General features: G+C 47.3%; 1 protein-coding gene across 1 annotated transcript; it reads left to right on the top strand.

The window, feature by feature from the left end:
- The first annotated feature begins 24,795 nt into the window (after positions 1-24,795).
- FHDC1 (FH2 domain containing 1) lies at positions 24,796-58,404 on the top strand. The gene is made up of 11 exons (XM_079699940.1): positions 24,796-25,299; positions 35,993-36,054; positions 36,721-36,823; positions 42,428-42,513; positions 42,606-42,706; positions 45,243-45,313; positions 45,414-45,521; positions 47,877-47,947; positions 50,657-50,774; positions 54,056-54,220; positions 56,252-58,404. Exons 1-11 carry the CDS (start codon positions 24,811-24,813, stop codon positions 58,283-58,285), a joined length of 3,408 nt encoding a protein of 1,135 aa, XP_079556066.1. The 5' UTR covers positions 24,796-24,810; the 3' UTR covers positions 58,286-58,404.
- Positions 58,405-71,368: the final 12,964 nt, after the last annotated feature.

Genomic DNA, 71,368 nt, shown 5'->3' with positions numbered 1-71,368 from the left:
GTCCATGTTGCCTTTCATCGCCTGATTCCACTAACACCCTCAAGAGGGTCAGAGAGTCCCTGAAGTGGGTCTAACAATTCCTTCTTGGATGGGGGTTGGCCACTGGAGAAGGCCAGGCCTTTAATTTGTCATTCAGATTTCCCGTGGTGTGCCTTTTAAAAAAATAATCTGTCTTCGTACTCTCTAAACTTTATCTAAAAAAGCTCCCTACATTTTCTTTGTGAAGTTCAGCATTTTCCTCCAATTAAGACAGTGATAAAATAAGAGAAATTACTTAGAAATTGCAAATGAAGAGCTCTAAGTCTAATGATAAAACTTTTATATATATGTATATGTATATATATATACGTAGGAGACCTTGTCTAGACTCACAAGGGAAGAGAGAGTAAAGTATTAAGTGTTCAGAGCAGGCTCTAGTCCTAACTTGCCTTTGTCCTTTAAAAAAAACCACAATGACATAATAAGAGGCTGTTGTGCTGTCTTCGGGTTTTCAAGCTTCAGAGTCACTATTTGTGCTCAAGGCTGGAGCAATGAAAACAAGTCTTTTTTCCCCAAGACACAGTAGCTTCAGTCCAAGCTACTCCAGACTTCCTTGCCAGTGACCTCAACACTGACCTTGACCTATTCTAGGAAGAACTCTGCCTGTTCAGTCCTTTTAGCTCATTTTTATGTGAATTTCTGTTCCCTAGTAGTGAACTGGAACCACCCAAGTAATTAAGAAAAACCTCATTCATGATTTACTTAATTTCTAGTATGCTGACTTTTCATTATTATAATATCATCTTTCCTCACGGTGGCCTGTTTGGGATGTTGTACACCCGGCCTGCAGAAGCAGGTTCCCTGAGCAGTGGCAGAGCCAGATGACTGTCTTTCCAAGGGCCTCTCTTCGTCTGAAATCAGGAATTCCCATCTCTTTTTGATTCTCAAGCCTCTGTATCAAATTTCAGAAGAGTGCACTCAAGCCAATCACTCTTTCTCCCAAACCGTGTCAAAGCTGGAGGTGTTGTTTGGTGCATCGCCAGGCTGCACTGCTATACTCAGGACATCAGCGTGTCCTTAGAAATATTTCGCCTGACTGGCCTGTGCACGCCTACATTTCTTCAGTTCACTGTGAAATGTTATGATACCTGGCTGTTCTCTTCATTTGCCCTTATATCCTGTTCCAAAGAGCTTGAGTCTCGTCTGGTGGATTCCCTTCTGGATTATAGATGCTTCTTGAGGGCAGATCTGTTTTGAACGTTTGTGTAGCCCTCCCTGTGCCTTGCACACAAAAGGCATTCGGTTTTGTTGATAATGATGAATATCATTGCTGGAGACTCCAGCTTGGAAGGACTGGAGGCCCCTTGGCCTCATTCGCAGTGATGAGGACCAAGTTTAGTTGGCAGACGCAGTGACAACAAACATTCATTGTCAGAGCCCTGGGGGTAGATACTACTGAGACATGAAGATAAGTAAGGTGGCCCTGCCCTCAAACTTTTTGGTTTAATAGGAATAAAGTCCGTGCAAATCCTCGAAAGGCATGGTGTGGGGAATACATGCTGTTTATTAGTGGTTGAGTGCGGAAGCAGCCAGCCTTCAGCTCCAAATGTGAGCATGTGCATTGGGTGCAGAGTGCATTTACCCTCCTGCCAGGGCAGCCCCGTCAGGGGAAACAGTCCTATCTGTGTTGTCCAACTAACCCTCACGTAAATCAAATGTTAAATATAGTACAATGTTATTTATTTATAGGCTTTGAATCAACACTGTTTTTTTCCTGGTACCAGTCCATCTATCAGAATGCTTGATTCCTTTTTTTATCTAATAGCACTAGAGTGTATTTAGACAAAGAGGCAGAACTTGTCTATAACTTCTAGGTCATCAGGGAAGACTTGTTGGTCAGAATATATGACTTAGTTTCCATCTGGAGGTCAACCTGAATACTCCCTTTTTTTTTTTTTTTTTGTACTCCCATTTTTGAAAAGGAAAAAAAATTAATAACTAGTTCCCTAGCTGCTCAAATGTGTGGATTATAACTAGACACACAAGGACTGGGGTGCATGCTTGTTTCAGGGTCCCCCGGGCAAGCCTTAGAATCTGCAAAAATGGCCTTCTGGAATTTGAAAACAATTCTGGTAAAAGTCCTTTATTATGATTTCAATGACTGCAGCCCAATGAAGAAATCAGCTTACTTTGACAGGGAAGACACACACATGCAAAAAATGTCACTGGTGGTTATCTCCAGAGCTCTGGCCCAAGTAGAAACACATGTGACTTTTGTTAACAATTTGATGGTAATAAGAATTTGGGGGTGATTCCTCATCTCTATGGCTCCCCCTTCTCCTGCTATGCCTGCTACAGCCTTCTCAGCCCCTCTGATTTCTTTATGGTGCCTCAAGCCAGCCTGTCACACAGGACAAAGGTCTTTGAACATCAAGTGACTTCTGTAGACTCTGTACTGTGAGCATGGGATCACAAAGGGCCCCCTTTTTTATGAGCTCCTGTGCAGTGGAGCTGCCAGCTAGAATTTCTTCCTCTGCCGTCCCCTCCAGTAGACAAGGTTTAACCTGATTCTGCCCAGCAGGCATGTAGGGCCCTTGGAAATTAGTCTCCTTATTGAGATCAACTGTGCAAAGGGCATGCTTGGAAAGAAAGCAAAGCTAGAAAATATGTTCAAATCTCTGATAACGGGAAGTCTGAAGGAGGGGAACGAGATGCGGGAACAACCAGCATGTTCTCTGCTTTTACTTATTTACACTCCTCTTAAAATGACAAGTGTGATGGGTCTTTGTGACTCCAAACTTGAAGTATCAATAAATACGAATCCAGAGTGAGAAGATGTTCAATGTTCCTGGAAAGAGAAACACCCTCTTTTGTGTGTGTGAAGCCATTTCCAAATTTTAAAAATTCCATTGCATAAGTAAATAAGTCCTGCGCTTAATTGTGTGCTTCCCATGCATCCCCCAGCCCCCCTCGTAAACCAGACACCCAGAGCAGCACTGCCCATTAATCATCCCACAGGAAACATGACAATTCAAACCTCAAAAATTCTGAAGTTCATTCACCTGTGCCTTCAGCAAAGCGATACGGTGTGCAGTGAGTCCGGGGTTTTACTTAGAAAACCAGCTACGTTTCAAGAAAAATTTTTTTAAAAGTCATTTGCTCTTTTCTCTAGCCTAGTCCTGAGAAATCACCACCAATAGAAAACTAATTTGTATAGGTAAATTTTACTCTTTAACACACAAAGTTGATCATATGCACAAAAACACTAGATAAAAGGAACTTAGAAATGTGAGGGGAAATTTTTTCGTCCATTTTAAACTACAGATGGCTGAATGTGTAATACCACCCCTCCGAGTTAAGTACAGGAGTCTCTTTTTTCAGGAGGGAGCCAGCAAGTTAGGAGTAAAGATAAGTCCTGGGTTTAACCCCAATGCATCCCCTTTCAGTTTTAACCTGGTCAGCCCACAAAGGGATATAAACGTCAGCTAATTGTGATGCTGAGTATTTTGACAGGGATTCTCTTTATGGCCAAGACCAATCAAAACTTGAATAACGGTATTTCCACCAAAAAGCTCACCCTCTTTACTTTCTCCAAAAATGGTCCGTTTTCATTATTTTTATAAATCTGACTTGAGAAATTTTAAGATGCTAATTGTTATAGGCTGTTTTTATTATTTGTTATCATACCCAGAGTATTTGCCTTTTTATTAAAATGGAAGCTTAGGGCTTCCCTGGTGGTGCTGTGGTTAAGAATCCTCCTGCCAATGCAGGGGATACGGGTTCGAACCCTGGTCCGGGAAGATCCCACATGCCGTGGAGCAACTAAGCCCATGTGCCACAACTGCTGAGCCTGCGCTGTAGAGCCCGTGCTCCACAAGAGAAGCCACCGCAATGAGAGGCCCACGCTTCGCAAGGAAGAGTAGCCCCCGCTCACCGCAACTAGAGAAAAGCCCGCGCCCAGCAACCAAGACCCAACGCAGCCAAAAATAAAAATAAAACAAAATAAATAGATAAATAAATAAATAAAATGGAAGCTTAGTGCGAAGGGATTGTTCATAAACTAAGTACAAACTCAATTTCCCAGGGGAGTAAAAAAGGCTTTCCAAATTGCTAAGTCACCAACATGGCCTTTCTCCCACCTTCATATGCCGTACAAAGTCTTGTACAAGACATGAACTTAGTATTTTCCCAGGGATACACACACAGACACACACACACATACACCATCACATCCCAGTATTGTTGGTTCACTGGGTTTCTGTTTGGGGACTGCCTATGCTGTGTGTGTTATGGTTTTAAATTACTGTTTGCTCTTCTAACTTCTTGGAAGGTAAACAACTTGGAAAGAGAACCAGTAGCAAAAGAAATTGGCATCTGACATACTCTTTACCTTAATTCCTCATTGAGACTCACAGTTCTTTTTCTTTCAAATATTTAATTAATTAATTTATTTATTTGGTTGCACTGGGTCTTATTGAGGCTAGCAGGCTCCTTAGTTGCGGCATGCATGTGGGATCTAGTTCCCTGACCTGGAATCGAACCCAGGTCCCCTGCATTGGGAGCACGGAGTCTTAACCACTGCACCACCAGGGAAGTCCCTCACACTTGTTTTTGATGATGGTAGTGGAAAAAAGTGATACGCTTTCATGTTTTGTTTTGTTTTGTTTTGTTTTGTTTTTGTGGTACGCAGGCCTCTCACTGCTGTGGCCTCTCCCGCCGCGGAGCACAGCCTCCCGGACGCACAGGCCCAGCGGCCATGGCCCACGGGCCCAGCCGCTCCACGGCACATGGGATCCTCCCGGACCGGGGCACGAACCCACACCCCCTGCATCGGCAGGCAGACTCCCAACGACTGTGCCACCAGGGCAACCCTCATGTTATATTTTAAAGCTATTTTTCTCCTCAGAATTTGAATGTTATAACAGGCAGACATACATTTATAATTAATACCCACCAATTTTCTAAGCACTATACCAACTGTAAACTAAAAAAAGGCCTAGCTGAAAGTTTTCTGGGTGAAAACTCCGTGATACTTACAGCTTTTCTCTTACCTTAGTCTCCTCTTCCTTCCCTGTCTCCAAACACACACATAAACACACACACACACACACACATACACACATGCACACACGTCTTAAAAAAGAGAAAATGAACAATTTGCTCTAAGGAAACATAGACAGGTAAGGACGAGGGTCATGGGGTGTCTAATTACCTCAATACTATACATTGGGTAAGGGTTGTCTGTAATCTCTCCTACCCCCAGACAACTCAGGCGCTGTTGTTGACAAAGTACCTGTATTTACTTCTGGCAAAGGAAAAGCCGTTAATGCTACCATGGATATCAACACCACGTGTGGAAACATTTTCTATTTAAAACTTTCAGAAATCACTACTTAGCATCCAGAAGCAAAGTTTCTCCCTCTTAATGATCAAAGCCTAATCATTATTTACTATATTTAAAGGCAGCTTACAATTTAAATTTCTTAGTCTGAAAATATAAAACATCGCTTTGTCAGTTCAAAGTTGTTTGGAAAATTATAATAATAATACAGTGTCTGCAATTTGCGAGTAACGTCATTATGGATGCAAACCTGCATCCATAGTTACATTAGAAATTCTGCTGATTTTGTTTTTACACTTTCGTTCTCTGAAGGAAACAAGGTCTAGCAATTTCTCTTAGAAATGGCTGTTGCTAGAAGGGCTGGTGAGTCTTTCCATTTGTCTGCAAGTCTGTTTAACTACAGAGTTCGTAGTATGTTTCTTTTGCAGTTTCCAGCTGTAAGAGCAGACACAGCCTATAATCTACTGAACAACTGGATCTCATCAGAGATATGTTTTCAGAAGAGCAAAGATTAAGTAAATCTCAGTCTGTATCAGAGAGAAAGAAAGAGGGAGAGAAAAGTTTAAAAGTCAGTTTGGGGAATTCCCTGGCAGTCCAGTGGTTAGGACTCCATGCTCTTACTGCCGAGGGCCCAGGTCGGAATCCCTTGGCAGGGAACTAAAATCCCACAAGCCACACGGTGCAGCAGACCAAAACAAAAACCAAAAAAAACTACATTTAAAAATTAGTTTGGGAGAGACCTTCAAGATGGCAGAGGAGTAAGATGTGGAGATCACCTTCCTCCCCACAGATACATCAGAAATACATCTACCTGTGGAACAACTCCTACAGAACACCTGCTGAACGCTGGCAGACGACCTCAGACTTCCCAAAATATATATTTTTTTCTTCCTTTTTCTCTTTTTGTGAGTGTATATGTGTATGCTTCTTTGCGTGATTTTGTCTGTATAGCTTTGCTTTTACCATTTGTCCTAGGTTTCTCTCTGTCTGTTTTTTTGTTTGTTTGTTTGTTTTTGCATAGTTTTTAGCACTTGTTATCATTGGTGGATTTGGTTTTTGGTTTGGTTGCTCTCTCTTGCTTTTTTTTTTATTACTTAAAAATTTTTTTAAATAATTTTTTATTTTAATTATTTTATGTTTCTTTCTTTCTTTGTTTCATTTTTTCTCCCTTTTCTTCTGAGCCATGTAGCTGACAGGGTCTTAGTGCTCCAGCTGGGTGTCAGGCCTGTGCCTCTGAGGTGGGAGAGCCGCATTCAGGACGTTGGTCCACCAGAGACCTCCCAGCCCCACGTAATACCAAATGGCGAAAGCTCTCCCAGAGATCTCCATCTCAATGCTAAGACCCAACTCCACTCAACAACAAGCAAGCTACACTGCTCGACACCCCATGCCAAACAACTAGCAAGACAGGAACACAACCCCACCCATTAGCAGAGAGGCTGCCTAAAATCACAATAAGGCCACAGATACCCCAAAACACAACACCGGACGTGGTCCTGCCCACCAGAAAGACAAGATCGAGGTTCATCCACCAGAACACAGTCACCAGTGCCCTCCACCAGGAATCCTACACAGCCCAATGAACCAACCTTAGCCACTGGGGGCAGACACCAAAAACAATGGGAACTATGAAGGTGCAGCCAGAGAAAAGGAGACACCAAAAACAATGGGAACTATGAAGGTGCAGCCAGAGAAAAGGAGACCCCAAACACAGTAAGTTAAGCAAAATGAGAAGACAGAGAAGCACACAGCAGATGAAGAAGCAAGATAAAAACCACCAGACCAAACAAATTGAGAGGAAATAGGCAGTCTACCTGAAAAGGAATTCAGAATAATGATAATAAAGATGATCCAAAATCTTGGAAATTGATTGGACAAAATACAAGAAACGTTTAACAAGGACTAGAAGAACTAAAGAGCAAACAAACAATGATGAACAACAATATAAATGAAACTAAGAATTCTCTGGAAGGAATCAATAGCAAACTAACTGAGGCAGAAGAACGGATAAGTGACCTGGAAGATAAAATAGTGCAAATAACTACTGAAGAGAAGAATAAAGAAAAAAGAATGAAAGGAATTGAGGACAGTCTCAGAGACTCTTGGACAACATTAAATACACCAATATTTGAATTATAGGGGTCCCAGAAGAAGAAGAGAGAAAGAAAGGGACTGAGAAAATATTTGAAGAGATTACAGTTGAAAACTTCCTTAGTATGGGAAACGAAATAGTCAATCAAGTCCAGGAGGCACAGAGAGTACCATAAAGGATAAATCCAAGGAGAAACACACCAAGACACATAGTAATCAAACTATCAAAACTTAAATACAGACATTCACAGAAAGATAGACAAGATGGAAAGGCAGAGGGCTATGTACCAGATGAAGGAACAAGATAAAACCCCAGAAAAACAACTAAATGAACTGGAGATAGGCAATCTTCCGGGAAAAGAATTCAAAATAATGATAGTGAAGATGATCCAGGACCTTGGAAAAAGAATGGAGGCAAAGATCAAGAAGATGCAAGAAATGTTTAACAAAGACCTAGAAGAATTAAAGAACAAACGTCTAGAAGAATTAGAGAACAAACAGAGATGAACAATACAATAACTGAAATGAAAAATACACTAGAAAGAATCAATAGCAGAATAACTGAAGCAGAAGAACAGATAAGTGACCTGGAAGACAGAATAGTGGAATTTTCTGCCACAGAACAGAATAAAGAAAAAAGAATGAAAAGAAATGAAGACAGCCTAAGAGACCAATGGGACAACATTAAACACAACAAAATTTGCATTATAGGGGTCCCAGAAGGAGAAGAGAGAGAGAAAGGACCCGAGAAAATATTTGAAGACATTATAGTAGAAAACTTCCCTAATATGGGAAAGGAAATAGTCAAGTTCAGGAACCACAGAGAGTCCCATACAGGGTAATACCAAGGAGAAACACACCAAGACACATAGTAATCAACCTGACAAAATTTAAAGACAAAGAAAAATTATTGAAAGAAGCAAGGGAAAAATGACAAAAAAAAAACATACAAGGGAACTCCCATAAGGTTAACAGCTGATTTCTCAGCAGAAACTCTACAAGCCAGAAGGGAGTGGCATGATATATTTAAACTGATGAAATGGAAGAACCTACAACCAAGATTACTCTACCTGGCAAGGATCTCATTCAGATTTGACGGAGAAATCAAAAGCTTTACAGACAAGCAAAAGCTAAAAGAATTCAGCACCACCAAACCAGCTCTACAACAAATGCTAAAGGAAAGTTTCTAAGTGGAAAAAACAAGAGAAGAAAAGGACCTACAAAAACAAACCCAAAACAATTAAGAAAATGGTAATAGGAGCATACATATTGATAATTACATTAAATATGAATGGATTAAATGCTCCAACCAAATGACACAGGATAGCTGAATGGATACAAAAAGAAGACCCATATATATATGCTGTCTACTAGAGACCCACTTCAGATCTAGGGACACATACAGACTGAAAGTGAGGGGATGGAAAAAGATATTCCATGCAAATGGAAATCAAAAGGAAGCTGGAGTAGCAATACTCATATCAGATAAAATAGACTTTAAAACAAAGAATGTTACAAGAGACAAGGAAGGACACCACATAATGATCAATCCAAGAAGAAGATACAACAATTATAAATACATATGCACCCAACATAGGAGCACCTCAATACATAAGGCAACTGCTAACGACTATAAAAGAGGAAATCGACAGCAACACAATAATAGTGAGGGCCTTTAACACCTCACTTACACCAATGGACAGATCATCCAAACAGAAAATTAAAAATGAAACACAAGCTTGAAATGACACAATAGATCAGATAGATTTAATTGTTATTTATAGGACATTCCATCCAAAAACAGCAGATTACACTTTCTTCTCAAGTGCACATAGAACATTCTCCAGGATAGATCACATTTTGGGTCACAAATCAAGCCTCAGTAAATTGAAGAAAACTGAAATCATATGAAGCATCATTTATGACCACAACACTATGAGATTAGAAATCAATTACAATGAAAAAAACGTAAAAGCACAAACACATGGAGACTAAACAATACATTACTAAGTGACCAAGAGATCACTGAAGAAATCAAGAGGGAAATCAAAAAATACCTAGAGACAAATCACGATGAAAACACGATGACCCAAAACCTATGGGATGCAGGAAAAGCAGCTCTAAGAGGGAAGTTTATAGCAATACAAGCCTACCTCAATAAATGAGAAAAAGCTCAAATACACAATCTAACCTTGCACCTAAAGGAACTAGAGAAAAGAACAAACAAAACCCAATGTTAGCAGAAGGAAAGAAATCATAAAGATCAGAGCAGACATAAATGAAATAGAAACAGGAAAAACAATAGCAAAGATGAATAAAACTAAAAGCTGGTTCGTTGAGAAGATAAACTAAATTGATAAATCATTAGCCAGACTCATCAAGGAAAAAAGGGAGAGGACTCAAATCAATAGAATCAGAAATGCAAAAGGAGAAGTAACAACTGACACTGCAGAAATACAAAGCATCCTAAGAGACTACTACAAGCAACTCTATACCAATAAAATGGACAACCTGCAAGAAATGGACAAATTCTTAGAAAGGTATAACCTTCCAAGACTGAACCAAGAAGAAATAGAAAATATGAACAGACCAATAACAAGTAATGAAATTGAAATTGTGATTAAAAATCTTCCAACAAACAAAAGTCCAGGACCAGATGCCTTCACAGGTGAATTCCATAAAACATTTAGAGAAGCACTAACAACCATCCTCTTCAAACTCTTCCAAAATATAGCAGATGGAGGAACACTCCCAAACTCATTCTACGAGGCCATCACCCCGATATCAAAACCAGACAAAGATACTACAAAAAAAGAAAATTACAGAACAATATCACTGATGAACATAGATGCAAAAATCCTCAACAAAATGTAGCAAACAGAATCAAACAACACATTAAAAAGATCGTACACCATGATCAAGTGGGATTTATCCCAGGAATGCAAGGATTCTTCAATATACACAAATCAATCAATGTGATACACTATTATAACAAATTGAAGAATAAAAACCATATGATCATCTCAATAGATGCAGAAAAAGATTTTGACAAAACTCAACACCCATTTATGATAAAAACCCTCCAGATAGTGGGCAAAGAGGGAACCTACCTCAGCATAATAAACGCCATATATGACAAACCCACAGCAAACATCATTCTCAATGGTGAAAAACTAAAAGCATTTTCTCTATGATCGGGAACAAGACAAGGATGTCCACTCTCACCACTATTATTCAACACAGTTTTGGAAGCCCTAGCCACAGCAATCAGAGAAGAAAATGAAATAAAAGGAATACAAATCGGAAAAGAAGAAGTAAAACTGTCCTGTGTACAGGTGACATGATACTATACATAGAGACTCCTAAAAATGCTATCAGAAAACTACTAAAGCTAATCAATGAATTTGGTAAAGTTGCAGGATACAAAATTAATGCACAGAAATCTCTCACATTCCTATACACTACTGATGAAAAATCTGAAAGAGAAATTAAGGAAACAATCCCATTTACCATTGCAACAAAGAGAATAAAATACCTAGGAATAAACCTACCTAAGGAGACAAAAGACCTGTATGCAGAAAACTGTAAGGCACTGATGAAAGAAATTAAAGATGATACAAATAGATGGAGAGATATACCATGTTCTTGGATTGGAAGAATCAACACTGTGAAAATGACTATACTACACAAAGCAATCTACAGATTCAGTGCAATCCCTATCATACTACCAATGGCATTTTTCAGAGAACTAGAAGAAAAAATTTCACAATTTGTATGGAAACACAAAAGACCCAGAATAGCCAAAGCAATCTTGAGAAAGAAAATCACAGCTGGAGGAATCAGGCTCCTAAACTTCAGACACTACTGCAAAGCTACAGTAATCAAGGCAGTATAGTACTGGCACAAAACAGAAATATAGATCAATGGAACAGGATAGAAAGCCCAGAGATAAACTCACGCACATATGGTCACCTCATTTTTGATAAAGGAGGCAAGAATATACAAGGGAGAAAAGACAGCCTCTTCAATAAGTGGTGCTGGGAAAACTAGACAGCTACATGTATAAGAATGAAATTAGAACACTCCCTAACACCATACACAAAAATAAACTCAAAATGGATTAGAGACCTAAATGTAATGCCAGACACTATACAACTCTTAGAGGAAAACACAGGCAGAACACTCTATGACATAAATCACAGCAGGATCCTTTTTGACCCACCTCCTAGAGTAATGGAAATAAAAACAAAAATAAACAAATGGGACCTAATGAAACTTCAAAGCTTTTACACAGCAAAGGAAACCATAAACAAGACCAAAAGACAACCCTCAGAATGGGAGAAAATATTTGAAAATGAAGCAACTGACAAAGGATTAATCTCCAAAATTTACAAGCAGCTCATACAGCTCAGTAACAAAAAGCCAAATAACCCAATCCAAAAATAGGCAGAAGACCTAAATAGTCATTTCTCCAAAGAAGATATACAGATTGCCAACAAACACATGAAAGAATGCTAAAAATCATTAATCATTAGAGAAATGCAAATCAAAACTACAATGAGATATCATCTCACACCAGTCAGAATGGGCATCATCAAAAATCTAGAAACAACAAATGCTGGAGAGGGTGTGGAGAAAAGGGAACACTCTTGCACTGCTGGTGGGAATGTGAATTGGTACAGCCACTATGGAGAACAGTATGGAGGTTCCTTAAAAAACTACAAATAGAACTACCATGCGACCCAGCAATCCCACTACTGGGCATATACCCTGAGAAAACCATAATTCAAAGAGTCATATACCAAAATGTTCATTGCAGCTCTATTTACAATAGCCTGGAGATGGAAACAACCTAAGTGTCCATCATCGGATGAATGGATAAAGAAGATGTGGCACATATATACAATGGAATATTACTCAGCCATAAAAAGAAACGAAATTGAGCTATTTGTAATGAGGTGGATGGACCTAGAGTCTGTCATACAGAGTGAAGTAAGTCAGAAAGAGAAAGACAAATGCTGTATGCTAACACTTATATATGGAATTTAAGAAAAAAAATGTCATGAAGAACCTAGGGGTAAAACAGGAATAAAGACACAGACCTACTGAGAATGGGCTTGAGGATATGGGGAGGGGGAAGGGTAAGCTATGACAAAGCGAGAGAGTGGCATGGACATATATACACTGCCAAACGTAAAATAGATAGCTAGTGGGAAGCAGCCGCATAGCACAGGGAGATCAGCTCGGTGCTTTGTGACCACCTAGAGGGGTGGGATAGGGAGGGTGGGAGGGAGGGAGACGCAAGAGGGAAGAGATATGGGAACATTTGTAGATGTATAACTGATTCACTTTCTTATAAAGCAGAAACTAGCACATCATTGTAAAGCAATTATACTCCAATAAAGATGTAAAAAAAAAAATAAAATTATTGCAAGCTTTCTTTAAAAAAAAACAACAAATGGGACTTAATGCAACTTAAAAGCTTTTGCACAACAGAGGAAAACATAAACAAGATGAAAAGACAAAGAATGGGAGAAAATATTTGCAAATGAAGCAACTGACAAAGGATTAATCTCCAAAATTTACAAGCAGCTCACTCAGCTCAATATCAAAAAAACAAACAACCCAATCCAAAAATGGGCAGAAGACCTAGACAGACATTTCTCCAAAGAAGATATGCAGATTGCCAACAAACATATAAAAGGATGCTCAACATCACTAATCATTAGAGAAATGCAAATCAAAACTACAGTGAGGTATCACCTCACACCAGTCAGAATGGCCATCATCAAAAAATCTACAAACAACAAATGCTAGAGAGGGTGTGGAGAAAAGGGAACCCTCTTGCACTGTTGGTGGTAATGTGAATTGGCACAGCCACTATGGAGAACAGTATGGAGGTTCCTTAAAAAACTAAAAATAGGGCTTCCCTCGTGGTGAAGTGGTTGAGAGTCCACCTGCCGATGCAGGGGACTAGGGTTTGTGCCCTGGTCCGGGAAGATCCCACATCCTGCAAAGAGGCTGGGCCCGTGAGCCACGGCTGCTGAGCCTGCACCTCCGGAGCCTGTGCTCCACAACGGGAGAGGCCACAACAGTGAGAGGCCCGTGTACCACAAAAACAAAAACAAAAAAAACTAAAAATAGAACTACCATATGACCCAGCAATCCCACTACTGGGTATATACCCTGAGAAAACCATAATTCAAAAGAGTCATGTACCACAATGTTCATTGCAGCTCTATTTACAATAGCCAGGACATGGAAGCAACCTAAGTGTCCATCATCCAATGAATGGATAAAGAAGATGTGGCACATATATACAATGGAATATTACTCAGCCATAAAAAGAAATGAAATTGAGTTATTTGTAAGTTAGGTGGATAGACCTAGAGTCTGTCATAGAGAGTGAAGTAAGTCAGAAAGAGAAAAACAAATACCATATGCTAACACATATATATGGAATCTAAAAAAAAAAAAAAAATTGGTTCTGAAGAACCTAGGGGCAGGACAGCAATAAAGACGCAGACCTAGAGAATGGAGTTGAGGACACGGGGAGGGTGAAAGGTAAGCTGGGACGAAGTGAGAGAGTGGCATGGACATATATACCAAAGGTAAAATAGATAGCTAGTGGGAAGCAGCCGCATAGCACAGAGAGATGAGCTCAGTGCTTTGTGACCACCTAGAGCGGTGGGATAGGGAGGGTGGGAGGGAGGGAAACGCAAGAGGGAGGAGATATGGGGATATATGTATACATATAGCTGATTCACTTTGTTATAAAGCAGAAACTAACACACCATTGTAAAGCAATTATACTCCAATAAGGATGTTAAAAAAAATAGAATAAAATAAAAAATAAAAATGAGTTTGATGCCTCAATCCTATGCCAGAGGGGACTCGTTTCAGTGTGTCCACTGTGGTCCCCAGAGGGCCCATGAAGTCAGCTCATGGATTAGACTTACTCTTTGAGCAAATAAGCCTGTCTTAGAACTGTGAGGTCTTCTTTAGAATGCATCCTGGCTTTTGCTTCATTTTGGTTTGAAAGTTTGTTTCGTGGCTCCTAATGACAGATTCAAATCCAAAATGCTTGATGTAGGAGAAACTGAAAGCTTCTCAGGGCTGAGGAGGTGAAGCTGAAAGAAAGGAAATGAACTGCGCAAAGGAAATGGAGCGATCTGGAAGGGACAGCCTGGGGAGAGGGAGGAGCAAGCTGCAAACAGAATTCTTCAGTAGGGCTTGCAGCCGGCACCCAGGAGGCCACTGTGAGCCACTGGCACACTCCCAGAAGGTGTGGCTTGCTTGCAGGAGTGTGGGCTGGCCACCGATCAAGGCTCAGGAGCCCAGGACGCAGCAGCAACAGCCAGCTCCAAGCCACAAGCTCCAGGGCTGCGCTCACTTTGGGCGGCTTGGCTTCAGGAGTCTCTCCAGCCTTTTCCTCGCAGACAGGGTGGCCGGCAGGTTGCTGGGATACAGATGAATGGCAGGTCCTTTTTTTTTTTTTTAACATCTTTATTGGAGTATAATTGCTTTACAATGGTGTGTTAGTTTCTGCTGTATAACAAAGTGAGTCAGCTATATGTATACATATATCCCCTATACCCTCCCTCTTGCATCTCCCTGCCACCCTCCCTATCCCACCCCTCTAGGTGGACACAAAGCACTGAGCTGATCTCCCTGTGCTATGCGGCTGCTTCCCACTAGCTATCGATTTTACCTTTGGTCGTGAATACTCCCAAGCACGATCTTAGGTGAGATGACGGTGTGGCTCACAATTAATAAATGAAGAATAAATCGTCCTCTGGATCTGCAGCCTCCAATCCAAGGCATCAGCACCTTGACTCTACGTGGGGGCTGCGTTCTGCTCTATTCAAGTACTTCTTGGCCCCCTCATATGCACACCACCAAAAAGAAGAATCAAAATAAGCATGTCACATTCAGGGGCAGCACACAATGCTGCTTGAGTGAAATGGGAGGGAATCAAGACGGCAGAGTAAAAGGATGTGGATCTCACTTCCACCCACAAATGCATCAAAAATACATCTACAGGGCTTCCCTGGTGGCGCAGTGGTTGAGAGTCCGCCTGCCGATGCAGGGGACACAGGTTCGTGCCCCGGTCCGGGAAGATCTCACATGCCGTGGAGCGGCTGGGCCCGTGAGCCATGGCCGCTGAGCCTGTGCGTCCGGAGCCTGTGCTCTGCAACGGGAGAGGCCACAACAGTGAGAGGCCCGTGTACCGCAAAAAAAAAAAAAAATCTACAAACGGAGTGAAATGGGGCGCTTCACACCGTGGAGATGGAGGCAGGATGCTGCCAGAGGCAGCCTTCCCCATAGGCACCTACGTAATCTACAGAAGGCTTGAACAGGTGCGTAGTGTGATGAAATCAGACTTTTTTCTTTAAATTTGTTTTATTTATTTTTGGCAGCATTGGGTCTTCGTTGCTGCGTGCGGGTTTTCTCTACTTTCGGCGAGCGGGGGCTACTCTTCTTTGTGCTGTGTGGGCTTCTCACTGCAGTGGCTTCTCTTGTTGCGGAGCACGGGCTCCAGGCGCGTGAGCATGTTGTGGCACGCAGGCTCAGCAGTTGTGGCACACGGGCTTAGTTGCTCCGAGGCATGTGGGATCTTCCTGGACCAGGGCTCGAGCTCGTGTCCCCTGCATTGGCAGGCGGATCCTTAACCACTGCACCCCCAGGGAAGCCCGAAATCAGACTTTTAAAAACATTGACCTGACAGCAGAGTGGGGAGAAGAGGGGAGAGGCAGAAAGATGGCTGAGGCAGTGGGTGCCCCAGTCCGGTTTCACTTGTCTAAGCCAGACAATACGGAAGGCAGGGTTTCTAGGATGGTTGTGAGAATCAAGTGTGATGCCTGACACACAGCCCACAGCAAATGAACATCAGTTCCCTTTCCTCTAATCGGGGCACATGTAGTGGCAGTGGATGTCAAGTACAGACGGAAGAGATCTCACTGGGGAAAGAGCAACAAATTTGGCAAATACTTGGATATAAAAAATGTAAAAGAGGAAAAGAACCCAAGGGAAAGCTGGGATTTTGAATTTTAAAAGTCAGGCCTTCAGTAAGGGGTGCAGGCCGGAAGGGTAGTCGTTTTGAGAGACGGAGGAGTTGACTTTTGGACAATGAATTTGGACTTGAATCATTACAGGGACAATATGGACTCAAGAATCCCTGACATAGAGGTGAAATCAGAAGTGGGTTCGCCTCGGAGCTCAAGTTTTCGTGCCTCTAACTTTCCCCGGACACTTCCAAAAGCACGTAGCTGGTGTTGTATTGGTACATAAGTTTTTATTGTTTTTCTTTTAAAAGTTCCCTCATGAGTTACACAAGTTTCAGGCCCCACAAAATCTGGGCCCCTTCAGGTTGAAGTCAGAAGGCAGCCCCCATGGGATAATGGGAAATAAAGAGCTGGAAGAATCTGGTTACCATCCTCAAAGGACAAGAAAGGTCAGCAGAGGAGGCCGAGGAGGCCGAGAGCAGGCCTGTGGGCCGGGATGCTGCCGGACATCAAAGGGCTGAGCGGCTGAGGACGGGTCACTGGACTTGACCCTTCAGAAAAGTGACTGGTTTTAGAATGCACACTCAGTACATTGTGGGGAAGCCCAGGTTGGAGGGGGGCTTGACCAGCAGGAAGTGTGCAGTGGCTCGACTCTTCATCTGGCGAGGCTGACATAAAAGAAAAGGAGAGGATGCCATTAGCCCCTCACTTTGATATTCTGTAACTTAACGTTTGCCTGTGCGGTCAGTATGCCTTTGGGGTTATTAACCCCCCGAGCACGGGGCTTTCTCTTGTATTACACTTCCACTCCTTGAGATTTTCCGTGGTCTTAGCTGGATCTACTTCTCTTGATGGTTAGTGTAAGCCCGGTCCATGGCTAAAAAATGGGCCGTTGGTGGGCAGAATTTTGCTTTTTGGTTGGTTGGTTGTTTGTTTTCAGTTTTTACCCTAATAGCTTCTCTTTTTCTATTCCTGTGGAGGTTGAGAATTCTGTCCTGTGAGTTCAGGGGCTGTGGACCAGGGTGGAGAGGCGGAAGTTATCAGGCTCCAGAGGCTGGATAAGCCCTGGTCTGTTAACTGGGAGCACAGAGCCAAAGGTAGCAATGACTTCATCCCCGCAGAGGGCGCCTCCCCACCCTTGCAGCTGATTTCAGATCAGTCGGTTCTCTGGGGATAGGTTTTCTTTGATTACTCGGTTCTCACTGCCTGGCATCATAAGTCACTTTGAAAAAAGATGCGATAAAACCATTCCCCGGTTTCCTCCTGTGAGGAGCCTTTCCCAGACAGCATCTGTTCATGTGATCAGCCCTGGAGTGGACTTTTTCTTTTATATATAACTGAAAGGTTTCTGTTACCATCATCATTGAGGAGATTTAAAAAAAAGAAAGAAAGAAAGAAAGAAAAGAAAAAAGTAACAAACTTGCAGGATGTCAGGTCCCAGGGAGAAGCTGACCTTTGGGAAGCTCCGGCCCGGCTGGGACTCGGCCACGCGGGCCGGGACAGTTCACCCAGATGCTGCCTCCTGCTCCAGGGAAAAACGAGTGTGCTGGGCAGAGGGTGGCCTGTGTGCGCGCGGGGTTTGAGCGGAGCGTGCATGAGTGTGCGTGTGCGCACATGTGTGTGCGCGCGCGTGTGCGCAGGAGAGGGTGTCGGGGAGGCTGCCGCAGAGGCTCCTTTGTGGAGCCACTTGCCGGTTCAGAGCCAGCTTGCCGCCTCCCCTGGCTGGTTCCACGAGGACACCTAGCTCTTCTTCACAGTCCGTACATCTGTGTCCCCGGCCGCCGCCCCTACTTTCCTCGGTGGCCGCCCCGCTCCAGCCTTCAGGTGCTGGCAGCCGCCTGCCGGGTGGCGGCTCCCAGGCCCCCGGGGCCCCGCGCAGGTGAAGGTGAGCGCCGCAGCGCCGATGTTGGCGCTCAAGGGTGGGAGGGAGGAAGGGCCGAGCTGGAAAGGGCGTGCTGCCCTTTGCAGCTGGCGCTGGGAGCAGCCTGGTCTGCAGCATTGTTACCTGAGGCAGCGGCCGCGCCCCGCCCCGCGCCGCCCTGCCCCCTCGCGGCCCCGAGCAGCCCGGGCTGCAGTGACCCGGGAGGAGGCGACGGCGCTGGGAGACCGCGGGCGGCGGGGAGAGAGAAGCGCGCACTGGGAGCGCCGGCCGCGGGTGAGTGAGTCGCGCGGCCCAGGCAGGGCGATCGCTGCTCGGGGGCACCCGGGGACCGAGCCTCCTCGGCTCCGGAGGGCCGGGGGCGGGGATCCGTCAGGACCGAGGGCTGTGGCACTGAATCTCGGCTGCCTTCGAGCCTCACCGGGAAGGCTGGGGAGGTTTGAGCTCCCCCGACTTTGGCGGCTGCACTCCCTGGGCCGCAGAGGACAGCCATCCGTCCTTTGAGGGGAAGACGCGCGCGTCTGGACCGGCTAGGTCCCGGGCCGCCTCCGGGTTAAACCTGGGCCGGCTGATTTAGCTTTAGCTGCCAGGACTTTTGGCGAAACTGAGCTCCCACTTGCTCTCCGCCCGTCCAAGAGCGCGCAACCGGGGGCGCCCGTGCCGGGTCCCTGGCCAGCGGGGGAGCCACGACTTGCCCCTCCTGACTGTGGTGCGGGGCTGGCCAGGACCGCGTCCGGGTGATACGGACCGAGGACAAGGCGGTACTCGCTCTGGCACGTTCGCTCTGCCCCTGCGAAGTTCAGCTTAGAAGTTGAGCCCTGCGCTTGTGGAAGTTTAGGGAGGAAGTGGGTGGGCTGGCGGGTCACCTCCAGCCTCTTCGGTGCCCCAGCTCGGAGACACCGGGCTCTCGGTTTAATCCTCCGACCAAACACCAGGAGTCTCCCCTCTGTGTTTTTCTCGCCGGCTCTTCCCCGCTCCTTTTGGCTGCTCCGCACTGCGGCCGTGAGGCTCTCTCCCCGCGCTCGGGATCCGGACCCCAGACGTGGGGAGGTGTCGCCGCGGAGGTTCGAGGAGGGGGCGGAGCCCGCAAACTGGGAGATCCCCCTTTCGCTTCAAGCACAGTGACACCTTCCCTAGTGAGCCCCCCACTCCGCTCGGAGGAGCCAGGTTCGGCGGCCCCCGCGAAGGGGGCGGGGCCTCGGGGATCCGGGGGGGAGGCGGGGGCCCTCGAGGCGAGGGGCGGGGCCGGGGAGCCCTGCGGGGCTCCGGGAGGGGCGAGCTAGTGCGGCTGCCGCTCCACTGGCTTCTGCCTGAGGACGCGCGCGCGCTCGGTGCCCGCGGGAGGCAGAGGGTTCCGCCGTGCCCCGGCGTCCGCCCCGTGGATCCGCGTGTCCTCGCGCGGCGGGCGGCGGCCCCTCCCCGGCGCGCGCCTCGGCCCCGCCGCAGAGCCTGCGCGGCGCGTGTGGGCGTCTGTCTGGGCCGCGCACCGGCGCCCGCTCTCTCACTCCTTCCGCAGCCGCCCAGATAGGGACGCGCTGGGGCTGGCGGCCCGCGGACTCCCCGGGGACTCGGACGGACGCGGCGCCCTCCGAGCCTTTCGTGCGGCCGAGCCGGTGGCGCTTTGGTGAGTGGCTGGGGCGGGACGCGGGCCGAGGGTTGGGGGTGGTGGACCTCCCGCCACTGCAGAGACCTAGGGAACTGTTGGGCGTCCAGACTCTGCGAAAGAAATCGGGCCCCAGGTGTCCCCCACGCCGAGTTTCTTCAGGACCCAGGAGTCCGTTTTCAAACAGCTGTTTGCACTGAAACTGCGCCTGCTGTTCGGCCGTCTGTGACCCCCTCTCGTCTCCTGACCCACAGTTGTCTTCCTGGAATGAGTCGCGAGCGCTTCCTTTCCTCTCTCTGGAGCATCCTTTGGCACCCGTTTGCTTTGTTTGGGGACATTGAGAGAAGCTGAAAATGCACATTCAGAAACAGGCGGTTTTTCCTCTGGCTCCCAGGGTGTTGCGCTCGGGGGCATCTGTGGACTGTTTATGTTGTGCGGCGGCAGATTAAACGCGCGGACTGGAAACATCTTGGGTCCTTCCACTGCTGGAGAGAGTGCCAAGGTGAAGAGCTGGATGTTGCCAGCTCTGGTTCGACTGTGGGGTGGACGTGCTGTGTTCAATAATCTAGAAAGGTTTTGAAAGATAGGTGAGTTGGTGGCGAGCAAAAACTCCATATTTAAAAATGGCCTGGGGCTTCCCTGGTGGCGCAGTGGTTGAGAGTCCGCCTGCCGATGCAGGGGACACGGGTTCGTGCCCCGGTCCGGGAAGATCCCACGTGCCGCGGAGCGGCTGGGCCCGTGAGCCATGGACGTTGAGCCTGCGGGTCTGGAGCCTGTGCTCCGCAACGGGAGAGGCCACAACAGTGAGAGGCCCGCGTACCGCAAAAAAAAAAAAAATAAATAAAATAAAATAAATAAAATAAAAATGGCCTGCCCCTCCCCCACCCTCTTCTCCCCCCAGGAAAACAGGGCCGTGTGTTCCTCTGTCTCTCCTCCACACCCGGCTTTCTCTGCCCCCGTTTGTCATTAGAAGGGTGTGGGCCAGCCTTTCCTTATCCCACCTCATCTGTGACACATGTCGGGAATCAAGGGGTAAAGGTTTTTCTGGGGTGGCGTTTACTTCTGATTATTGTTGACCTAGGCAGTGAGTGACCAGCTGAGCAACAAGGCCCCGCTAACCGTTTTTCAGGCGAGCTCTGAGCCCTAAACGGGCTTTCAGAAACATGTTTTCCTCCTAAATACACTGTGAAATGAAGCATACTTACTCTTTTCTTCCCTCCCACCCACTCCCTTGAAGAGAATAGAGCTTCAACGATGTTTTTGACACCAAGAGCAAAGTAATCCTGGCTATTTAGGCAAGAGAGTTTAGGAGGGGCCACAGGGCTTCTTTGAAGACCCTTATTCTCCTTCTCATTCTAAGACTTTTTGCTTGCTGATCAGCTAAAGGCTAGGTACATGGTCACAGCATCCCCTTATTAAAAATCCACACAGTTGGGAGATGCTCAGCTGAGCTAGTAGCCTCCCCAGGAGGGGACTTCACTGGAACTTACCCCCGATGGGTCATGATTAGCACCCAGGGGACTCAAAGAGACGTTCTCATCTTCAGAGACTTGACAGCTGTACAATTTACTCAGGGCTGGGCATTTGTCAACCTTAGCAGCCATCCCCCCTGCTGCTGAGGTCCCCAAGCTGTAGGTGAGATGTTAAATACAAGCCTGTCTCTGTTTGCCCTGGGGAGATTGATGGGACACTTGACATTTTCCAGATATAGCCTAAGGCTAATTCCATTGTCCTGGCCGGCAGCTGCCCTCTGTGTGAAACAGCCGTCTTCGGGGCTGCTGCATCACCTATGTTCTCCTAGCATATTTGGAGAGTATGCGTTTGCACCTTTACTGCGGACAGTACCATAGTAAATCGAATATTCTTTGTGTATCCTCTGTTTTTAATATCTCGTGAGACTGTGGAAAGGGTTAGAATGTGTGTCTGCACTCTCTTTTTCCTGCCATCTCTTTGACATTGGAAATCCTGGCCCAGGGGGGAAACCCTATCAAAGCCCTATTGAGGCTTGTAGTAAAAGCATTAGCATCTTAGCTAATCATTGCTGGAGAACTCATTCATTAGAAGCTGTTGGGGGCCTAGGATCCTTGTATGTTACCCTGGGAAAAAATTAGCCAGACAACATACCAGGAACAATGTTGTAAATTTTCTTTTGTTCCTTTAACTTTCTAAAATAACATTCTTTCCCAAGAGGTGACAGTGGTTAGAATCCTGCTGATGCATAGCTAACGTGTGTCACTTTTTACTTTGACAAGCTTTAATCTGGTACTTCCTCTGCAAAACAGACTGTACTCAAAAGGACTCACATGCTTTGGGGCTTTGGTATTAGAAGATGGTGTTGCACGACCTCCGAGGGCATAGTCTTTTTCACTCTTTATTAGTATCTCTACGTTTGCTCTGTGAGGTTTAATGGCACAGCTGTGCATATACTAACGCAGCACCGAATGAGTTATTGCTTTCTAGGTTGGAGACTTTTTTCACTTATCACCATTCTTAACAGGGATAATCTATAAACAAGTCAGCATATCTGGAATTGGAGGTGAATTGGAGGATCAACAATTCTTCTATACATGAGATGTTTCATGTACAGAAGTATTTTAAAATATGTAAGGATAAACTGCCAAGATTACCTGTACAGTCTTGAGAAAAGAAGAGTTCAGATATAACTATAAACTGTAATTGACAGTGAGTCATTTGCTTTAGGGATGCCAGCTATGAAAACAGCCTAGTTATGCCCCTAATGATAATTCTGAAAACTCCTTTTAAAAGCTAGTTGCATCTCAAGGGAGCTGTAAGTTGGCTTGGATAAAGATTTTCAGTTTTACTTTCTAAAAAATTATCCCATGATAACACTGCACAACACTGTGAATGTACTTAATGCCACTGATGTACACTTAAAAGTGGTTAAAATGCTAAAAAAAAAAATCCAGTAATAGTTGGAAATGCTATTTTCTACCCATACATAATTTTCAGAACTTAAATATTTAAATGTTTCATAAAAACATTTGTTCTTGTAATGTAGAGATAACTTAATATACAATCACTGAGTATTGAAAAGAGACAGAGATCACAAACCTAGTAACTTAGAAAGCAGAGAATGGAAATATTAAAGGTGTGTTTCTAGTAGCCAACGGTAACCTAGCGTTTTACCTATAAGCCCAATACATATTTTAAAGCAAATGTAGTGCCTGTGAAAATAAAGACAAATCGTATGTACCTGTGACACCAGTTGTTGTTAATAATGGCTAACTATGTACCATCTTGGTAAGGGTGTACACGTATGAGCTCATTTATTCTCATACAAACCAATGGAATAGTATATGCTTATAGTATAGAGGAGGATGCTGAAACGTAGGTTAGGTAAACTACCTCACCCCAGGTTGCACACCTAAAGAAGTAGCCGAACTGGGATCTGAGGAAAAGCAGTCTGTTCTTGGAGTCTCCCCTCTTACTCCCAAGGCAGTCCTGCCTTTTATGTATGATTCTGTGTCAAAGATTTAATAATATTTGAATTAGTGATGTCAGATCATTTACTCCTGTAGAATTCTGCATTGTTTGATGAAGATGTGTAACTATGAGCTTTGAACAGTAATGCCGTAGAAAGATAATTCCTCTCAGAAGTCCAGTCTAAAAAGCCCCTCCACGTGACCCTTTACGACCTAGACGAAACAGCCCCCTTTTCACACACCCAGATAGTTGGGGTGCTCATTCCACAAGCCTACACAGGACCCCGTGTTCTACATCTCCACTTACCTGTCCTCACATCTGAAGAACTGTAGTTATTTTGACCCCTGTTTTCACATCAGGTCCACAACAAATGAACAAAAATGAACATTTAAAGGTCAATAAAAACACAAGCCACCAAGATAAGTCAGCGACCGAGTGGATAAGGGGTAGCCGTGTGGCAGGTGTGATTCAGGCAGCATCCCCTTGTGTGTGTGTGTCTCCTCTGCTGAGAGTGTCACAGAAGAAGCAGAAGAGGCACTGAGAAGTTCTGGTGGTTTCCAGAGAGTTAAGCTCCATAGAGCTTAACCAGAACCCCAAACGATTGCATCGGAAGTGACGGTGGAGGTCAGTGCCAACCTCCTAACTTTACAAATGAGAAACTCCAAATCTAGTGAGGCAACATGGCTTTTCTAAAATTGTAAGCAGTAAAGCTTGATTTAGAGCTGGAACCGTTTATCTTCACGTCTGGCGTTCTTTTCTCTATTTGCGGGGGAGCAACATCAACAAAGTGTAGGGAGGAGACGACGGCACTGACTCCAGGGGAAGGAGTTCGGCCGTTATTTTATCATCCCCGAGTGCCCTGCCTGTTATGTGCAAGGTGGAGGATGCCCGTTGACCCACTGATGGGTAGGGGACATGTCCGTACTGGAAAAAGGCAGAGTCACTAGGGCTGCAGCCATCTGGGTAATTTCCCCAGGGGTTGGGGATCCACTGCCCAAAGAAGACGAGCCAGTTAATGAACAAGTAGCTTGTTCAGAAAGTGAGCAACACTTGCTGAACCTAGTGCAGGTTCTTGGTAAATATGTGTTTTATTGATGAATGGAAGGTTTCCAAGTTGGATTTATTGCTGTTGCTTTGGCAGCATTTCCAGGTGGTAAAATTTGGTTCACATTTAGAAAAGTATTAGTCCCTTTTAGTTCTCTTTTGGATGTGTGGCCCCTCATTGATTTTAATATCCAACTACTCTGGGAGGACGGGCGCTGGCCTCGGAAGGGAGTCGCTAGTACAGCAATGTTCTCCTGCACTGATTTTAAAGTTGTTTTATCTCTGCAGGTTTGGAAGATGACACACAACGCAGTTGCCTTTGCTCTGGCGGCAGACTAGCGGGCAGAAAAGTAGGACACAAATTTGATGTCGGCGTCTGCTTCCCCAAGGTCAAGAAATTGTCTCCTTAGAAGGCAACAGTACTATGCACGTTATGAACTGTGTCTCCTTGGTCAGTGATAAAGGAAATGGGAATATTGCCACGACAGCTGGATTCATGATCGGGCAAACGCCGCCACCACCGCCGCCTCCTCTAGCCCCTCCACCTCCACCATGTCCGTACTCAGGGGAAGGGTTTCCGCCCTCTCTTCCCCCTCCCCCTCCCCCTCCACTGCCCGGAGGGCCTCCGGTCCCCCCTCCCACCCCAGGACTACCCCCAACCTCTCACCTGAACGGCTACAGCCACCTCGGTAAGAAAAAGCGGATAAGGAGCTTTTTTTGGAAAACCATCCCAGAGGAGCAAGTTCGTGGCAAAACCAACATCTGGACCTTGGCAGCCAGGCAGCAGCATCAGTACCAAATTGATACAAAGAGCATCGAGGAGCTGTTTGGGCAGCAAGAAAATCCCGCCAAGTCTTCCCCTTCTGGGAGAGGAGGGCCTTTAAACCCTTCCTTCAGGGAGGGCAGAGAAGAGGTAAGAACGGTGCGCGGAGGGATGGCTCTCCCCACACTGCCCTGTTTTGCGTTTGGGGACGTGTGTACATTTCAAAACCTGCTAGAATCCCTGAGAAATAAGATAATGCAAGTGAACGTGCTTTGGAAAAGATGAGCCTGAGCTGAGTAGCAGAAAAGTGTGAGAGGCATGCGAGCTGTATCCTGGCAGATATCCCAGAGGATGGTGACCTCATGCGGGGAACATGCTATCTGGAGGCCTCGCTCCTGGCCTCCCGGCAGCGCCTTGCCTCCAGCACATCTGCCTGGTTTCCCCTGGTGGAGCACTTCTGCTGAAGCCTGGTATTATGAGTCGCCATTGAAACAAAAACCTGAGCTCCTGAACTCAGTTACCGGAGATTAACTGGAGGTTTCTGAGACAAAGTGCCTTCTATTAAATAACATCATTAAATAGTGTCCATCCTTAGACTTTTATCTTTCCCTCCAGCTTTCTTTCCACAAGTGTTGTGAGGTGGCCTTCGTTCTTCGGATCTCTGAATTAAGTGTTGGCCGTTGTGGAACAGATTCCAGAGAGCCAAAGCATAACGCTATTTTCAGATAGACTTTCTACAAAGCACATTTCCAGTGGACAGGAACTGTGTTACTTTGAGGACAATATAAAGCTAGCAAGTTAGGACTTCCCTAGCGGTCCAGTGGTTAAGTCTTTGCCTTCCAACGCAGGGGGTGCGGGTTCAATCCCTGGTCGGGGAACTAAGATCCCACGTGCCTTGTGGCCAAAAAAACAAAACAAAAAAACGGAAGCAATATTGTAACAAATTCAATAAAGACTTTAAAAATGGTCCACATCGAAAAAATCTTTAAAAAAAAATAAAATAAAGCTAGCAAGTTATAAGAAGGTAAGTGAAAGCATGGCTTCAGAGCTACAGGTCACCGAACATCATAGAAACTGAGTCAAACATTACATTTCTAAGTACTCTCTGGTTAGAAACATGAAAGTAAATTAAGAAACCTCTATTTGCTAGAAGAAATAATTAGGAAACCGGGGTTAAAAGAAAAGAGTGCTGTCCCCCCCACCACACACACACACGAAAAGGGGGCAACAGAAATGCATCATTTTTTAATCTGTTGTAAAGGAGCAGAGAAAATAGGTCAAAGATAGAACTGACTAGATAAGAGAGTGGGCAGGCCGGGCTCTGGAGTGCAGTAGCAGCTCTCTGCATGATTGAATTCTGGAGCTGACAGTACTGACCTCTTTTCTCTGTCTGGCTCAGGAATTCACTTGGGGGCCCTTGAAGCTGGCGGTATGGCCCCCTGTTGAAATAGCCAAGAGTCTATTTATTATAAAATGTGGGGAGCCCTAGGACTGGAACTAGGCGTCAGCTGTGAGGTGATGGGAGAGGAAGTCTTCAGGACATCCGTAGTGCCCTCCTGCGCTGAACCGAGCTTTCCCTGCTCTTCCCTTTATGCAAAGGCCTTTCATTGCTCAGCGCATCCTTTCATTATCAGGAGCAAGAAGTCATTTCCTTAGTGCACTGGCCTCTGCCCCAGCTTCCAGCAGAGGCTCCTTGCTGGGCAGTAGGTCATGCTCACCATTGTTTCCTAGCTCTCCTTACTGGCCTTGAAGGATTTTAAAGGAAAAGAGTGGATGGGTGCGTGGAGACGGAGCTCCTGTCTCAGGAAAGCCCCTGTCACACACACAAGGGGGTCTGGCTGATCCCGCTCCTGGGGAGGCAGCTGACCAGGTTAGAAAGGGCAGTGTCCTTTATAAACTGGGGACATTTATTTGGCCAGTGATAGTTCAGGGGGCTGTGTGGAACTTGCTGCTTTATGTTAGTGACTTCAAGAGGGGTGAAGACCCACTGATGGAAGGAAGTGGCAGGGTGTGTGGCATCTTCTCCCACCTATGGCAGAAGCAGAGACGTCCATTTCTTAGGCCAGATCTACAATTCAGGTAAAAAGACTCTTTCTTTTTGCCTCTCTCCACCCTAGGTACATTTCTTTACTCTTTTTGTTTGTTTGTTTTTCTTTAACTTAAAAAAAAGAAAAAACCTGAAACTGAACAATTATTTTTTAAATGGTGGTAAAATATACATAACATAACATTCACCCTCTTAACAATTTGTAAGTGCACAGTTCAGTGGCACAGAAACATCCACATTGTTGGAAGGCTGCCATCACTATCCATCCACAGAATCCTCTGCATCTCACAAAACTGAAACGCTGTTCCCCATTTCCCCCTTCCCCCCAGGCCCTGGAAGCCACCCTTCTACTTCCTGTCTCTATGAACCTGAGTACTCTAGGTACCTCACACAGTTTCTGTCCTTTTTTTTTTTTTTTTTTAAAGGAACCATTTAAGAGTTTCAGAAGAGTTGTTTTTTTTGTTTTGTTTTTTTTTTTGGCCACATGGCATGTGGGATCTTAGCTCCCTAACCAGGGATCGAACCCACACCCCCTGCATTGGAAGAGCGGAGTCTTAACCACTAGACCGTCAGGGAAGTCCCAGTATTTGTCTTTTTGTAACTGGACTGTTTTACTCAGCATAATGTCCTCAAGGTTCATCCATGTTGTAGCATGTACCAGAATTTTAAGGCTGAATAATATTCCATTGTATGTTTATCCAGTCATTTGTTGATGGACATTTGGGTTGCTTCCACCTTTTGGCTTTTGTGAATAATGCTGCTATGAATGGTGGGTGTGCAGATATCTTTAACACATGTAGGCTCTAATCTGCGAGATAGCAGTCTAGAAAGAAAAATTAAATCGCCATGACTGTGTATCATAAGATAATCTAACTCTTCAACTTCTCAGTACTCAGGTAGGATAAGTAGTGTAGGTGGATGGATTTAAGGGCAGATTAGATAATATTGTCACATCACAGAGGGTTACCCAGAATTAGTTTCCATTTTTCATGCTATCTCCAACATGGCTAGAAGTATTATATATACTTTTTTTTTTTTGGTAAAAGAATATAGTACATGCTGTTCTCTTCCCTCATTAGATTTTCTTTAAAGAAGTTACAACGCAGCAGAATGATAGTCTAACATGGACCAGTAATAAATCTTCCAATTCACTCTGTAGAAAGTGGAGTCCAGGGTTGAAACTGTGTGGACTGGAGAATACATACATAGCATGTTTGGCCGAGGGACCCATCCTGAGCCTGGAAACGTGGCCTTCCCATCTGCTGCCACACAGCTCATAATTCTGAAGAATCAAACATGCCACGGACCAGATTATGTTCCCTTGAAATGTAATAACCTCCTACAGAAATGGCCTGCCATTATGCAGTGGGCTCCGGCTTTAAAGGGCTTATGAAGCACTACAAATAAGTTCCATTATACTACGAAGGAAGAAGTTATTGGGAGACAGGGAAGAGCTGGGTTTGGGAATGGCTGAATTTAGGGAGAACAACATCTAAAACAGTAAATTAGAACATGTAGTAAAGAGGGAAAAGGTTATGAAATACTATCTTTGTATCTTTGCTAGACAAAAATTAACTTGAAGAAGCTACAGATGTTACAATAATAAACTTTAGTAAAGTAATTAGAAATAACAAAGGGTATTACTGGGGATAATAATAAAGAGGTTCAACTCAAACTCCAACTTCTTTTCCGAGTTTGGTGATCTCACGTTTGAGAAGCCCCCATCCATCTGTTAGCGCTGCTCTTCAGCCCCTCGGAGCTGGTTAGTTGGGGCTACCCTTGTCTCCCTACAGAATCTGATATACTCTCAAGGCAAGGACAGCCCTAGCCATTTGGTATCCTCCAGAGAAAGTAAACTGAACTGACAGAACTCAACCAAGGGAGCAAAGGGGCTATCTTGTAAGGTATCAGTATGATAAGTCAAAATAGGGGTTCACAGAGAAAACACAATAATATGAATAGGGTCTAAGGACATAATGTGAAACCTGGCAACTATAGTTGATAACACTGTATTCTGTAATTGAAATTTGCTAAAAGAGTAGAACTTAATTGTTCTCACCAAAAAATAAATAAATAAATAAGTAAATATGTGAGGTGATGGAGGCAATGTATACAAGTATATAGTGTATACCTATATCAACTCACCATGATGTGCACCTTAAATATCTTACAGTTTTATTTGTCAGTTATACCTCCATAAAACTGAAATTTAAAAATGAAAAAGAAAATGCAAACATTGAAACAGTTGAGGTCATTCACTATGGTGTCTGTGGTAATATTACAATTAGTGTTAGTTAATTATACCACATAAGAAATAATTAAAATTGCTTATTAGAAAAAGAGAGGACAGGAAAGAGAGAGGAAGGAAGATTGGTTTTTCTAAGTTTATGAAAAGTAATGTTATTCTCCCACACAGTAATTCAGGTATCAGTCATTCTTTGTCAACTTCTGTTATGGTCCCAGAATGTTCTAGAATTCTGAGACATGCTCAGTTGAGAACTATAGAACTAGGGAGAGTATTTGAAAGGGAAAAAAAAAGCTTCAACCGGACTATCATTTTTTTCCTCAGAGCTGGGGGAGGGACATTTCCCAATGAATAACCAACCAAAAATAAAAAAAGAATGAAAAACCATCAGAACTCAAAAGCTAAGTCTATATTAGTGGATACAGGAAGATTTTAAAAATATTGCTTTTCAGATTTGACATAGGATTGAAATAACTACTATTTAGTGTTACTTGAGTAGGTAAGGAAGCCTCCTTTGACAAACTGAAGCTAAAGTGATTTAAGAATTTCTTCTTCCACCTTAAGGACGTTACGCTAATGAAATAAACCAGTCACCAAAGGACAAATACTGTATGATTTCACTTATATGAGGTACCCAGGGTAGTCAGATTCACCGAGACAGAAAGTAGAATGGTGGCTGCCAGGGGCTGGGGAGGGGAAGTGGGGAGTTAGTGTTTAAGGGGGACAGCGTTTCAGTTTTGCAAGATGAAGGGTTCTGGAGGCGGATGGTGGTGACGATTCCACAACAGTGTGAATGTACCTATTGCCGCTGAACTGTACACTTAAAAACTGTTAAGATGGTAACTGTCATGTGTATTTTACCACAACAAAAAAAGAAAAGTTCCTTCTTCCTTTAACGAATATGGGAGGCAGATTTTGTGGTGGATGGATGAGAGTGCAAGAATTGCAGAAGAAGAAAGGGAGGAGAGCTTATATGGAGGTTTGAACAGGTGGGGCTGGGGGAGTAGCCATTCACGTGCTTCCCTGAGCATGCAGCTCTGCTGTTTCAGTGCCTCAGAGGGATCTGAACAGCCCCACCACCTGGCAGCCTGTGGGGAGACTGTTACGAGGGGGTGGGACGTCTTTGCGGTGGATGAGCTGAGCACATCGCCTTTGCCCCCCTGTTCACCAGGGATGGCGTAACTCTTGGGTGGGCCTTTGATGGGACAGGCCATGAGCTCTGTACGTGTTGAGTACACCCGCCTCCGCAGCCCTGCGGTGTCCAGAAGAGTAGATACGGATTGATTGAACTGGTGGGGAGGGAGGGGCCAGGTCCCTTCACCCCTGTTCCCAGGGTTGTCTGTCTCCGCCTGTGCAGTCCGCGAGGAGTGCGCTCCTGGGAGTGACTCAAAAGCACCTCTAGCCGCACACGCTTGGGCGTCTGAACTGCCGGCAAGCCTTTGGGAAGTAAGATAAGCTAATTTACACATGTAGTGATAACCCTCTTTAAAGGACTGTGTAATAACACCGCTTTAGAAGGCTGAGTGTGATGCCCTCTGAGAGGAGACTGCCCGTGCACTGGGCAGAGCTGAGGATGCCCGGAGAGAAGGGCACTGTCCCTGCAGTGTTATCAACTGTCTCATTTTCCTGTGGTTTGGAGGAGGCGCTGGCCTTTGTTTTCCCCCTTACGCTGCTCAGCGATGGCCAGCCCAGGTTTTCCCTTAGGAGTATTGCTGGATTCCCTTAAATTAGTGGCCAGTTTCCTCGCCGGTGACACAGCTTCTGCCCCAGGCGTGGCCCCCTGTGCTCCCCGCGGCCTGAGCTCCGCTCCCGGCGGCCGTCTCAGCTGGTGAGAACGTGAGTCCTGGCCTTCGTCCCACAGATACAACTCTGGGGTCACCCGGGGCCTTGGCCAGGCCCCGTGGGTGGCTCTCTGCAGATCTGCCCCCGTTCCCAGAGAAGCATCCCAGTGTGGATACTGGGCTGGTGGGCAACCTTCCCTACTTCTCTGTTTTCCTATATCCGCAACAATGTTGAAAGTCACTGGAACTAGAGTGAACAGGAACCAGAGAGACCCTGGGGCATTTCAGTTCAGTGTTGCTTTGGGGAAGGTATGAAATGACATCCCTGAGGCTCAGTTTCCTCATCTGTCCAATAGGAACAATAACAGTAATTTCTCCACCGCTTTTCCAGCGATAATAGCTGTGGATCTAGGCTGAGGGCACAGAGTCCCAGGGGGTTGAGGGGGGAAGAGGGTGGGGGTGGGGCTCGGGTGTGGAGACGGGGAGGGTGCTGCCGTCGAGGGGTAGATGTAGCAGGAGGTGGTAATTTACTGAAAAAATATAATATGTTTTCCCCCCATTCTGGATAGAAGTGAGTGCAGAGAAAGCTCTTCGGATATATATATATATATATATAGCCAGATCAATGCACATGCTCCTACTTTTTAATTTGTGAATTATAATAAGCACATAGTTTCTGTCTTTTTTTTTTTTTTTTTTTTTTTTGCGGTATGCGGGCCTCTCACTGTTGCGGCCTCTCCCGTTGCGGAGCACAGGCTCCGGACGCGCAGGCTCAGCGGCCATGGCTCACGGGCCCAGCTGCTCCGTGGCATGTGGGATCTTCCCGGACCGGGGCACGAACCCGTGTCCCCTGTATGGGCAGGCGGACTCTCAACCACTGCGCCACCAGGGAAGCCCTAGTTTCTGTCTTAAATTTAGACTCCTCTCTTTGGTAAAAGCTTTCCTCTTAAAGAATGTTAAGTTTGACAGGTTTTATTCTCACCCTTTCTTTCCCCTCTCCTCTCTCCTCCCTTTACACCGAACTTGAACTGTAATCCGTGGGTAGGATTCCAATAAGGAGCCTGTCCTTTTAGCTTGGGAGTTTAGTTTATGGCTGGCAGGTGATTGTGTTAACATGAAATAAACCCCTAGGACAGTAAATAATGTGATTGTTTAAGATTAGTCTTCAAAAGAAGGCAACCATAGTCTTGTAAAAATTTAACCTTCTAGCCAGGAAGTCCCATTAACTTTGGTTAACAGACTTGCTGCCTCTTATAAACTTAGAAGCAGGCCCGGAGATCAGGAATTTAATCTGAAACCTGATTCTTTTTTGTTCACGGTGTATCACATACTTTTGGAAAGAAAGAGCCTTATAACAACATTCCTATTTAGCTCGTCTTCCTTTTCCAAAAAACAAATGGGGAAAATTGCGGACTTTTAAGGTTATCTTTCTTCCATGTATCCTGGATATTTACTTCCAAAGAAATGGCTTCTGTATTTAATAATACCCACCCCCTGAAAAAAGATTCTGTCTAAATTTTAGTCTGATAAAACCCTTCCAAATTATTACAGTAGTTCTCCCTTATCTGCGGGGGATACGTTCCAGGACCCCCCGAGGATGCCTGAAACCGTGAAGAGTACCAAACCCTATATATACAGATGGTCCCATGATGGTTCAACTTAAGATTTTTCTCCTTTATGATGGTGTGAGAGCAATAGGATACAGTAGAAGCCGTTCTTGGAATTTTGAGTTTTGATCTTTCCCCGCTAGCCATTTGAGGTACAGCCCCTCTTGTGATGCTGGGGCAATGGTGGTGCAGCAGCTCCCATCAGCCATGCGATCACAAGGGCAAACAATCGATACACTGACAGACATTCTGTTTTCCACTTTCAGTACAGTATCCCATTAATTATGTGAGATGTTCCACACTTTATTATAAAATAGGCTTTGTGTTAGATGATTTTGCCTAACTGTAGGCTAATGTAAAGGTTCTGAACACGTTTAAAGTAGGCTGGGCTAAGCTGTGATGTTCGGTAGGTTAGGTGTATTAAATGCATTTTTCAGTATTTTCAATTTACGGTGGGTTTATCTGGACATAAGTCGAGGAAGATCTGTACCGTGTTTTTTTGTTTTTGTTTTTGTTTTTGTTTTTGCGATACGCAGGCCTCTCACTGTTGTGGCCTCTCCCGTTGTGGAGCACAGGCTCCAGACGCGCAGGCTCAGCGGCCATGGCTCGCCGGTCCAGCCGCTCCGCGGCATGTGGGATCTTCCCAGACTGGGGCACAAACCTGTGTCCCCTGCATCAGCAGGCGGACTCTCAACCACTGCGCCACCAGGGAAGCCCTGTACTGTGTTTTTTCCTACACATACGCAGCTATGATAAAGTTTAATTTATCAGTTAGGCACAGTAAGAGATTAACAACAATAAGGAATAATAGAATAGACCAACTATAATGTCAGCGAACAAAAATGGATCAGCTGATCTAAGAAAGATGGAGAATTTTATTCGAGCTGAATTGAGGATTATAACCCGGGAACAGCCTCTCAGAAAGCTCTGAGAACTGTTCCGCCCATTAGAAGTCAAAGCACAGTTGTATAAATTTTTGAGACAGAGGACTGTGCATTAAATGACGTATTGTTGACAGTTTACACAGTCCAGATGTACCTGTACAAAGCGAATAGTGGGTCATAGGTCATGGTGGCCCCTTACAAGATTAAGAAGGAAGGTTATCTCCTAAGGAGTTATCTTGTTGATGCCAGGAGAATGTTGCTTTTTATGGTTGAGCAGGTATTTCTGCTGATGGGGAGGTTTGGTTGATGCATAAGGCAGATACGCAATGCACAGTAGAGGGGAAAGAGGAGGCCAAAGGGCAGAGAATAATTTTTATGTTTACATTTTCCTTGATTTGCTTTAGAATACGAATTTTTATTTCATCAATAACAATGTACTATAATAAAAGTTATGTGAATGTGGTCTCTCTCTCAAAATATCTTGTACAAATTTAATGCCTTTTCCATTGTAATGAAGCACTTATCTCGCACTGTGGCTCTAACTTTTGCAGTTTAAGGTGCAAAAGCAAAACTAGCAAGAATTTCTTTTTCCTTCTTCACAATTTCTTGGATGGAAGATTCGTTCTTACTGTAGATCTTAGCAAACTCGGCATACGAGTTTTTTCTTTCCTTATTGAGAACTTTCACCTTTTCACTTAAAGGAAGCTCTCTACGGCCTCTCTTTGGCATATCTAAGTTGCCATCATCACTACTCCTGCGCTTTGGGGCCATTACTACATAAAATAAGGGTCACTTGAGAACAAGCACTGTGGTACCGTGACAATAACCCCATAACCAAGGTGGCTACTAAGTGACTAACGGGCAGGATACGCTGGACAAAGGGAAGATTCACGTCCCGAGACGTGAGATTTCAGATTTCATTACTCTGCTCAGAACAGCACACAGTTTAAAACTTATGAATTGTTTATTTCTGGAATTTTCCATTTAATATTTTCAGATTTCTGTTGACCTAGGGTGACTGAAACTGTGGGTAAGGGGAGACTACTGTAATTCCGAACAGCTTAAATCTATTGCAGCCAAAATCTGGGTTTGGATGGTACATTAGAATAGCCACCATATTGTATTAAATCAAAGATGATGCGTATATTATAAGACATATCCTGATTCTAGAGATACTCATATGCCAAAAAACAAAAGCAACGCATCTTAGACTTGGTAAAATACAGCACAAAAGTTTTCCTTTTTAAATTCTGAGTAAATAAACTGTAGGACGCTTTCTTACCTCCTCCTAAAAGGGCTACTGGACATATGTATTCTTTCCCAATGAAAATAAAATTTTCCTTTAGAAAAACATTAAGAATTTTATTATGTTTCTGAAAATAACAGTGTTGGTCCTTTTACATCCCTGAATCAGGGTTGGGACTCACTCTGCAATAGCTTCAGTTCAAATCTCATATGATTCTTGCTATGCTAAGACATCTATTTCCAAATTAGGGGTTTTAAGTGTGGGCTATATTATTCTAAGAGGAAATTGCAAAATTTAGAAAATGTTAATATAATTTATTTTAAATTATACAATATTAAAATAGATCTATATGCGAATTCCCTGCGGGCCAGTGGTTAAGACTCAGCGTTTTCACTGATGTAGGCCCAGATTCGATCCCTGGTCAGGGAACTAAGATCCTGCAAGCTGCATGGCACAGCCAAAAAAACACAAAAAGATATATATAATTATTTTTAAAATTAATTACTTTATTTATTTATTTATTTTTGGCTGTCTTGGGTCTTCATTTCTGTGCAAGGGCTTTCTCTAGTTGTGGCAAGTGGGGCCACTCTTCATCGCGGTGCACGGGCCTCTCACTATCGCGGCCTCTCTTGTTGCGCAGCACAGGCTCCAGACGTGCAGGCTCAGTAGTTGTGGCTCACGGGCCTAGTTGCTCCGCGGCATGTGGGATCTTCCCAGACCAGGGCTCGAACCCGTGTCCCCTGCATTAGCAGGCAGATTCTCAACCACTGCGCCACCAGGGAAGCCCAGATATATGTAATTATTACCATTAAGGAAATATATATTGCAGAAAGTAAATTTGGGGAGATAATAGTATTTTGATATTCATAAAATTATATTAGGTGCATCAGTTAATCACCAGATTTACATATGGGGAATTACTCTCTTATACATTAAAATTGGTGTTGTATTTTGATAGGTTTTAATTCTCTTCTTTCCTCCAACTCTTCTTATTCACACTTTAATAATCTTACGTGTCTTTGTTTTTTTCCAGATTACTATCTTGGATGCAAAACGGAGCATGAACATTGGGATATTTCTAAAGCAGTTTAAGAAGTAAGATTTTTGCACACATTTGAAACTTTAGTCACATCCCTGCTGTCAGCATCAGAGTCTGTGGGTGTGAGCCGAAATGCAGATTCTAACGAGGGAAAGCCATCCCTCATACTTTCAAATTGTTTTTAGACACATGGCTTGAGGAGGCCCCAAGTGTGTGTCGCTTTCCGCTGTTTCCCTCCATAAAAACATAATCAGGTGGCTTGGAGCCCAGGGAGAATTACCTTGGGGCATCTGTCCACGCCTGACATGTCAGGGAATTTATAAATTCACCTGAGGTGTTGCTCCATGAGTGGAGGATGGATGGGTGAGTCCAACAGTGTTAAATTCACGTGTCCTCAGTGGAAAGGAGAGGGCTCTGGCTCCAGGAGGCCCACAGCACTGCTTTTCTTCTCCCAGAGAAGACTCCCAGTGGTCGTTGCCACCTTCGCCCTCTCTGGGATGCCCGAGGATGGTTTTCTGGGGAAAGGGGCCTCTGGTGTATCAGGATCCCTGCTTTCCCTGGCAGTGGGGCTCTTATGATCGCTGACACAAAGCCACCCATCAGACTGGGGAGGAGGTGGAATGGAAGGGAGGGTGGAGGGGGTTTGTTTTCATTTCCCCTGGCTTGTGTTTCTTTGGCACTCCAGCCAATGTGAAAGGGAATCTGATCATTGTCTTTTCAAGGTCTCCTCTGTCCATTGTGGAAGATATTCATCAAGGAAAGAGTGAGCATTATGGATCGGAGACATTACGTGAATTTCTTAAGCTTTTGCCAGAGTCAGAGGAGGTAAGGAATTTGGGGTGTGAGTTTTAGATGTTAGGAGTGATAATAAAAGCTTAATATTTTTAAGAATGTCAGAACTCACATGGGAAGGGCACTCTCCTACCCAGAGCCAGAGTTTTCTCGCCTAACAATGAAAAGTTACCCAGTAGAAAGAGTATGGGTTATCGAGTTGGAGAACCTAGGCTCAAATTGGCGCTGTTCCCTTAATTGAGAAAGTTGGGCAAGTTTTCATAAATCCTGTGAACTTTAGTTTCCTCACCTGTAAAATGAGGATAATGATGCTTACCTCACTGGATTGTTGATGATTAAACCCTAGTTATGTATCTAACATGGTACATGGCACATGGGAGCTCAATAAATGTTAGTTCCCTTTTCTGTCATCTAAGGACGATCTTTGCCTAGGGTGTACCTGGGGTTGTTTCATAATACATATACTTTAAAAAAAAAAAAAAGAAAAAAAACCACTTTTGAATAAAGATGCTCTAAAAACTGGAGAGGTAGGTAAATTGTTAATAAATGTTGTCTATATAATTGATTAAAAGGTGGGGATTGCTATGACAGCAATATAGTACCACAATATAAAGTATTGATTTTTTTGGACTGAATTAACTGAATTTATGAATGATTAGGAGCTTGATAGGATAAAAAAGAGAAAAACAGTTTTGTAAAACCTTCCAAAATTGTGATATTGTCTATTTCTGAAGAAGTGACCCTTTAAAAGTTTCAGTAAGAAGTTACACGAATACGTTTGCTTGTAAACATTTAAATAATACAAAGCCTTATAAAGTAAGAAGTGTAAGTTATCCTTTTACACATATTGCTGGCTCCTCCCTCCCCGATCTCTCTCCACTTCCTAGACATAATTTATGGAACTTGACTTCAGTGCCATTAATAACACAAGAGAAATGTATTTGTGCTTTTTCTTTTCCATCAGGTGATAAGCTCACAATGCCAAACTGAGGGTCTTCGGGGGTAACTGGATATTTACGTATTCTGAGCTGCTCTTTCCACCTCGGGTTTTCTGTTTGCAAATCAATTATAATTTACCAAAGCCAAGATTAATTAATGGCATTTGTTAATGTTAGTAAAGGGTCTTAAAGAGTTGAGGGAAAGGTACATGAGATCAGAATTTACCCTGGATCCTGTATACTGAACACTCCTTAATCTTTTTTTTGCGGTACGCGGGCCTCTCACTGCTGTGGCCTCTCCCGTTGCGGAGCACAGGCTCCGGACGCGCAGGCCCAGCGGCCATGGCTCACGGGCTTAGCCGCTCTGCGGCATGTGGGATCTTCCCGGACCGGGGCACGAACCCGTGTTCCCTGCATCGGCAGGCGGACTCTCAACCACTGCGCCACCAGGGAAGCCCCAAAATGTATTTTTTAAATTGGAGTGTAGTTGACTTACAGTATTGTGTTAGTTTCAGGTGTACTCAAGATCTTTTATTAGGATGGATAGTGTTTAATGAATTGAGTTTTCAAAAAGATTTAGTTGCTCTGGAAATCTTCTCCCTGCTTGGGCATTTTTCATGCTTCCTCCTTAGGACTGCTCTAGTACCCAGTCTATGAAGCTCTAAATTTCCAACTAAATGGGAGTTAGGCGTGAGGGAGGCTGCCAGCTTCATGCCCTGAAGAGACAGGAGGTTAAATGCGGTTTCCTTAATACCTTCCTTCCTAATTTAACAATCAGAGGCGAGTAAAAAATTAAATTAAAAAAATTTAAAAATGCAAAGCCTGTGGAAGACTAAGGGACCTTTCAAAGAAGCAGCTTAGCTGTCGAACCTGTCATGTTTTAAAGAACCCTGTTTCTTGCATTGTCTGTGGGGTATAATTCAGAGGAAAGAGGCGGTTAAGGGCGTGATGACTAAAACCCACCCCAGCGCTGCCCTGAGACTCCGAGGCACTCTCTCTCCCCCAGATGATTAGCTGAGCCCGGAGACGAGACGCCCGGGCTCCTGCACTGCCTTCCCAGCCGCTGGGCCAGGCCCTCCCCCTCCCCCTGCAGGGTCACCGGAGTGACGGGGTCTGAGTATCTGACTGCTCGTCACACGCCTGCTTGTTTACATTACCGGCTCAGCACACCCTCGGGCTCCTCTGGGAGCTTCCTTCACAGGTGCACCCGGACAGTCCTCAGGGCTGCTCGGCGCCCTCCCTGGACCAGCGGAGGGACCCACCTCCTGACCGCTGCCACTGCAGGGACAGACTGGCAGTGCTGGGCGGCCCGGCCCCACCCGGACGCAGGACCTACCCTGCAGTCCCGGGTAGAGGGCAGAGGATGGAGAAGAGGCCAAGGAGAGGCACGGCCAACTGAGAGAGGGTTAGGAATGTGGCAGAAAAATGCTAATGAACGCATCACTGTGTGTCACTGTGCGCTGCTAGGTCTGTGGAGTAACGTCCTGTGCTCATTCTTAGCACGAGGGTGGGCGACACGTTGATCGAGTGCCCCGTGTTCCCGGCCCTGGACGAGGCCAGAGGCGATCGAGTGCTCAGCCCAGTGCCTGGCACACAGAAGGTCAATAAATCACACCCATGGTGTGTGTGTGTGTGTGTGTGTGTATGTGTTTCATTTAATCCTCGCAGTGACATTGTAAGCTCTTCGTCATTTAACAGATGAGAAAGCTGGGGCCCACACAGGTTAGATAGAGCTTGTCTAGTGCCACATGACTAATGGGCTGTCGAGGGTGGTGGGTTTGACCTGGTGTGTCTGACCCCAGAGCAGTTCCTGGGGCCGCACTCCACCACCGCCCTCTGAGGAAGGAAAGGCAAGGGTTCCCCAAACCCCGCCTCACTTCAGGCCGGCCTTGGGTCGCCTCCGCGCTCACGAAGTGCTGGTGTGAGTGTCACTCATGATATGTCAGCTTGTCAGCACGCTGAACTGAGGAACGGAAACGGCCCAGCTGCCAGGCTCACCCCAGGTCAATTTGTTTTCCGACGTTCTCTGCCTTTCACCGCAGAACTTTCATCTGGCACGTTGTCTGTCTTGCCTCAAACTCATGATTAAAACTTGCAGAGGGAGAAGGTAGACTCAGAAATAAAAGCACGCTCCCTGTCTGGGCCCCGAGAGGCGGCTTGAGAAGGAGCCCCTCCCTCGGTTGGCGCTGGTACCCTAGCGCCACAGTCAGCATCAGGGGCGCAGGGCTGGAGGTGGAACTGCCGTCTGTAGGGCAGCAAGTTGAGTCGCCTCCCCGGATGGTTTTATCACCTCCTTCTTACCTTGTTCGTTTACTCTCTGTTCCTGGGAGGAGGAAGCCCCAGTGTCTTCTGTTGGGTGGGTCTGCTGGTGGGAAACCCTGCTGTTTCAAGGCCACATGAGTGGAATTAGAGGGGATGAAGGAGGCGTGCCGTTCGGAACGCGTGAGTCTTGAGGAGCACGCTGTTTGCTGTTAGGGCAGAAACCAGGCACAGCCGGCTCATAATGAGAGTCCCTTGGCTCAGCCAAGAAAATGATGCCTAACAACGTTTGCTAAATGCTTTTTGATGATGATGAGAATGCAGAATAATTATAGGGTCTGTCCACCCTCTTTTTTACCTTCCTCTCTGTGAAGGCACAGTAATCCCTCTTAATGAACATAAATCTCATTTTGAAATGGAATTAACTGTATACATGGCATTTAAATCAAATACTATCTTTAGTATCACCATTCTGTTGAACTCCATAAGCATTTTTCACTCGTTATGTAAGTGAAGGCAATTAATCATTGTTCATTTACAGTTCAGCACACGTTTAATAGAAATATCTACCAAGTGTACTTAGCATGACCTGTTCTTGTGCTTCAGACAGGAAACCGTGCTGTGAGTCTCAGAAGTTTTGCCCACGCTACATACGTGGTCTTGTATAAAGGCACAGCCCTGCTCAGCCGCTGCTCATATATGGTGACTCATTAGACTCTAGTTCAGGAGGAAACAGAATTCATCCTGTGGCTTTCTCAGTTCAGAAACTAGGCACTAGTTTGGGTTTAGCTAATGCAGAACTTCCATCTGCCCTTAAATTTAGTACGGTTGAAAATGGAAAATTCAATTTGGGGCACTAAAGGTAGGGGAAATAATGCACTTCTATAAATGGCTATTTTCTGCCCATTGTGGGGAAAACTATAGTCTTAAGGCCCAGACTTAATACCAGGGTGTCTGGGGTGTGCATCTGCACTGTTACATTTTGATGCAGATATTTCAGTTTGTGGATCTTTGCAAATACCCCTCCTCTGTGTTTTTGAACTGTTATTTCCTATTTTTCAAGAGGTTTAAAAAGTAGGTTATTTTTATGGGCACCTAACATAATCCAGGGGGTGGAAGAGAGAAAGCTTTATAAAACATAACAAAGTGGTAAGTGCCTACTGAGAACAGTTAGCTTCAAAGACAGGCTATCAGCTTTACTCTAGAAGTCTTTTTTTTTTAAGTGAAGTATAGTGTATATATATATATATATATTTTCAGATTCTTTTCTTTTATAGGTTACTACAAACTCTAGCAGTCTTAAGGTGCTCCTGACCATAAAGTGTTGTTGGAAGACTCTCCATTACAGTTGACAGAGATGTGTTTTTTGGGTTGGTCCTGTTTTCTCTGTGGGGAAGGCATGCCTTGCTCTCTGATGCAGTTTGAGAACTTTCTCTTTGCCTGCATCCCTACTTGCTAGCTGTTTGGCTATATTCCTATGTTGGAACCCTTTTTTTTTTTTTCTTTACTACAGTTGAAGGAATATTTGTGTGTTTAATAACTTTTAGTATAACTTTTTACAGGAGTAGTATGTGCTTATTGTGGACATTTTAGGAAATAAAAATGAGCAGCAGATGAAAACGATAATGACTGGTGATTGCATCGCCTAGCGTAGACGTCTGGTTTGTCTTGTTCCTGTGTTTGTAGTGTGTGCGTGAAGGGTCCGGGCATAGTAGACACGTCTTTTCTTAATTTACAGAAGTGGGATCCACTGTACACACCCTTTATGTTACCTGATTTTTTTTCACAGGGGGAAATCTTGACACTGATCTTTCAATTGTTTAAGCCATTTTCCTCTTTATCTTCCTGCTGGAGAGCCAGTGTGTACTCACCTCAACATCCAGTGATCCCTTCCTATAAAGCTACGAGATGTGAAGCAGGACTTGACCTCAGAAAGAAGATCTGTGTTAGACACCCTTCCCCAGTCTAAGTATCTTATATGCAAAATACTCAAAATAATAAGATTTTTTTCCTTTATGACTCAAAGGCTCTGCTATGGTGACTATCCAGTCTCTTCTTTCTTCCAAACAGTGGTCTCCCTTCCAGATTATAACTTACAGAACGTTTTCACCCTTGGAACTGATCCTTTCCCTTTAGTAACCTCTCTGAGGATTCCGGTGGCTCCAGCCTTCTGGTTCGTGTGGGATTGTTTATGCCCACATAAGTGACACAGCTCTCCTCTCCCTAATTTGCTTGTTTGGGTTTTTTTCTTTTAAACAACAAAGTAGTAGCTGTGATGATTCCCTTTTCTGTCTTTTCTTAGGCTGACATTTTTATTAATTTGAATTTAGCACTGATATCCTTATTTTCCTAAAGAAATTCTAAGATGAAATTTTAAATGATGTTCCATTTTAATCATTTGTCCTTTTTTTATTGACCCCCTTTTCCATCTGTCTTTTAGATAAAGAAACTAAAGGCATTTAGTGGAGACGTGGCCAAGCTGTCCCTAGCAGACTCCTTTCTGCACTGCTTAATTCAGGTGCCAAAGTAAGGATCACCCATCACTGTTCTTTGCAGAGTAAGGTTTTGAAATCAACAACGTCAAATTCTACACTGTAGCTATACTTTTTGTTTTTCAGCTATTCACTGCGGATTGAAGCCATGGTGCTAAAGAAAGAATTTTTGCCCTCTTGTTCTTCTCTATACACAGATATAACCATTCTAAGAACCGCTACAAAAGGTGAGTAAATACATATGATGCTTCATGTAATTTGATTTGATTAATTTTGGTAGCAGTTTATTTTAAAAAAACTGTTCAATTGAAAAATTAGATATGGAAAGTTCCATTTCTGATACACTCTAAAAAGGGAAATGAGATGTTACCAGGGATGGTATTTAAAGTTCATTTCCATTTACTTTTCTGCCTCCCCTGGTTAATTAATTTAATTAATTGACCAATCAATCAATTAATTAGCATATTATCCTCCTGTAAAAGAAGGTTTCTTTCATCTCAAGCTTAGGAGTAAACTTGTTGGTTGCAGCTTGCTTTTGTTCCTCTCCTAGATTAGCTTTCTGTGTATGTGTGTGGTGTGTGTATGGTGTGTGTTTAGTGTGTGTGGTGTGTGTTTTGTGTGTGGTGTATAGTAGTGTGTGTGTATGGTGTGTCCTTAGTGTGTGTATGGTGTGTGTTTTGTATGTGGTGCGTGTGCAGTGTGTATGGTGTGCATTTAGTGCGTGTGGTGTGTGCATAGTGTATATATGGTTCATGTTTTGTGTCTGTGTTGTAGTATGTGGTGTGTATGTGGTGTGTGTGTGTAGTATGGTGTGTGTGTAGTTGTGTGTGTATGTGGTGTGTCTGTGTGTGTAGTATGTGGTGTGTGTGTAGTTGTGTGTCTGGTGTGTGCGTTGTGTAGTTGTGTGTAGTATGTGGTGTTTGTGTAGGTGTGTGTGTCTGGTGTGTGTGCAATATGTGGGTGTCTGTGTGTATAGTATGAGTGTGTGTGTAGTTGCGTGTGGTGTGTGTAGTATGGTGTGTGTGCAGTTGTGTATATGTGGCGTGTGTGGTGTGTGTGTAGTTGTGTGTGTCTGGTGTGTGTGTAATATGTGGTGCATGTGTAGTTGTGTGTATGTGGTGTGTGTGGTGTGTGTAGTTGTGTGTGTCTGGTGTGTGTGTACATGGTGGCGCGTGTTCATAGCCTGGGCCCGGGGCCAGCTGCCTGTCTCCTCCAGCTCTGGCCTCTGTTGGCGGCTGGGACCCTGCTCTTCCGGAAGCATCCCTCCTCCCCTCCTGACTCCTCCCCAGGCATCTCCTGTTCTTCCTCTACCAGCTTTCCTGACGTTTCTGCTCCAGTGGTGTCTTCTCCCACCTGCGTCCCCTCCAGGCTCTAACACCTGGTGGGCTCATTACATTTGAGAGTGAACAACTTGCTAATTTTTGCTCGCCCCTTGGATAGCCTCCTCAGCTTGCTCTAGTGTCTCATTCCATAGGATTGGGAGCTTGCTTTCTGGCATGTACGGCGCTGAGAATGCCGGCTCCAAGGCAAAGTCTCTGGTGCTCCCTGTGGCCCTCACAGTTTCCAGCATTCATCAGCTGGGATCTCCAGCCTGATTTCCTCCTGGTCACTTTCTGGGTTCCTAGTTATTGTGGTAGAATATTTATTCCAATTTGGTGTTCTTGTTTAGTTGCTCTGACTTGTATTAAGTTTTTCTCTTCAGCTCATCATATTTTCTTCATTTTAGAGAAGAGACTAAGAATTAAGAAGAATTTTCCTCTTTCTATATAGAGACCTTTTAAAATTTCTTCCTGTGTCAAGCCTAAAGCAGCAATTTTGAAAGAATTGTCTCTCCTGTTCAAGTAGAGATGGGAAAATATGTTTTCATATTGAGTGATGCAAATTTGTGGGCATGGTAGAAACGTTTCTTATCTGGTTACCCTTCAAAACCTGGCCTTCTTAGATAACACAGTATAGGCAGTGATCCAAGTGTAATTTTTTGAAAGTAATACCAGACTTAATGGAGAATATTAACTTAACAATATCATAGGTGACATTTTATTACCTATATATACAGTAATTTTAATAATTAAATTTTCTTTTTAGCTTTTCAAATACATTAGCAATTTTTAATATTGTTTATTTGCATAGGTGTGTGTACAAAAGACTTCATGTTTAACGAACTAGTTTACCAATATATGACAATCATGAGTTCCTTGTTAAACCTTTAAGCCAATCCAAATGAAATGTAGGGTTTTGAATAAAATGGAAAGATTCTCTGGGTACCTGCCGCTAAGGGTTGGAGCTTTGCAAGTTATTTACCTGTCATCCCAGCCTGTTTATTTTTTATCTCCTCATAGCTCATCAGCTAAGCAAAATGCTGTGCGCTATTCATTTTCATAGTCCATAAATATAGTCTCAAAGGATATAAAGGAAACCATAAAGAAAAAACTGCTGAGAGGAGATTATTCCTGTGACACAGTGTGCTGCTTTTCCTAAGGCTTTTGTATTTTCCACTCCTTGAAAATTTTCATTATCAAAGTATGTGTGATACTTAAGTGTCATACATATTTGATTCCCAGTTGAACACTAGGATGTGCATCACCAATGGCCAGTGGTACATTAGCTATACCATGCAGTGTGCTACTTTGTTTGTTTCAGTCTTTTATACAGTTTAGGGTCAGAGCTTGCTTCAGACACACTTGAACTTGGATGTGGTAGCTGTCTCGTGTGTGTTTAAGCTGAAGCCTTCTCTAAGGTACCGTGGTGTGTTCTTTCTGACAGAGCTGATGTCATGTGAGGAACTACATTCGATATTACACTTGGTGCTGCAAGCAGGGAATATCATGAATGCAGTAAGTGAAGTTCAAAAGAAATTTTTAATGTTGTATTTCCAACTTTATTTGTCTGTCTAAAGGTGTATGTATATTTTTTCTTTTGATTTGTCTTCTTTAGGGAGGGTATGCTGGCAATGCAGTAGGATTTAAACTATCTTCTTTGCTCAAATTGGCAGACACAAAAGCAAATAAACCTGGGATGAATCTCCTGCACTTTGTTGCACAGGTATGTGGAAGTGATTGATACAGAGAGAGAATGTACGTTACCCACCCCCGCCCCCAAGGCAGTGAAGTTTTTCAGAGGTGTAAGGTGGCATCAGAGTCAGGAAAGGGCACCGTAGGTGCCAAGAAGGTTCTATTTGCAGATTCCTGAGTTGGGCTGCACCTGGGGTTACAGGCCTGGAGGGAAGTGGAGGGGTCAGGGGTGAGGCGCAGAGTGGTTGCTGGGGAATCTGGACGTCATGCTTTAGCCATGGGGAGCCAACAGAAGTTTATACACAGCACCATGGCCTGACCAGGTATGTTTCTGTTGCTAGGGAAATGAGGCAACGTGGAGGGTGGGTTAGAGTGGAGAGAGAACAGAAATAGGGCTATCTCTTGGTGGAAGTTGGCGCTCATTGTTTGGCGAGAGTTGAGAATCAGAGTAATGGCCACAGGGATGGAGAGCAGGGGCCTGGGTGTTGAAACGTTTCTGAGTTGACCTGACTAGAGTTTTGACCCGTGGTGTGTAAAGAGTGGAAGAATCAGAGCAATGAGGGGATCACTTGCGTATTTTCTTTGTGAACCGGGGGCTACAGGGCCTTGCCGTTCACACAGGGTTTGGGGTCTGAACCCTGTCCATCACTTGCAATTTTTTTTTTTTTTTTTTTTGCGGTACGTGGGCCTCCCACTGTTGTGGCCTCTCCCGTTGCTGAGCACAGGCTCCAGACGCACAGGCTCAGCGGCCATGGCTCAGGGGCCCAGCCGCTCCGTGGCATGTGGGATCTTCCCGGACTGGGGCACGAACCTGTGTCCCCTGCATCGGCAGGCGGACTCTCAACCACTGCGCCACCAGGGAAGCCTGATCACTTGCATTTTCGACTGGGTCTGTGTGACATCCCAGTAACTAGTTACACAGTCAAGAGATCAGCCAAGGATAGTTCTCTCTTTGTTGTTAAACTATCTCAAATAACGAATTGTGCTGGTTTGTTTTTCCCATTGAATCTCCCTGTTGTTTTGACAGCGATCACTTAGATATGGCTTCACCTGGGAGGAAAGCTGTGTTGCAGCCTTGTTTCAAGTATGAGCTTCAGAATAGAACGGGGAGATTTTCTTTTTCAATCTATTTATCCCATTCATTTCATCCTTGACTGCGTTGGGTCTTCACTGCTGCGCGCGGGCCCTCTCCAGTTGCAGCGAGCGGGGGCCACTCCTCGCCGTGGTGCGCGGGCCTCCCACTGCGGCGGCCCCTCTTGCCGTGGAGCACGGGCTCTAGACGCGTGGGCCTCAGCAGTCGCGGCACGCGGGCTCAGCAGCCGTGGCCCTCAGGCTCCAGAGTGCAGGCTCATCAGTTGTGGCTCACGGGCCCAGTTGCTCCACGGCATGTGGGATCCTCCCGGACCAGGGCCCGAACCCGCGTCCCCCGCATTGGCAGGCGGACTCCCAACCACTGCGCCACCAGAGAAGCCCGAATGGGGAGATTTTGACTTGTCCTTTATTAGCTGTACTTCCTCAGACAAGTTACTTAAGCCTTAAGTTCCTCAATTTCTTCACCTAATGATGGGGGTAGTGATACCTCAAAACTACGTAATTGAGAGGGCGGAGGGAGATAATTCCAGAACGTGCTTATTAGCTCAGTGTTCCGAATATGGTAAGCTCTCCATAAACAATACACACTGTTAGGACTGTATTCTTCAGAAGACAGAGGGCACATTGAACTTGGCACTAATTTGTGTCAAGTTTTAGGGCATTGAAACCAGAAAATGTGTTCCTCATCCCATGTGGCTTGCAGCATCTCCCGGCTGCCCTTTTCGATCCCCATATCCCGGTGCTCCGTGGAGCTTGGTCCCTGCCCACGTGGGGGAGTTTCCTGAGCTGGTAACTGCCCCCTTCAGACCTGCCTCCTTTGTGCCCTCTGAACAGCTGAAGGATCCAAACACCCCCATGGCCTCTATACCGTCTGATTAAACTCAGTTTGCAAACTGGTCTAACAGCTGCAAGGAGCTCGGTCAAGTAGAGGCATACTCATAGGTGTGGGTGGTATTTCAGCAGGATATATTGGATTCTCTTAGGAACAGTGAGCCCTGCTGAGCCACCGCCTCCTTCCACTGAGTCTTCATGCACATGAGTCGTGTTTCATGTCAGGAGCAGTTGCTCTGGGAGGTTAAATGTTTCTTGAGAGTAGGAGCGTTCTGGTCAGTCTTACTAAGTATATCAGACGAAGAGTTCATGACTCAGTGAATTGCTTTGAATGTATCAAGCCTAAAAATGGGAACAGTGATTTTTATGGTTCCTTTAAGCCCTGAAAAAATTTTCTCCGTATAGTGGATAAAATTCCAGTTTTATCCCTATATAGTGAGAGAAAATTCTGGTTTTGTTCCAGGAAGCCCAGAAGAAAGATGCCGTGCTTCTAAACTTTTCTGAAAAATTGCATCATGTTCAGGAGGCTGCTAGGTAAGCAAAGAAGAGAATTGTGAGAACAAGTTTTTTTGTTGTTTTTTTTTAACTACCTTCTTATGAAAACTGATGAATATTTTACAACTTCTGGATTCATGTTTGAAATTTTAAAAGTTTTGTCTTGTTGAACTTTCAGACCTTCCTTTCATTTGGTTACAGAGGTATGTGTGCACCTTTGGAATTTGGGCATTTTGAAAAATTAATCTTTATTTTTAATCTAAAAAACTCCTATTGCAGTCTATTCTAATGAATCTCATCAGTGTAAATATCTATATCTATATCTATATCTATATCTATATATATATATATATGGATTAAGAACTTCAAATACCTCCACACCCAAAAGATAGGGCTCAAAGAACACAGCCTGTTACCTTGGGAGTTGGTATATATCAGGCAAGCTTCCAGGGCCATACATCACTGATTCCTTTAGAATCTAACATGGTACGTTTATTTTCTATTGCATTAAAAGAAGTTGGAACCATACCAAGGGCTGTGAAAGGATTCTGTTTTAACTTAGTCACTCAACTTTGCAGAGAAAGTATCTACCAAACATAAAGCTCTATTTACATCACTGTGTACTTCTGATCCTAATATAGATGTGTATTTTAACATAGCTGTAATCTGTGTATACATGCTATTTTGAATCCTGTGCTTTTAAATTTACAATACATATCCATGCATCAGTGGTAAATGTTCAACGACCAGCTTTTTAGGGAGAAAAGTCCTGATTGTAGCAACTGCTGATTTCCATGGCGTAAGTACTGCTGCCATGGCTGATCTCAAGCTCCTAATGTGGCACTACTGACTGTGGAGCTGGGGAGAGATACCCACAGCCACAGCTGTGTCCCATGAGCTGGCTCCAGCACCTTACCTCACGTATCAACCCAGTGCATGTCATCTGCTTGTTATCTGAGGGACTCTATCCAGTTGGGACATCTGTGAACCGTATGCATAAACACATGAACCAGAGCTTTCTAAGCCCCACCCCGCCACTGGCCCGCATCTCAGTGTTACTGACTGCAAACATCTAACCACAGATGACATGTCTTTCCCAAAGTGAGATTATCCGTCCAAAGGTGTAAACAGTTCACAGTTCATATTTACAGATCACCAGAGTATTCTCCCCAAAGAATGAGCATTTTCAAAGATGTAAACTGTTTTGGTTTCTGAATTACTAACAGAAATTTGTGTGGGAATATTTTTTCCGCTTCCTAGTATGGAAATGTTTCTAAGAGATACATAGAGAAATAACCGTTCCATTTCTGGTCAGAGTTAAATGGGGAAAGTTAGCTAGATATTGTCTTAGAAAAAACTTATTTACTAAGGTTATTTATTTGAAATGGAAAGTGAAGTACAAACAGGTCATAGGTGGGTGCCAGTGACCAGTGAAGGTGGAAAACTTTTTTTTTTTTTTTTTTTTTTTTTGTGGTACATGGGCCTCTCAGTGTTGTGGCCTCTCCCGTTGCGGAGCACAGGCTCCAGACGCGCAGGCTCAGCGGCCATGGCTCATGGGCCCAGCCGCTCCATGGCATGTGGGATCTTCCCAGACCAGGGCACAAACCCGTGTCCCCTGCATTGGCAGGCGGACTCTCAACCACTGCGCCACCAGGGAAGCCCTATTTTTTTAAAATAAATTTATTTATTTTATTTATTTATTTTTATTTTTGACTGCGTTGGGTCTTCGTTGCTGTGCACGGGCTTTCTCTAGTTGCGGTGAGCAGGGGCTACTCTTGGTTGCGGTGCGTGGGCTTTTCCTAGTGGTGGCTTCTCTTGTTGCGGAGCACGGGCTCTAGGCACATAGGCTTCAGTAGTTGTGGCATGTGGGTCCTGTAGTTTTGGCTCACGGGCTCTAGAACACAGGCTCAGCAGTTGTGGCTCATGGGCTTAGATGCTCTGCAGCACGTGGGATCTTCCCAGACCAGGGCTCGAACCCGTGTCCCCTGAGTTGGCAGGTGGATTCTTAACCACTGCACCACCAGGGAAGCCCCTGAAGGTGGAAAACTATTGCATAAAAAAAAAGTTAGAATTGATCATGGAAGCATGAAAGCATCTTGATTTACGAATTTGCTAATTGAATTCCACCTGGATTTAGGTTTCATCTATTCACTTTACCAGGCGACAGAAACATCATTCATGCTCTGTTAATCTGGGTGTGACATACGTAACAAAAACCTTGCCATCAATTCCACCATTTCTCCGCAGAACTGTTAGCTGTGTGTCAGTTCTCCCTAAGGCACAGAGTGCTGACTCTGGTTGCCTGTGGCGAGCAACATGCAGTCTGTGTAGTGTCTCCGTATCACCCTTAATATCCCGTTTATCGTCATGCTCTGCCTTGCTTTTCATGGGTTAGAGCTTTTGTATTTGTGTTTCATGGCCAGAGGAAAGTATAAGGATCTGAGTCCTGCTGAATTCTAATGCTAACAGCATAAAGACGTTCAGACCTAGTTTATGAAAAGCTTCACAAGTCCCGTGCTTTCGGTTATCTCACCAGCAAGCACAAAATTACATCCTGGTCTTTGAACCAGTGTGTGTCTTTAGGAAGGAGTCACCTCTTAAGGAAACATAGGAGGAAACTCTAGATACAGAGGTCAGTAAACGTAATCACGGTAGCTCTCCCCTTCTGTTTCCGTGGTCTTGTTTGATGTACCTGCGTGACACTTGGCCTCCTGTGCCAGGTACCCACTCTCCCCTTTCTTCTTTCAGATTATCTCTGGATAACACAGAGGCAGAGCTGCACTCGCTCTTTGTCAGGACAAGATCTCTGAAGGAGAACGTCCAGCATGATGGCGAGCTCTGTCAGCAGATGGAAGATTTCCTTCAGGTGTGTGTATGATTCGAGTCAGTCCCCCTGATCTCATCTTCAGCAGCCCCTCAAGGCTGGTTACGTTTGCAGGGCTTTTTGTGGAAGCAGCAGGTTCCCATGCATATTTTTTCCCCAAGTCGGTAAAAGGAAGTTTGTATTTCAGTGCCCAGCCTTTGCTGGGTTGGTTTTTTGGCAGAGGATATTGAATATGGTCTAACCCTGAGGCTTTGGTTAGGGACAGGGTCTCTGTTTATCTCTGCTCTGTCTGCATGATGGCACCGCCTAGGAGTGACCTGGGATCCCTTATGCTTACACTTGGCAGCTTCTGTCTGGCAACTCAGGTTTTGCTTCTAAAGCACAGTTCAGGAGTTCCTGTCTCCCACTCGAACTTTTGGACACCAGTAGGAAGTTCCACGGAGATCGTTAAAGACACCTGAGCACTTGGGCTGTTGTTCCTTCAGTTGTTTTTGTGGCAGAAACAAGCTCCATTTTGGCATATTTTATAGGGAGGGCAGGAGAACACACCAGAGTTGGTGCCTCTCACCACCAAGTGCACCAGCCCCACAGGGTGTGGCAGGAGCTGTTCGGAATAACATCAACAAAACCCAGCAGAGGGAACATGTTTGTGACAGCTCACTGTGACTCACTAATCACAGTCTGACATACTTCTTTTATCTTCCTTATTTTTTAAAGAAAAGGTGGCACCTTTTCATGCTTTCAGTCTTCAGTGAAATGGTGTGCTGCCTTCAGTGTCAGGGCTTCGAGGCTCATGAGCTGGAATACATGAGGCAGGGCCGCCCTGGGCGGTGGAAAGGGACCAGTGCTTTTGAGGGTTGGACCAGCCTCAGCCTCCCTCATTTCCTTGTAATGAAGTCGCATCAAATGCTGTGAGCTGCAGCTCCCGTCAGCGAACATTTGATTTTGTTTGGCTCTGCTGGGAGTTTGTTTTTATTATTAAACACATGTTCTGTATTTTCTTTCATATGCCACTAAACTCTAATTTTCCCTTAAAAGTGCACAGATTTTCTTCTCAAAGTGAGACAACAAAGCAAACACCACCACAGAATCATCTAACAGTAGCTAGGAAAACACTCAGCAGTAAAGACAAATGGAACAAATCCAGAAATTCAAGGAGAAGGCCTGTCACACATCAGGAGAAGGATTCTGGAGGTCTCATTTCTCAGTTCTTATGTTAAATGTTAATCTCTTATGCTAAATAGTAGCACAGAAAGGCTTATGATGCAAAGCCACACCCCCGGACTGCTCTTCAGAAGCAACCTTGTTTTCACTCTAAACTCGTCTTCCTGATAGTCAACTTTATCTCTCTAAGTAGACTGTTCCACACAGCTATTTATTTTTCTTTTTTAAGTTCACTTTCTTTTTAAATGGGGGAAATACAGTTTTTTAAGTTAGGTTATGGTCCGGCCATGAAGGGCTCTGAAGGCCAGTCGGAAAACTTTGCTCTCTAAGCTATGGTGAACCATTTTTGAGCAGAAAAATGACAGGAACACAGTTTTGCAGATCTGTTTCAGTGTTTTGACCCTTTGGGTGAGAGGTACCAAGTGTACTGGTGTGGAACTTTGGTCCACAGCAGACAAGTTCGAGCTGGAAAGTTGAGATTGCTGCCACAACTGCCAGTCTGTCGTTCATGCTTTGCCAGTGTTCTTTGGGCTTTTTCATCTGTGGCCTTAACCATGAGGAAAGGGTTCAGCAACTAGCTCTTGGCAAACAACTCTGAGCGTGGTGGCTTTTCAGGCCCTATTCAGAATCTTTCACCTTCCCAGGTCCTAAGGGGACTGGAAGCGCTCAGGCACTCTCCCTGTCCCCACAAGATCTGCGATGAGACATCCCAGGTGGAGTAAGCTCCCATGAAGATTCTTGTCAAAGTCCTGTTTTTCTGCATTTGAGCTGTTCTTGGCTGGAATCCACCTTTCCCCCTGTGTGAGAATGACAGGCAAAGATTTATCCTTCCATTAATATCCTTCTCTCCTCGAAGAAAAATACAGCGTGAACGCACACACTGCCTCAGGTTACTGACTCAGATGGTTACTTTCTCTGGCATTTGGTTTCCTAAATAGTTTTGGTTTCCTGCTACCTCTCGAATATGCTTGGTGGAAGAAAAGGGTTTTGAAGGGGGTTAGTGTGTGGGTAGGTGGGAGGGGATGCATCTTCTCGGAATTTCTCCTGAGAGTCTCTTTAGTGTTCCAGCAGTGAGCCCATCCGCCAGTTGGGCAGCCCGCAACTTCACTATTTCCCACACCCAGCCCTCCACCCAAGATGAATTTTCTCAAATAGAAGTGTGATTTCATAAAAGAATATACCCCATGCATTCCTTCTTCATATAAGCCTTGTTATCCAGTGAAAAAGCACCGTCAGGTTTCAGTGTGACCCCAAATGCTGTCTCCCCGGGGCTACGTCTCCTCTACCTGCTGCTTCCTCACCTCAGCTCAACAGGAAATGTCACTGAGCTGCCGTCAGAGACAATTTGCTTGTGCCTTTGGCCCTGGGGATCCCCATCCTGAAGGGGCTGGGGCTCAGCAGAGGAGAGCGGGCTTCCTTCGGCCGCACTGCATTGCTGCAGTACTTGAGTCTGTATGGGCCTTGGAGACGTTGTTCTAGAAGAATTAGGAAAAAACAAAGAGGCCAAGAGGATTGATTTGTATAGGGCAGTAGTTCCAAGCCATGGGTACCCATCAAAACCTCCTGGGGAGTTTTAATAAAGTAATGGCAGGTCCACCCCAAATCTACTGAATGGCTTGGGGGTGAGGGGTGCAAGCGTGGGCCATAGACAGAGCTGACTCGGATAAGAAGCCCTGGCTGGGCATTTGTCCCTGCGGGGGTGACACTGACCCCGATAGAGCTCATTTGGGGGTAAGTTTAAACCCCTCTCAATGGGGCAGACCTCTGAATAAGACAACTGGTCAATATAAGTGACTTCTGGGACCCTGAAGTAGACCCTTGGCCCAGTCTAAGCCTCAGTCGTGAGAGAAAGAAGAACAGATACAGACAGATGCAGGGTTTTCCTTCACAACACCAACTGCACTTCTGTGCCATGTGTCCAGTGACATTACAGGGGAACATTTGGTTGGTGGCCTCGTCCAGCTTAAAGCTCTGCAGTCTCCTGTGGCTCTCAGGCCTTGCATGGGGGTTCCCCTCGCTTCCCCAAGGTGTTGTCTGGGGTGAATTACTCTCCTGTCAGCTCGGAGGGATGTGCAGTTAGACCTGAAAGTGCAGCCCAGGCGCCGGGCAGCAGGCCGAGCGCTCACCTCGGCGTGTGCTGTCTGTCCCCTTCCCCGCAGTTTGCCCTGGAAAAGCTGGCAGAGCTGGAGTGCTGGAAGCAAGAGCTCCAGGATGAGGCCCACACCCTCATCGACTTTTTCTGTGAAGACAAAGACACCGTGAAACTGGACGAGTGCCTTCAGATATTCAGAGACTTCTGTGTCAAATTCAACAAAGCAGTGAAGGTACGGCCCTGTGTTTCCTGAGTTGTCAGGATTTTTCTTTTTCCTCTTCCCAGCCAGCCCTCTGCCTGTGGCGGAAAGGTGCTTCAGCAGCTCCGCGGCATCAGGAAAGGAAGGTCTGGCCCAGGCGCTGTTGCCCGGCTGTCACTCGGGATCCCGGGGAAAGGCTCTGCCGTCTCAGCCCGAGCCTTTCCCTGTTGGCAGGAATCTATTGTTTGGCTGCCTTTGCTACTTATCTGCTCATTCCTACGCTCGCTCTGATGCCCTCAAAGCATTTTGTTAGGTTTTTTTAGGATGGCAGTCACGATATTAAGACGCCTCTTTGAAGATCCTTCCCCCTTCCCAGGAGACACTTTCCTCTTTCAGGGGGACCTTTGTCGCAGTGGGATGGGAAGGCCCTCACTCCCCTGTTTTAAGCTCCATAGCCATTGCCAGGGGTTGGCATCTGGGGAACCAGGCTGTCCTCGGCCAGAGTGGGCTTCAAAGTGCCCTGATAGTGAGGGAGTCTGCTGCTGTCCGAACGTGACTGCTGCTTTCTTGCACTTCAGCCTCCGGGTCCAATAATCTCTGAGTTCATGCAGAAGCCAGAAAACTCTTTGGGTTGCTTGGCTTTGCAAATAAAACTTTCATCTGTCAATTAAAAGCAAAATAACATCCCATCATTTCAGGTGCTGATAAGGAACCAAGTACTCGTGGGTCACCTCTTTCCCTATTTTTAAGTGCAGATGTGTCCTTAGCTGAATTTCTCTGAGGGGTTGCTCAGACATCTCCCCAGCCCTAAGTGAGTAGCTGGAGTCCTCAAGCTGCCTTTCTCTGTCCAGCGAAGAGGAGGCTGAGCCTGTGGCCACGTTTCCTCTCCCCTGTCCAAGCAGTGAGGTCAGCAGGCGGAGGCGCTGGTGGGCGGTAGCGGCCAAATTGGCTCTTTCTGAGGCCCTCGCTCCCAGTCAGAATTCTCCAGGCCCATGAGACCACCTGTATGATGCTCTCAGCCCAGCTGTCCTGAGAGCCAGGAGCTGGCCCCATGCCCTCCCACAGGCAGCCGTGAAAGGAGAAGACCCGGGACCCTGGGGACCCCGAGGGCAGAGCTGCAGGAGGGGCCCAGAATTTCTGGCCACAGCCAGAGCCTCTCAGAAACTTGGAAGGGAAAGTCCACTGTTTGAGGAAATTGATTTTCAAGTAAAAAGCACTAATGATAACAGATTTGGGTGCCACATCTGCACGTTTACGTGACACGAGTATATTTAAGGACAGTAAAGCGTGCTTTGGTGCGTGCATTTCTTCCCGTTCTGTTTGTTGTGGGAGGGCTGGCTCCTTGGAGCAGGGAGAAAGGTAGAAAGATCTGTAAAGCAAATCCTCCTCTCCGATTGTGGGAAGCGGGTGGGGCACAAGGGACGGAGCCTCGGTGGCATTTCTGGTGTTTCTTTACCAGGGAGCATTCAGAGAACACAGATTGAAAGGCATCTCTTAATGTCCTGAGTCTACATTTATGCATCCAAATCATCGTTAAGTAGAATGTGTGCACATGAGTTTGTGTGTGTAGATGTTTCCATGCAGCACAGATTCTTTTAACACCCGTTGTAGTTCTCTCTCTGCTCTTTTGCCTAAATAGCACTTTCCCGGAAGTCCTTTCTCTCTTGCCCTGCTTAGAAACCAAGTTGGGTTTCCTCCGAGTTGAGGTCTCGGGCATGTGTGGCATCACAGCCCGCACTGAGGGCACGATGCCTTGACTGGAAGTTAGGCCCAGGGATCTGATGACAACTTTAGGCAGATGGTTGGGGCCAGGCCTAGTGTGCACGCCCGGCCACGCCCATGTTGCTTGCAGAGAACAGAGGCCTCCAGCCCCCCGGGCACACATGCACGTGCAAACACACACTCGCATGCAAACACAGGCCGTCTCCCTCGCTGAGACAAATGACCCAGGTCTCTCCTCCCGCCTGTGTCTCTCAGTGGGGTCTTAGGGTAGCTGTCTCTGGAACTGCACTTGGGTCCCACGTGTCTCATGCATCTTCTGGCTTCTCTCCGTCCCTCCTTCAGGACAACCACGACCGCGAGGTGCAGGAGCTGAGGCGGCTGCAGCGGCTGAAGGAGCTGGAGCAGAAACGGCATTCCTGGGCGGCTGGGGAGCTTGGATTCGGCCGGAGCAGCAGTGAGAACGACGTGGAGCTGTTGACTCAGAGGGGCGTGGAGGACCTGCCCCCTTTCCTGCGCTCCAGGCCCATCATCCTCTCCTACCGGCCCCCCAACACCCGCCGCTCCCGCCTCTCCCTGGGCATCGTGGCCGACCGGGAGCTGCTGAGCTTCCTGGAGAGCTCCACTGGCAGCCCTGAGGAGCTCAAGTTCCACAGCTTGCCCCGGAGCTGCCCCCGGCAGGCCCCGGCCAGCGGAGCCCGGACAGAGCCTGGAGAACAGAGGGACCAGGGCTCCAGCCCAGCACACAGACCTCCGGCCTCGGAGGGCCAGGAGGAAGCCCCTCACCCCACCTCCGCTTGGCCGAGCCAGCTCCCGGCCCCCCGGCCTGAGGAACCCGCCTCCGCCTTACCCCGGGTTCGGCGCAATGGGGTCAGCATCCTCCGAAAGAGGAACAGCGAGCCCGTGGGCCTGGGTCCCGCGCGGTCCCCTCCACTCTCGCCGTTGGCTCTAGGGATTAGGGAGCATGAGCTGGTGACGGGTCTGGCCCAGTTCGACCTCCAGGCTGCCAAGGGCCCGGAGGAGCCGGCCCCGCTGACCGTGAATGACTTCAGCCCAATGGAGCTGGCGTCCGTGGGGGATGAGAGCCCGCAGTCCCTGGGCGCCAGCAACGGCAGCCCGATGCCCGTGGGCAGAGGTGCCCAGGGGGGTCCCAGCCCGGCCCCAGGGGATGGCAGCGCTGCCCCGGATGAGCCCATCAGCGCGGCTCCGGTATCTGAGGGCAGCAGCGACCCCGAGAACCAAGATCCTGGGCCTTTGTTCTACATCTCGGACACCACCGACTGCTCGCTGACCCTGGACTGCTCGGAGGGAGCCGACTCCAGACCCAAAGGGGGCGACCCGGGGGAGGGGGGCGACGGGGAGGGCTCCGTGTCCTCCAGGGCCGGGGAGACGGGCGGCAGCCAGGTCTCCCCAAACCCCGCCTGCCACCCGCCTGCGGAGACTCCCATTGCCGCCTCCGCCTCCGCCTCCGGCGGCTCCATCTCGGGGAAGAGCGAGCCGGGCTGCAAGGGGGGCCTGCCCAGGGACAGGCCGGCCAGAGGGAGGGAGGCGATGGCCCCGAAGAGGAGCCCCCTCAAAGAGGCGTCGGCGGGGGCGTCCAGGGCGGGGCCTGCCCGGCGGGGCGCAGGGGCGGCGGGGCCGGCGGGGCCGGTGCGGACGCTGACGGGCTGGGAGAGCGAGAGCATGCGCAAGGTCGTGCCCATCTCGCGCGCCGGCCGCGCCCCCCCAGCCGGCAAGCGTCCCCCTCGCGAGGCCCCCGTCGGCGCTAACCCGCCTGCGCCGCTGTCGCGCCGCAGCTCGGTGCTGGGGCCCCCGAACGCGTCGCCCGGGAGGTCTTCGACGGCGGCCCGGCCCGGGAGGGAGCCCCCAGCGCCGCCCAGGAGCTCCTTCAGGAAGCCCAGCGCCAAGCCCCTGCGCAATGTCCCGCGGCTGAAGCCCGAGGAGAACAAGATCTGCCGCTCCGGCTCCCAGGGCCCCGACAGCCCCGAGGAGCCGCCCCGCGCCCCGCCGGCCCCCAGCGCGCCCCGCGGCCCGGCCCCGGTCCCCAGCTTCGCCCGCAGCACGGTCGCCTCCTCGTCTCGGTGCCAGAGGACCGACTCCCCCCCTGTGGCCAGATCCCCAGGCCTCACCCGGACCGTGTCGCAGCGGCAGCTGAAGGTGAAGGGTGGCCCCGAGGACGCCGTCCCCAAGGACAGCGGCGCCCTGCGGCGGGCCGGCAGCGCCCGCGCCTCCCGGAAGGGGCCCGAGTCGGCCGAGGGCCCCGGAGACAGCGCCCAGGCCCCGCCGAAGGGCCGCGGGGCCGGGGAAAGGGCCTCCCTCCGGCTGAAGGACGCCTGTCGGGGGGCGCTGGGGAAGGGGCTCCATCCCTTGCGGAAGTGAGGGGCGTCCGCGCTCCCCGCTCGCCTGCTGGGGTTCGGGTGGTGAGGACTGACTTCTGCGAAAGGCCGACCCCGAACGTCTATTCCACGTAAAGTTCGCCGGGGCCACCTGCCAGTGCTCCTGTCACGGAAGGTGTAGCCGTGGGTCCCGCCCACCGTGCCGCGCTGACTCCGGCTGGACTGGACGGACGGACGGACGTCCTGCCGCCATGGGCAGGCATCTCCGCCCGCGCCCCGGAGGTGAACCAGGCGGACCCCGTCTCCCAAACAGACCACAGAGACCGGTGAACGACTCAGACGAGGAAAATGACTTTCCTATGTAACAAGTAAAAGAAGATTTGGGGCCAGTTTTTATATATCAATGACTTATTTTTTAATATAAAAATTAAACGTTGTTTTAGCTGGTTCCTTTCACGGAGTGAAATGCATCCCGGGGGGAAATGGTGAAGATGTTTTTATCTTCCTGTGTTCCCTGGCCTCAGGGTTCCACCTGCCCACCCCGTGCATAGCTGGCAACTGGACTTCCGCAAGCCCTTGGGTGTTCTGTGGTTGGCCCCGACTTCCTGAAGACCTTCTTCTTTGCTCGCCTCACCCTGCTGCTGACTTTGGTGAGGGTTTGGGTGTGGACAGGAGGGAAAGTGAGACTGGTGGACGGAAATCGGGTGCTCCCGTGTGTTGGGGCAGGCACCGTGGGCAGTGGGGCAAGTCTCCCCTGCAGATGGGTGGCAGCCCCTGGAGAATGCTGAAGCTTCCAGAGTTTAGAGGTGCCATATTTTGATGGAAGGTCATCAGGGACTGTTCAGCTGAGCACATCTTTCCCGTTGTGTTTTCTCATTTGAGTATCTTGTAAAACTGAGTGAAGGCTGCTATGACTTGTGTTCGCTCTAGTTACAGGGAAGAAAAAAACCTTCAGTCTCCCACTCTTTCCTTTGCTAATGTGACCTGGAGCCTGGAGAGAAGCTCTCTCCTCTCACCTCTCTCTCTGTCTGTCTGTCTGTCTCTCTCTCTCTCGATGATACTTTTTTTTTTTTTTTTTTTTTTTTTTTTTTTTTTTTTTTTTGTGGTACGCGGGCCTCTCACTGCTGTGGCCTCTCCCGTTGCGGAGCACAGGCTCCGGACGCACAAGGCTCAGCGGCCATGGCTCACGGACCCAGCCACTCCGCGGCACGTGGGATCTTCCCAGACCGGGACACGAACCCGTGTCCCCTGCATCGGCAGGCGGACTCTCAACCACTGCGCCACCAGGGAAGCCCTCGATGATACTTTTTAATGTTGCTGTCTGTTCTTTGGTACAGTGGTTTTAAATCCTGAGAAAAACCAGATCAAGTTTTTAAAAACACCAAAAAAAGAAAGAAAGAAATTGCTTTAGAAGATTTTATATTATCAGGAAATTTTTGGAAAAAAAGGTCAGGCTTCATTCAAAAGAAAGAGGCAAACATGTACTATCTCTACTCAGTGCCAGTTCACTATTTCCCTCTGACTAATTGGGAAATGGGGGAATTCTTGAAACTTTTTTGTTATTTAAAAATTGCCCCCCCACCTTTTTTTTCACTGTTGATCACTTGTTAGTGAAACTTTGTTTTAGATCTGACAGCGGTAGGTGGGTTTTGGCAAATATAATGTATTTGTGATGAATCCATACGGTCGATGTTACAGTCTCCCTCCTGTAGAATGTTGCCTTCCATTCAAATTAATTGGAAACTCTGAGCTTCCACAAGTCAGCTAAATTGAAAAGATAAACTTCATGGTTGAAGAAGTAAGGCACTTGACCACAAAACCTCTTGTAAAAGCAGCCCTCAGTAAGTATTTCCAGTGCTCCACAAAGATGAATCCTGAGCCATTTTTCACCATCTCAAAAAGCCTTAAAAATCATGTATTTAACCATGCAGACAAAAATGTTCAAACCATAGGGCCTGTGAAAGAGGTCAAAAGTTTGTGGATTTGTGGGTAATGCCAGGGTCGGGACCCCTTGGCAGGACCCTAGAAACTGAGGTCAGAGTCCCTGTTCCATCACTGATGCTGTGTGGTTTTGGCAAGTCACTCCCTCTTCTTAATCCTTTGTTTCCCAGTCTGCAGAAGTAGGGGCATGGCCTCGATCATGGTCTTCAAGAGTCCTTCAAACTCCAAGAGTCCAAGTCATCATGAACAACCAAGGACCCATGTCTGCCCTGGGATCAGCTTCCAGAACTAACCCCCAGCGTCTCTACAGCAGAGGTCTCACATAAAGGGCCGCTCAGAAGAAAGCACCTTCAGAATGAGTTGTTGCTTTGATATCTAATAAGCTGAGTTTCCTGAGAAGTGGTGTTTTGCTTAGCCCTATGGACAACTTGTATGCATCTGTGTGAACAGGTGATCATTCTATTACCTTTTATTGGTAGTAAGCTTGGAAAAATAATTTAAATATATAATGCAGAACTGTAAATAAGTTTCTATATAAATTCAAGATAAACTGAATGTATTTAAAGGTCCATTTATATGTTCTTTAATGTAACGTGTAGTTTAATAAAGTTCCTGTTTATGGGATTTGTGTTTTCTCCTTGGCTGCTTCTGTGGATATGTGTACTGTTTGATCCCAGTAAGAGAGTGTGTCATTTCCTGCACAGAGAGAAGGCGGGTTGCAGGAGGTGCCAGAGGGCTGGGATACAGCAGTCCTATCTTCAGAGGGCTCAAGAGCCAAAATTCAGCTGTTGATGTGCATCTTCTTGGTAGCACAGAACCTGCATTTAACCGAAGGCCCAGGGAGTGGGCCTTGCGCCAGACCTGGGATGTGGGCATGCATCTGACACGTGGGCCATCCATGGAATGTTCAGCACCTCATACACGCTTACATTATTCCATGTTGTGGACCAAGCTTTGTGTAATCTCCACGGGGCCAGCAAGTCTGGATCTGCTCCTGTGTGTTCTCATGTGTTTTGGCTCAGGACGCTGTTGGGAAATAGCAGCTCACCTCTGTGGCTGCCTCGGGAGTAAGAGAGGGAGGGAGGTGTGCTTTTATTTGAAGCACAGTGTTGGTTTGAGAAGAAAGGGGGATTGTGTGTAAGCTGAGCCTCATACCTTAGGGTTTCCTGTCAAGTTCTAGTCCTAGTTACTCTCCCAGTTTAGCTGACAGTGGGCTAGAGGAAGATCCCAGGGTCAGGCAACAACAGATGAGAGAATAGATGACTCACAATGTCCTCATTGGGAGTTGCTGCCCCGTGGACATCTGTAGCCTGGTTTTGCCTGGGTTGTAAGCAGTTTGGGGCACTGGACCCCTCCCTCTACAGTCATCTCTGCAGTACCAGGGCTTACTGACCCAAACCAAAGCAAGGCCTTTTATTTCCACAGTGAGTCTCAAGAAGTTTTCTTTATACCCTTTATTTTATGGCTTTCACAAGGAACCTGGGTTCTAGTCTTCCTCCCAAAGATTCTCGTTGAAACCAGGGACCACAATTTCGTAACTGTTCATTCAAGAGTCTGCATATTTATATATTATGGCCAGAGGCTCCAGAATGGTTTGGTAGAACTATTAATTCAGGCTTCCGAGGTGCACAAATCCACCAACTTCTGCCTCTAAGGATGAAGTATCCTTCCTCTATCTCCTCCCATCTGGCAGTGATGACATTTTGCAATTTCACAGAATTTTCTATTGAAGCTTAAACTTTAGTCTTTTGCTTCATGCTTCAGTCCCGCCAAAAAAAAAAGAAGAGTTTTTTTTTCAGTGTATGTGTCCCCAAACTGTAAACACATATGCCAAATTTGAATATGAGACATTGCAGCTGGTCACTCACTAAGTACTTCTTAAAATTATTTGGGCTGTGAGCACAAACAAAACGGGGGACAATGGGTCTGCAGAGCCACCCTATTTGGCATCCATGGAGCCACAGTGCATAGCTCAGAATGAATCCTGTGCAGACTTGAAAATGTAACCCAGAGCAGCCTCTCCCTGGGGGTGTTTTCATCTGCAAATATCTTCCAGTAAAATGCTCTATGGCTCACTGGATCGCCTCAGTGGAGACAAAGGTAACATTCTTGTGGTTGTAGAAAGTGGCTTTTCTGTCTTCTAGGCCAGAGCCCTGCAATGAGGTTTTGGCTTTGTGGTTGATAGGTAGGACAATTGGACCCCACTGCAGGAGGGGTCACGGCCCTAAGCAACACTCACAGTCTCCTTATTCATGGGCCCTTGACCAAGGGCCCACCGAGAGCCTGGCACGACCTGACCTTCAGCCTGTGGAATGCAGCTGGCTCAGCCTGTCCATGAGGATGCTGCCTGAGGTCCTCTTAGGCGCATTCATGCCAGGCTTCTGCAGTCAGGGCCCAGGCTTTGTCCCCAGCTTCCTCAGAAACATTCAAAGCTGAGTCATAGAGGCGGTTCCTACCTTGCAAGCAAATGATATTCCCCACGTTTGCTCGCAATTAGATTTGAGCCTTTCAGAATGCACATTCCCTGAGCAGCCGTGTCATGCATTATAGGTAGGTTTCCAGGACAGCCCATTAGAAACCTCTTTAACCCTTCCATGGTGGACTGTGGCACCAACGTTTCTATAGAAGAGAAGCTCACTTGTAACAGTGCTCCTAGAGGAAAACACCAGGGTGCCACAAGCATTCCTCCCCTACTTCGTGGCCTAGAAGCTCCCATCTCCTAGGCCAACTCCAATAAATATGGGCCATTTCTTGTGGGAGACTACCTTTCGTCTGTCCTTCCTGATGGCACACTGGCCGAGTGAAAAGGTGGGTGCCTTGTGCTTTCAGTTCTCCAGGGGAAAAGCTGGGCTCAGCCACACTCCCTTAGGCTCCTGACAACCAGCAAGCAGGTGGCAGGGTTGTGGCGAGGCCAGCTGTGTGGCCAGGGCCTGCCCGCGTGAACCAAGGGCAGCCAGCCGTGGGGCCAGTGGGCTGCTTCAGTGAGAGCTGGCTCTTTGCTGTGGGCAGTGGGCTCTCCACAGTGATCCCTGGCCCCTAACAGTGTCGGAGCACCACTGGCAACCACTCGCCCCGGGTGGAGTGCTCCAGCGTGCGACAGGCCACCCAGGGCTGCTGGGGGATTCCCGGTCGCACTCCAGGCCTACACCAAGTCAGCATCTCTGGGAATGCTGTGGGGCCCCCAGATTTGCATTCAACAACTCCCCAGCGATTCATTTTTCACCCTGCTTTTGAGAACCAGTGGACTGGAGAGAGGCCAGAGGCTGGGTTCTGAGGAGGGCTGTTGGGCTGTTCTCCGGCCTGGACCCCTCTTCGAGCCTCTGCCGGGCGAGGCAGGCGCTTTTCCCCTGGGCAGGTGCTGCAGCTCACTCTGAGCTCAGTGCCCGGTTGGGAGGAGAGCTGCCTCTAGAAGCCTGAGGAGGTGGACTAATTTGGATCTTGCAACAGAAGCACCTCTGCTGGTACGCTTGGCCACTCCTTGGAGTCTGGAGCTGTCAGGAACGCAGCACCAGAGCGTCCGGAACAGCAGCTCCAGGGGAACACAGGAAGTGACGCTTCACTCGAGTCTCACAATGGCTGCCTTTTAGGAAGATTATAATTCAGTGTCAGAGAAGCAATTTGCTAAGAAGTGCTGAGCAATGCCACACCCGTCTGTGTGCCCACGGTGAGATTCTGTCAGCAAAGCTGCTCTTTGGAGCCCTGCTTCCTGGGCCTCTTGGGTTCTGGAGTCTTCCACAGCCTTCATGAGAGTCACTGCAGCTGTGTTTCGGGAGCTTCGCCTGGCGGCCGCGGTTCCTTCTCCCGCTGTGAGCCGGGGCCAGGCGGGCGCATCTGCGCTGACCTCACCGCTTAGGAAGGGGGCGGGGCAGCTCTCCAGGGTGCTGACTCAGTGAGGCCATCAGCCGCGGGAACTCGGCCGGCTCTGCCCTGTTTTAGGGCGTAGGAGCCCTCCCTGAGAGGAGGGCTGGGCCCTGGGTCTTTGCAGAGCTGTCAGCACAGACTAATTCTCCTTTCACTGCTGTGTGCTGTAAGCAGCTCCCCATGAGACCGGGAAAGTCGCCGAGGTCTCCACAGTCTGGCCACTTCCAGGGACAACCGTTTTGCCAGTTCAGGGAGGGCGGTAGAGGCGATTGAGCTGTATCTGGATGAAAACGATGGTTCGACCTCGGAAGATGCTCCAGCAGAAAGAACAGTAACTCCATTCGGCTGTGGCTGAGCAGAGACGGAAGCCTGGCTGCTCAGCTGTATTTCCCTCTTTCCCAAGGCACCAGCGGTCCCCATCAGCGGATTCATCCCCAGGGAGGAGAGGGAAGAGGTGGGCTGCTCGCAGGGCGGGCTTCCCGCGCCAGCGGAGAGATGGCGGGGCAGCCTCCCCACCACCACAGGGCCTCCTTCTCCCGAGGTGGGGTTTGACTCCTATACGACAGAAATGAGTCACCGCATCAGCACCTAGATAAGGTGCCCACTGCTCTCAGCCCTTTCCCAGCCCCTGCTTTTCTCAATCAGCTCATAATGGGTTGGACTCTGGCTAGTGCTTTTCTCCCAAGAAGCTTATGGCTTTGCAGACAGTTACTCACCACACACCCACTGTCCCGGTGACCCAGTGGGAGGTGAAACTCGGTGGAGGAATTCCTTCTGGGAGAGGTGGAGGGAAGCACGTGAGCCAGTTGTGCCACGTGGCTACCCCAAGGCACCACTTTTGGCCACATTCATGGGGGCGATAGTACCCAGCACGAGGTCCAGCTGGTCGGTCCACGTCTGGACCTCAGCCCTGGGACACCTTTCAGGAGGAAGTGTGATGAGCTGGATCATGGTGGACGGAAGGACGGGACAGCTGAGGGTCTGGGCACTGTGCTTGAGGACGAGGCCACCAAGACTGTTCAAACTCAAAAAAGGACACTAAGAACCCGGTGGTGGGATTAATCTTATTCTGTTGTTCCGAAGCAAAATGGAGATAAATCTTCAGGTACAGGAGGCGTTCATGCCAAAGCTGCATGTCCCCCTCCCTGGGCTGGAGACCGCATAAGTCCCTTCCACCTGGAAGACTCCGAGCCTGTGAGATGGCTGCCCCAGGTCCGGTTGCTAAGTTGACCCAGTAGCCCCTGAAGGCCACTTTTTCCTTGCGGGGGGGTGGGGTCACCTCCTGGGAGGCCCAGCTGTACCTTAATATGTCACAAGAAGAAGCTTCAAGACAGTCATCCTTGTCATTGTGCCAAGAAGCCCTCATGGAGGGCTCCTGGGAATAGGGCCCTCTGTTGCCAGGGCAGCACCGCTCATTCCTCCTGGATTTGACCATGTGGTAGGAATGCAAGGACAGTCACCTTAGGACAGATTTTCAGCGGGAGTTCAAGGAAAGCTTGTGATTCTGGAAAGCTCTGAGTCTTGCAGGGATTCTAAAACAGGGCGCCCAGACCTGTGCTGTCCAGTGGCTGCTCAGAAGCCCAGGCATCTACAGTCCAGATCAAATACTTCTTTCCTACCCTGAATTCAAAGAACACTTGGGATTTTAACACTGATCCCCACCTGTGCTGTAGAGCAGTTGGTCGTGTTTGACTCCTGGACTAGGAGTGTGTGTGTGTCGGGTGCGGATGGGGTGATGCTTCATCTGTGGAGCCCTCCTAGACCCAGCACAGGCCAGTATTAAGTGGGTGCTCCACATGCACATGGGGGCAGATGGAATCGAATGGGTGCGGGGAAGATTCAGGGACCTGTGCACTAAGGGAACACGTGATCGAGGACCACGGCCTCTGCCTGGACTTGGCCTTGGTAGATAAAGGTAGGGCACCCAAGGCTTCCAGCAGAAGGCCCCATGGAGGTAGCAAAGGGCTTCTGGGAGAGGAGGACTCTGAGAGGCCAGAGAAGGGACAAGAACAGAGATAAAGACAGTGCTGGGCACCCCAGGCACTAGGTCTGCACTTCACACTGAAGCAATGGGAACCTCGCGGCCACCTTGCCAACCCTCCGGCCTGTTGGGAGGCAGCTGGACACCCCTTAGCCGCACCCTCGGGCACTGAGAGCAGAAAGAAGCAGCCACCGGGCATATCGAACATGACCCCGCCTCCTTGATTTGTACAGAGTGCCGGCACGTTTCTGGGGATGTTGGGGAGATGGACGTAGCTGGGTGCCTGCCCTCCATGGGCAGCTAGGCTACTGCCCGCTCTGCCGTTTTATAAGCTGTGTGACTCTGGACCAATGGCTTAACATCTCTGCTTGGAAATCATAGCACTTGAGAGGGTTAGATGGTTAAATATGCTGGACAGTATAAATGTTTGCTGTCATCACTATTCTAGGTCAGAGCCCACACCTGGCAACTGCTCGGGGGTCCGGTGACGGGGGCTGGCTCGCAAGGAGGCCCAGAAACCCATGTGCGTCCGGCAGGGAAGCCAGAAGTTTCCAGAGCAGCTTGCTGCCTCAACGCACGGGGTCCTCAGCTGGACTCTGTCCCTGTCTGGCTGGGTGATCTGGTCACTGAACCCAGCTTTGCCTTTGCTTCTGCTTCCTCTCCCTGAGCCGAGTAATCAAGGCTCCTTGACACCTGCCAGTACATAACTAGGCGGAGTGTGTCTCATTTATTGGATCTATAGAATGCATCTGCTTCCAAGACCCATGATCTCACTCTCGAGGCCACAGTCTTCAGGGGGATTCCCTCCCACCTGTGACTCCTGGTGTCCTTTCGCTGGGAAAATAGTTGCCCAACAGGTGTATGGAGGGGCGGTGCTCTCGACAGCAGCAGGCTCGGCGTGGGCTCAAGGAAAGGCCAAGGGAACACACTGTACCCGGAGCCTCCCTCAGGGTCGACGGAGCCCAGCAGGAGGAACGGGGCTGGGAGGGCTCTGTCTTCACAGCCCGGCACATCCTTCCTTCCTGAGTCCACCGTGGGACCACCTGCTGCCCTTGGTCACCTGAGTGGGTGTGTCCTCCCCCTACTTAAAATCTGCCACCCTGGCTTCAAGAAAGGCACGACAGACAGACAAAGGAGGCCACCCAATTCTGGGGGAAGAACAGAGGCCTGGAATTCCTGAGCCTTCCTGGTCCTGCCCTGGGTGACCCTGGCCAGTTACGCATCTTCTTGAGATGTCTGTTTCCTTATTCCTCCAAGGAGGGTGGGGTGCCACGCCCTCCCAGTTCCCATCAGGGCTGACGTTATTTGATTGCAGTGGTCTGGTTCTTGGTGAGAGTGTGAGAGATGTTGGGGCCACAGCAGAGCCCACCCCTTCTGCTGCATTCACTCACATGTCACGCCAGTAGACTCACTCCTCTCCCAAGAAGAAGCTCAAAGAGCCCACCCATCGCTCTTTTTGTGGTTGCCCCAGAGGACCTTTCTCAGAACCCGTGAGCGCATGGACTCTGGAGATGGACAGACCTGATTCGAATCCCCACTCTGCTACCCGGGTTACTTTGGGGAAATCACTTACCATCCAAGTCTCGGTTTCTCATCTGTAAAATGGGAAAAATCATGCCCACTTCTGGGGGTTGTTATTGTACTAAAATGAGAGATATATTCTAGTGCATAGAAGGTGCTCAATAAGTGGTAACCGGGATTATTAGTGAAGTCTGTTCCATGAATGTTTCCCATTTGCTTAGTGGCAATTGGCTGGGGCTCTGTTTTCTGCTGGGGACTCATGTGAGAAAAATGGTGGGTAGTCCAACAGGCTTATAACCATCTTTCATCACAAACATGATACAACCCCAAGATAAAAGAACAGTGACTTATCATCTGGCTCCAAAGGAATTTCTAAAAGAGAAATTCTAAGAGTGATTTCAGCATATGAGACCACTGTTTCTCACATGTGGCTACAATATTTGGCTGTTTCCCACAATCCAATACATCTTCAAGGCTCTGAGGTTTGTCACCATTGAAACCTCTCGGAGGTAAGTGCGGACAGCTCATCCCAGGCGCCTATAACACGCGTCAAACCCATGTGCTCCCAGCAGGGCCCAGGTGGCTCAGCAAAGAGCAGCAGCCCATTGCATGATGCCTGCAGATGTCATGGCGCAGGGCAAGCCGGGAGCCATCCCGGGCCCAGGGCCCAGCGGCCAGGTTTCTGTTGACTTCCCTAGGGATTCCAAGACTAGGCAATCCCTTAGTTCCCTGGGCGCCTCAGCAGGCCCAGGCTGGGAACATTGCCAGTCACCTGCCTATCTCACTAGAGAACAGTTTAGTAGTTTAAAGCGGCTTTAATCGACTAGCACAGGGTCTCTTGTCTGCTGACACCCTGACCCAGAATCTGACGGAGTTAAAACAGGAGATGCACACTCATCTATGTCATTAGAAGTCGGCATAGTGGCGATCCCCTGGAGGGTGGGCAGGGACCTGAAAGGGACACATGGGGCTTTTGCAGTCTGAGAATGTTCTGAAAGTTGATCAGGGTATTGATTACATGGGTATGTGGAATTTGTGAGCATTCATTCTTATGATATATGCTGTTTTCCCCGTGTATGTATATTATGCTTTCATTGTAAAAAGCCGGGCCACGCAGGATCAGGGGAGCATTAGTGATATAAGCCCATTTCGAAGGCTGCTCCTTGGAGAGGTTCCCCGACACTGATTGTTCATACCCCCCTCTCAGGAAAGTTATGGTCATAAACCTCCACCAACTACCCACGTTAATACCCTATCCAGTTTTCTTGTCGGCAGTTTTATGGGTCTGTGGGTTCCAGCAAATCTCTTGACATCAACACATCGTACGCACCCTGTGCAGGGCTTCTGGACATGCCACGGGCAGGGCGAATGCTGTGAGAAAGATGGGTCCTTTAAAGGCTCACTCCTCCTGCCCTCAGCACCATGATGATGTCATTTCCTCCCAACAGGATTCACTCCCATTAAAACCCTGTCCAGGTTCTGCACTTACCTGCCCAGTCGAGTCAATGAGTTCATCTGGGCTTTGAGCCAGTTGTCCTGGAAAGAGGAAAAGCACTAAACAACAAAGATAAAGTAGTCCCTGAGCTTCCCAGTTCCCTAGGAACGTTCACCTTGCACTCTACACAGGAAGAGCCCGGTAACGCCAGGGCATTACCTCAGCCTGGGCACCCATGTGCTAAGACAAACAGCTAAGCCCTTTAAACAAACACTCTGGGGAGGTTGGGCTGAGTGGTCAGAAAATGGAACTGGACAGAGAGTGGCACAGGGAAGGCCAGCCAGGGGCTAGGACCTGCATCAAGTCTTCCTTTTGCCACCAAAGTGCTGTGCAGCTGGGCCAACTCACATGCCCTCTCTGGGCTCTGGGTTCTTCAACCTTAAAGTGGGGAATTGGGTTGGAATAATTTCTATGGCCCCTGAAAAAAATGGAATGCAATCAGCGTGCTAGTGTGAAGTGCTCTAGGTCAAGGTATTTACTGGTTGGTTGTCATGCTCTGTGTTGGACCACAGGTACACAGGATAAAGCTGTCCAGACTCAGTCTTGGAGCACAGTTAGCATCAGTCTGTGCAAAGCCCTTTCATGCTGGGTACTGTTTTCTCCCCCCATCTGTAATCTCCACTCCCATTTCCCCTCTCCTCAGGAGCCCACCATAAGGTATTTGATGTCTGTTTTTAGATTTGTGTGTATGTTTGTGTGTGTGCGTGTGTATGTCTGTGTGTCTGTATGTCTATAGATAGATAGATCCCATTGCTTTGCATGTGTATTTTTAATTTACATAAGTGATAACGTGCTATGAATCTTGTCCCGTTTCTTCACTCTACACTATTTTTATGATCCTTCCATGTTGCTGTATGTTCATCTAGCTTGTTTTTTTTAAAGGTTTTTATTTTAACTGTTTTTTTAACTTTTAAAAAAATATTTACTTATTTATTTGGCTGTGCCAAGTCTTAGTTACGGCACGTGTGGTCTTTAGTTGCGGTATGTGTGCTCTTAGTTGCGGCACGTGGGATCTAGTTCCCCGACCGGGGATCAAGCCGGGGCCCCCTGCATTGGGAGCGTGGAGTCTTAGCCACTGGACCTTAGTTGCGGCACGTGGGATCTAGTTCCCCAACCGGGGATCAAGCCGGGGCCCCCTGCATTGGGAGCGTGGAGTCTTAGCCACTGGACCACCAGGGAAGTCCCCGTCTGGCTTGTGAATGCTTACTGATGCACAGAAGTCCTTAGCCCGTGGCCACCACATTGTTCCTATCCGTCCCCTACTGATGGACCCCTATGTCACTCACGCACCGCGCCAGCACACGCGGCACCACGGTCAACATTGCCACACACACAACTCCATAAGGACCCTGGAGAGCTTTCCTCGGGACTGCCCCGTGTACAGTCTATGTATAGTCACGGTCGTAGGTCCTGCCTGATTGCCCTGGGCGGGACGGGAGGCAGCTGCACGGGGCTGGGGAAGCCGGGCCTAGAGAAGGGCCCATGAACGTGGGCGGCCTTGGGCTGAGTTGTCTGGTCCTGGCTCCGGCTTCCCTTCTCTGGGGAAGGCGCGTCTTTCACTGATTGGCTCCGATGTTGAGGCCACGTGTCCCCACCCTTTATAACCCGCACTACGGTTTGTGATTAAAGGTGATCTGTTGACTGACTGTCTCCTCTCCTCGTAACTGCAAGTTCTCCAAAGGCAGGGCTTTTCTCCCCGCCGTAGGACTAGGCCCCGCTCCTGCGACAGAGCTGGTCCAGCAGCTGCCCGGCAGACAGCCACTGGATTTGTGTCAGCAGTGAACCTGGGCTGCGAGGAACGCAAACGAAGCCTGGGCAGGGCAGGGTCCAGGGTGAGGGAAGAGGGGCTCCTAGGGCACAAAAGTTGAGGAGGCCTTGCCCTCGGGTGCCGGTCTGCGCATGTGCCACCTGAGATTGGGGTCTCCCTTTCCTTATTCTAGGCCCTGCTCTGACTGCAGGTACTTTTGCCTTAGAAAAGCTTTGACCTCGAGCTTAGCATCTAACCCGGTCCCTTTCTCTCTCTTCTCCCTGCCACTCCTTTCTCTCTCATTGACCGTCACTGTGTGCCCGACCCTGTGCTAGGACCTGGCAAGGACACTGTCCACAGGGGAGGGGACAGGAGAATAACCATTAGGATGCATGCACATGAGTTTAAAAAAAAGAGAACGAGTCATCACCCAGGACGTCGGTGGCAGGGAAGAATGGACGGTTACATCCGGCAGCATGCAGGGGGCGATGGCTGGGGTCGTGTTTTGTCAAGAAGGCTGTGGGTGGAGGGTATCTGAGCAAGGGCTCAGGGTCAAAGCCTGCGTCAGAACCACACGTGT

The sequence above is a fragment of the Hyperoodon ampullatus genome (assembly GCF_949752795.1).
Source record: "Hyperoodon ampullatus genome assembly, chromosome: 1".
Lineage (NCBI taxonomy): Eukaryota > Metazoa > Chordata > Mammalia > Artiodactyla > Ziphiidae > Hyperoodon > Hyperoodon ampullatus.
The sequence above is the reverse complement of the archived record's forward strand: the minus strand, read 5'-3'. Positions and strand labels throughout refer to the sequence as shown.

Bases quoted from the DNA above. Each gene is read 5' to 3' on its own strand.
- FHDC1 (XM_079699940.1), top strand. From the start codon at position 24,811: ATGCACGTTATGAACTGTGTCTCCTTGGTCAGTGATAAAGGAAATGGG. The intron at 25,300-35,992 runs GTAAGAACGGTG...GTTTTTTTCCAG, and splicing joins TCAGGGAGGGCAGAGAAGAG to ATTACTATCTTGGATGCAAA. The intron at 42,514-42,605 runs GTAAGGATCACC...TTTGTTTTTCAG, and splicing joins TGCTTAATTCAGGTGCCAAA to CTATTCACTGCGGATTGAAG.